This window comes from Synchiropus splendidus, chromosome 5, assembly GCF_027744825.2.
Source record: "Synchiropus splendidus isolate RoL2022-P1 chromosome 5, RoL_Sspl_1.0, whole genome shotgun sequence".
Classification (NCBI taxonomy): domain Eukaryota; kingdom Metazoa; phylum Chordata; class Actinopteri; order Syngnathiformes; family Callionymidae; genus Synchiropus; species Synchiropus splendidus.
Window position 1 is genome coordinate 15,305,089 of NC_071338.1, and position 55,169 is coordinate 15,360,257.

The 55,169-nt window shown below is 40.9% G+C and overlaps 3 protein-coding genes and 1 pseudogene across 4 annotated transcripts; 2 read left to right on the forward strand and 2 right to left on the reverse strand.

Moving 5' to 3' along the window:
• The first annotated feature begins 15,646 nt into the window (after window positions 1–15,646).
• Window positions 15,647–19,846, forward strand: LOC128759174 (uncharacterized). 2 transcript variants are annotated; one of them, XM_053865937.1, is made up of 5 exons: window positions 15,647–15,758; window positions 17,984–18,571; window positions 18,679–18,723; window positions 18,842–18,920; window positions 19,007–19,846. In XM_053865937.1, exons 1-5 carry the CDS (start codon window positions 15,698–15,700, stop codon window positions 19,173–19,175), a joined length of 942 nt encoding a protein of 313 aa, XP_053721912.1. In that variant the 5' UTR covers window positions 15,647–15,697; the 3' UTR covers window positions 19,176–19,846. The 2 variants fall into 2 exon arrangements, with proteins under 2 accessions (XP_053721912.1, XP_053721913.1); XM_053865938.1 differs by having other exon boundaries at window positions 17,984–18,568.
• Window positions 19,847–23,559: 3,713 nt separating this feature from the next.
• LOC128759805 (U2 spliceosomal RNA) lies at window positions 23,560–23,678 on the forward strand (annotated as a pseudogene).
• Window positions 23,679–24,575: 897 nt separating this feature from the next.
• Window positions 24,576–29,860, reverse strand: apip (APAF1 interacting protein). Its single transcript, XM_053864648.1, has 8 exons — window positions 29,619–29,860; window positions 27,992–28,059; window positions 27,659–27,759; window positions 27,288–27,336; window positions 27,106–27,223; window positions 26,278–26,413; window positions 25,182–25,349; window positions 24,576–25,120 (listed from the first exon to the last, which is right to left on the reverse strand). Exons 2-8 carry the CDS (start codon window positions 28,055–28,057, stop codon window positions 25,021–25,023), a joined length of 738 nt encoding a protein of 245 aa, XP_053720623.1. The 5' UTR covers window positions 28,058–28,059; window positions 29,619–29,860; the 3' UTR covers window positions 24,576–25,020.
• A 162-nt stretch (window positions 29,861–30,022) lies between these two features.
• Window positions 30,023–48,959, reverse strand: LOC128758565 (excitatory amino acid transporter 2-like). The gene is made up of 11 exons (XM_053864642.1): window positions 48,791–48,959; window positions 39,376–39,515; window positions 38,988–39,140; window positions 38,328–38,578; window positions 38,122–38,230; window positions 36,754–36,880; window positions 36,090–36,323; window positions 34,289–34,483; window positions 34,076–34,210; window positions 33,268–33,478; window positions 30,023–32,543 (listed from the first exon to the last, which is right to left on the reverse strand). The coding sequence occupies exons 2-11, from the start codon at window positions 39,503–39,505 to the stop codon at window positions 32,472–32,474; spliced, it is 1,617 nt and encodes a 538-aa protein (XP_053720617.1). The 5' UTR covers window positions 39,506–39,515; window positions 48,791–48,959; the 3' UTR covers window positions 30,023–32,471.
• Window positions 48,960–55,169: the final 6,210 nt, after the last annotated feature.

The following is a 55,169-nucleotide window of genomic DNA, read 5'->3' on the forward strand; positions in this document are numbered from 1 at the left end:
AACAGTCTAAACTTTGTTAAAGAGTGAAAAAGGCCAGACAGTTCATTTCATTAAATTATTTTATTGACTTTTATTTACTTGAGTCTTTAATAATGTCCAGTGCTGCAAACTCCACCCAGAAAGGTCTAGTATGTGTAGATAGAAAAGAAAAGTGATGACCTCTGAATATATATTTTTATTCCCAAACCTGTCAAAGTGTTTCATTCTGACTGCCACAGGATGGGGACAGTGTTGAACCACAGCTCCGATCTATTGAATCTAAAAGTCTTCAGATAAACATGTTGTATCATTTGGCATGATTGAAGGTCCATTGTGGATGAGATGTGACTTTTACAGATTTTTTGTCTCGATGTATTGCAATGTGTTTTGCTGATGCTGCATCCGAAACCTGTCACGCTTCGCTTCTCTTTCCGATGGTACCTTTTGGACCGCATTGTGATCTGTGAGGAGTAGTTATGGACATCTGAATAAGTATTGTGAGCCTGTATTTTTGGACCAAATAAACGTGTACAGTACCCCAGTACATACTGACAGTATCAAATATAGACTTAATATTGACTTAAATCGACTTAAATTGACTTAAAGATCATCTAACATTCAAAGACAATCTAGTCTAATCTAACCTAACCTAACCTAACCTAACCGTGTCGTGTCGTGTCGTGTCGTGTCGTATCGTATCGTATCGTATCGTATCGTATCGTATCGTATCGTATCGTATCGTATCGTATCGTATCGTATCGTATCGTATCGTATCGTATCGTAGCGTATCGTATCGTATCTCACTCGTGCCTGTGATATATCATCAGCAAGGACAATGAAATAAACATAAAATATGCAGAGGTCTAAAAGTAATAAGTTCTCTCTGGCACATTTAAAAATAAGAGTGATATGGGGGAATAGCTTTTTAGGGTTGTATTTTCCCACCAAATAGAATAGTTAAGAAATCTGTGGGACGCCTCATAAGCACCACTGTGCCCTTCTGTAGTCAATACTAACTCTGACACTCTGACACTCTGTCATTTTTTCCTATAATCCCGGCTCTGCACCCTGTACAAAGCAAATTCATGTGTCAGAAGAAGGATATCGGCGGTGAGAAACAGTGACTTGGCATAAATCTGAGTGACAATCAGGTCGCTCACGCAATGGATTATGTAAGCCGCTTCATTCTGGCTAATTTCATTAGGAAAGGTGACATGTGCAGGCGCACGCCATACATATGCTGCCCTATAGCCAGTGCCACTGTAAATGTGGACGTGCTCCATCTATCAGCAGGACTGGGTCTGTCTCGTGGATTCTCTGTAGGTTTGGTTTGTGGAATGACTGAAGAGCACCTGGAGGCCTCTTCAGCGATCAATGGCAACCTCATGGTCGATGTTATCTCCAAAGGAGGGAGTCAAGATTGATTGTCGTTAAGCACTTTACAGGATGGACAGAGGATGAGGACGGATCATAAAACACCCACGCTTTACCTACCCACCCCTCCAACAGCTGCTGCGGACAGCAGGATCGATGGAGGCAAGATCAGCAGGAAATAAATAAATAATGGTAAATAACCATTTGGAAGCGAAAGATAGAATCCCTCGATCAACATTCACCAGTCAACATCATTGTATCGTGGCTACGTGACTCATAATTCTGATCAGTCAAATATGACTGTTTAAAAGGCCTCCTCTCAACCTTCGAGATTTACAGGATGGTGGCTGCAGGATGTTGGCCACTGTGCTTCTCATGTATTTAGCTAACATAGAACAGCCCATACAGAGAGTGGGTGAAGCACCGCTTTTTTACACGGAATGCTGCACAATGGCTTGTGATTTACTGAAGGCACGTCAACGCCACAACGTCAAAGAAGAGAAGGGATTTCGACTTTGTTTGGGGCATGAGCTCACAGGCGACATTTTTAGTGTCGACCAAGTTGCAGCAAGCCAAGATTTTACTGTGACGTGTGTATCTAAGGAAACTTCATCAAGAAGAAGACGAAGAATCAAAATGAATGAGAAGAAACGCAGCTCGAATTCTGCCTGTGCGATTCACTTTCCTCTGGTTTTAGTTTCCCCCCTAGAAGATCAACCTACTTTTGTGGTGCAACTTGAGAAACGGTCAAAATTGTCGCCTGAAAAGAAGGATGCAAGTCGCGCAGCAAGTGTATCAAAATCGCTTATGGTGTGAACCTATGTTAAGACTGTGCTTACTATCTAAAAATTACTTCAATTGTTCCTGTGGTTACTTAAATACTATATCATGAATTGCAGCAGGGTGCGAGTGCTTGCAAGAAATGTGTCAGTGATGCCTGCTTCTCCATACAATCACTGCAGCTGTGTATGCAAAATTACACATTACACTTGAAAGACTCAATGAACATAAATGTCAAGAGCAGAATTTTCCTCTGGATTTGTTTTGTTTTGCAGCAAATGAGGAAACACCGAACAAAGCACGCTGACCAGCCAGCAGTTTGAGGTTGCAGGAGAAACGTAATAAAACCTAATAAAGTCTCTTTATTTTGCACGTTTATTTTCCGTTTACTCACTGTCATTCATGTATCTTTAGTTATCACTATGCCTAGCAAAGTTCTAAACAGTAGAGCCAAGACTTAGCAAGACCAAAATGTAGGATTAGCATATATGTGTCAGAAGTTAAGTTAAATTTTGGATTTGGTACAAAACTTATTTGACACAACAGAAAGATAAATCTGAAATATATACTTAACACAACATGTTGGAGTGAAAATTCATTAAAGAGATGTAATATTCATGCTCTCCAAACTTTTCTTTTTCTTTTCATCAAACACAGTTGTTATGACTGGCCTGTACTGGAAACAGCCCCTATCTATTGGTTGAGACTCGATTTGTCAGTCGTAAAACATGGTTGTGATACAAGCAGTGTTGATGTTATGTGGCGCTGATGTTTCAAAACAAGACGAAGTCTGAAACAAAACTGGCAAAGCAACCAGGCAAACATGACAGGCGGCCATTTAATTCATCAGAATTTGGGATTCGTGTTTGCACCACGAGTGGTGGTTTTCTAAAATGGTTTGTTCCTTCAATTGCTCCATAAATTTGCCTGAGCCATCTGTCGCTAATTACTCCTTCTTTTGTAAGGACATTTCTTTATAGAACAACTCACCGTCTCACTTCCGTGCTGTGGCGCTATTATCTTTAAAAGAGACCTATTATCGTCCACCATGCTGTAATTACAGTGTCTTAACGTCTAGTCAAACGTGAATCAACAAAATTCATCCCTTTACAAGGAGTTTAGTGTTAAAATGAAGCCTACACCACACCTTACTGGCTTGACATCACAAAGCTTGTTCATGTAGGCCGACTGTAAACAGAGCCTCTCACGAACTTCACCTAGTCGATTTTAACACCGTGAAGTTGCAGCTTAAGTTTGTTTGTGAAGGCGCAGGCTGCAGGATCCGGGTTAAGGAGCATTCCAGTCAAGGAGCATTTTCAAAGACCTGTCCTGGACCAGCACTTTGATGTCAAAACCTGTGAATCCCTTTTCACAGGAGCTGCAGTGAAGACACGATTGTGGCACATTATAAACATGAATGAAGCCGTGAACTTTTTGTTGCCCACAAAAAAATGAGGACAAATATATTAAGGAGGAAGAGAATATCTCCACAGATAAACAGTGATTGACTCCACAAACTGGAATAGAGTCAAAGACACAGCGCATCACCCATTTTTGTAGTTCTTGTCACTACACACTGTAAATCAGAGCATTGTCAACTTTAAAGTAGCACAGCAGAAGTTAACGCTGTCAGTGGATTAAATATATTAATTTCAATGAATCGCACTACAGCTGAGTTAAGTCACGATCAATGGCAAGTTATTCACACATTTGTTATCTGTTCTAAATATAACTTAAAGGGATCTCATCATTTACATTTATAACAGCTAAAAAATGTATGACACTACTAACCATTAATCACTTGTCGACTAGTGTTACGTGTTAACTATCAATTCATCGCACTAGTTTAGTGCGATGAATTGACAGCCCTAGTTATATCTAAATGTATCTAAAGCGTTCTTCTCGTGTGAGGCTACTGCAGCTGTATGTGAGATATCACCATTGAAGATAAGATATTCGCAGTAGGGTGCCGGCTGACTTTGAGCTCCAAATGTATTTCAGTCATGTATGCATATACTGTATTCAGCAAATGATAGATGTTTTCATCTTACTGTAGGTCTAAGGCTGGACAACCACTTGAACTCTCACCAGTGGACAATACAGTACATATCTGTGAGTCAAAACTGTCAAAACACAGTTTGAACAGACAAATGATCTGCTGAAGAAACCAGATTCACCTTATGCAAAAAGTGAATCCAGCAAACAGTTTTGAAATATTATAAATATTAATAGCTGTGGATTATCAAGAAGGCACTCTGCCAAGATCCCTGGGTAAATGCTCAAATAGGAAAAGTGGCAACAACAACAACCAGTATGGAAATGCTCCAACTCATCCAGAATACAGTTACTTTAATAAACACCTCCATCCTGTCTCAACACAAAAGGGTCCGACAGTGCTTCAATTACCATAAGAGGTAATATAGAATATGGGCTCCTGCTATTGTCACGCACCACCCAGACAAAGTGCTTATCCAAAAAAGACCTCTTGGGCTCATGGCCCTGTGAGCTGACACTGTGTAGGCGTCACTGCAAAAATGTCACGTGTCATAATAATGGATTTTAACTGAGGAAGCCTTTTCACTTTTGAGACAGTCCCTTCTCAAGGTTCACGAGAAAATGAATTGACTGTCATTACCGCCAAATAATGACCGAAAATATTTCATCTTTTCTGATATGTCACAGCTCCCCGTTGATTCGGTAATTGTGAATCAATGTTTAGGAGAGGCTAAGGGGCGGTAATGACTGAAAAAAGTGGATTTCTCCAGCGGTGCAAGCTCCTCATTTCCTGTTTCCTGCTGCGGCTTTATAAGCCACTCACTGAGTCCGTTTTACCTGAAATGTTGGCTGTAATTTATGAATTGTTGGAACTAATTACATAATAGCAACGCCTTTGTAAATGTTTACACTGTGTAAAAATATTGAAAAAAAAACAGCTGAATGATTATATTTATAATAGATTATGTTGTACATTTAATAGCGGTATTTTAGTAGATGCAAAACCTTTATGCACAGGAGTTTTTTATTGACATATTCCTCTTTGATTCTCACCCAAAAAGTTTGGGATGGGAGTAAGTTCACTCACTCAACTAGTACATTATAATGTGATGCAGCCATTGTGAATTGCGTAGCTTTTACAGAGGTTTATCTGATACGCTGGAGATACTCTTCTTCATGTCTGAAGCAACTGAGATGATGGTTGGGCATCATCTCGGCCGTTTACAGGCTATTTTACACCATACTTTCTCCTGTAGCCACTGTGTATTTTTCTTTTCTCAGCATCAAAATCCCCCTCCAGCAGTAGATAAAGCTTGACTGAAAATAGACAGCTTGTGCTGTCAATCACTTTTCACACAAGGACCTCGGTCAGAGCTTTAAGTGGAATAAAAACAAGTGCCAGTACTACTCTTAGTGACCTGCTGTCCGTCTGTCATACAAATGTGGGACAGTAACGCGGATGATATTCGTATTGTATGTAGCTCAATTGATCAATGAATCAATAGTTTCAGAGACAAAGGACAAAGGACAAAGGACAAAAGAAAAAAGGCCATACTAAATCACTGTCTCATGAGCCAAATTCTAAGTGTCATGGAGATATTTTAATTCGTCTGGCCACTCATCGTCCTTTCTGACGTCACTGTTGACGTCTCGTTCAGCGGCGGTATTGTCAACAACAGGCATTTGTGCAGCAGCAGACTCCCTGGTTTGAACCTGTGCTAATGCCATATAGGACGATCGTATTCTGATGTAGTCAAGGACCACTCGAAAGGGCTTCTATTGCCATTCAACCGCTCCATTTCGTGTCCTCGTAACTCCCTTCTGGAGCCAGGCCCCGCTCACCTGAAACACCTACATCTCCTTGAACCTGTACACAGTAGTCTGAGTCATCATACACAACTCCAAGTGCGCTATGACATCATTTGGCAAGAAGTGTCCATCAAAACAATGGGTTTCATTAGAGGTGATATTTTTCATCAGAAAAAAGAAACAAGCTGTATACTGCAGGGAGATTGGACGGAGTGACTGCTGGGGAACATTGATGCACTTTAAGTCTTTTCTCTTAAAGACAAAAGCAATACCAAGAAAGTTGTTCTTTATTGTAAGTTCATCTATATTACTTTCTTTTTTTCTTTTCTTCCACGTTAAGAAGGATACAATGCTATGCAGAGGTGTACTTGTAATAGACAAATGATACTAGAGTCGGGGGGGCACAAAACATTTACTTTCTAATTTACAACGGAAAATAATTGAGAAGCACTGCAGTACACTGAGGTGTAAAGTACACATACCAGTACACACCGACCCAGTACAGAACTGGATGATAGGCAGTGAATTAAACTTAATACTCGGTTTTTCATAAAGTGTCTTAAATTTCTGATTGAAATTTCCCCATGTTGAATCAAAGCGTTGAGTATATGTCAAATGAAAAGCAACTAATTGTACTTTATAAAGTTAAATGGAGATTCAGTTAGGTTTATTGGTCTCGTGTGTAACCGCACTTTTACAGGATTACCATTTTTGCACAATAGCTCTTCCGTGCTAATTATTATTTGGGGTCTTATCTCCCGCTGCCCAGAAATGACGGAGAAAAAAAAGTGAAGTGTGCCACACGTGTGCCTGCTCGTCCCTACAGAAGCGGTCGGCATGAGGAGAATACAACCGTCGCCGAGCCACACTGTGCTCACCAGAAATGTTGTGCGTGTAAATGGAGTCATGCTCCGCTGAAAGAGGACGATTTGTGTGCACATTTCCCTCATCCATCATATTTCAGCACATGTGCGCCTGTCTGTGGGCAAAGAGAGAAAAAGGAAGCGCTCCAGCTGGGCTCAGGAGATAGTCTGAAGAGAGAGTGACATGACGGATGAGGTGCCGTTGTGCTTTCCTAAGAGCTCACCAAGATCTGTCTTTGCATGGAGCCTTTAAATTATTGCATCGGCGATGCAGGCGTCTGTAGCACTCAGCTCACACCGGTATTAGCATACATGTTTGGGCTGTCAGCTCGTGCGCATTGTTGTGAAGCATTTTCAAACCCTGCGTCAATCAGTCTTTTAAAATAGCCCGTGAGACCCAGACACTTTTTCTTTCGATTTTAATAAGACGTACACTGCAATCCCTATTCAATACCAGTCGACATCTTCTGATTTGCTGACGTGATGTCCACAGATCAAACAGAAAGAGAGCAAACAAAAAATACACGTCAAGTTTCTCACACCATGAATTACATTCCGAAAATCCAATTTGACCTATAATGTTGTACGAGCTGCCACTGTTGCAGTGCATTATGAGACTTGAGGTGCGAGTGTTTCACGGACAGGACATTAAGAATTGGCATTGTAATGTTGTGTTGTTAGTGGTGGTGAAGACCACAAGACATTCATGGAATAGTTTGTTCATATTCATCTGCATCTACTATCAGACATTTTCACTCTCATTATAAACTTCCGTGCATTCCATTCCATTCCGGTCTTGTCCTGGATTAAGTCCAAGCATGGTTAGATCAGCTCTACTGTGGAATCAGCTGATATTCATATATTGCATACTTCACTCATGCCTGGAGTGCAGCCAAATATAAAATGTCAATCACACAAAGACACACATGAACTTAAAGAGCAACTAATTTGAGGTTCAAATAGAAGCTTGAGCACAAGAGTATAGTGCATGTCAATCAGAGATCAAAATGATATTGAACCCCTATTGAACACATCAGCATGTGTCTCTCAAGCATTTGAAATATTCACCTTAGCGCATGAGCACTGAAATCTTGCTCTCTATGGCCACGCCCACTCTCCTGTGATTGGTCAGGAGGGGACCTTCAGCCCGCCTCTGCTCCCAGCTGCAGCTCCCTCCATCAAACCTTTTGGAACGGCACACTTGTATGTTAAAATCTGAATAGTTCTGTGGTGTCACTACCGTAAGATTGGCCAATGGAGTGACATGTCATCAGGGAATCCGCAACATCTAACAGTCTGCGAGAAGAACCACCATATTTGAGAGCTTGATACAGAGAACAAGCATAATCTTTGGCAATTGTTGAAAGCAGAGTTAAAAGCCTCTGAGAAGAAAGGAGACGGCCTTTGTTTTCATGTGGATATGGACGAGCGCTGCTGTAACATGTAATCTTCACCACTTTGATCCCTCCCACTGTGATATTAAAGGTGTTCCAATGGAAAACCATTCAAGGCCATGTTCAGTTGCACAAGGAAACTAGGAATGCACCAAAATAAATATTCTTAGTCAAAACCAGACCCCAAAAATGAGACAAACAAGCCAATTGTCAACACAGTGGAGAACTTCCTTTGACAGGTGTCTCGATTTAAAGACAGGTGCAAGTTTCTGAATAAAATGTAATAGTCAGAGCAGCCATGGTTTGTTTTCACTGTATTGCTAGGATGATTGCATGTAAATATACTGTAATTACCTATGGTACAGCGCAAGTATTAAATTTGTCTTCTTATGACCTGGTTTATCGAGACCCAAAGGAACCAGTCTTTAGCTGATTCAATGAGTCCTGGCAACCACACAGAGAGCCTTTAAAAGAAACACATTTTCTGCTTCCTCCAGCCTGGATTTGGCACCATAAAAAGGATGATCACTTCACGTGTTCGGGCTATGACTATAATTAATACTACAATTGCTATTCTTATTATCTGGTATCATGTATCAGGTATGTTTAATCTGCTTTTCCAACTATTCTTTTTTATGCTTGCTTAAAATGATGAGCTCTTGCGCTACAGGAAGCGCCACATAAAAAGCTCTCTCCATTTTTTACTGAGAAAGACTGGTGTGGCATAAGCCATGTGACCTCGTCCAGAGACTTGAGAGCGTGAATTGAGTTTCTGGTCTGTGAAATGGATGAAGATCATGTTCTGCAGCCTGCGAGGAGCTCAGCAGTAACCCTGAGGAGAAGGGCCATTGCTGGGCAAATCTTTTACAATACTGACGAATACAGAGCAGGAGACATACGGTACAAGGACATGTAAAACCAAATGTCGGTGCATTTAGTTTCAAGATTATATGAACCACTCGATATAACTGAATACACTCAATTGAGGCAATCTAAGGAGTATTTAAGCCAATAAACTTAAATGGCAGGCCTTTCTATTTGCTGCAATGACAGTGAAACATGGGCTTACTGAGGGCAAAAACCACCAAAATGCTCAGTCCTCAACTTTTGTGAATAGACCTGGAATCTCAGTTTTCCAAGGCTCCTCTAGTTTCTCTTATTCTCAAATAAATGGCTGAAATTTAAGGTCTTTCCAAAGACACTAACAGACCTTAAATGACAACAGCACGAGTGGAAAGATTTCTGGTTCCAGTTGCAGCGTTGGTTGCACAGTCATTTATTTATTTATTCAGTTCAAAATGGTTGTCGGCAAGTCAATCCGCAGCACAAAAACACTTCTGCGAAGCAGCTTTTTGCTCTGATAACGACATTTGTGTTCAACATTGTGTCATCTAACCTCCACACTTCATGTAGTTCCAGATGTGCTGGTAACCGGATTACAGGGAATGCTGCCAGGCCTACACTGGATGCATCCAATCATGTTACGAAGGAAACACACGCAGCAGTTGGACTGGGAAGCAGAAACGCTCACCAGTGTGAACATTACATTCATGTGCCGCTGCATCGAGTATGGACGTGAGCCAAGAACAACTGTGTCCCTTTCAAATCCATTCCGGGGTCACAGTTGTCATCATTACAAGCCATTCAAATGACATTTGGCAAAATATTTCTGCATGACAGGCCCTTGAGGTATAATTGTTGTTGAGAGGGAGAAAGAATAAAGAATGCTAAAACACAGCGCGTATGAAAGACAGAGTGAGAGCGATTATTTATTCACCATAAAATATGAAAGTAAAATGTGTAATGCTGAGAAGATGCATTGATGAATTGTTTGTTGACACGACTGTGAGCTCCGGTTTAAATGAAAGCAACTAACTCTGTACCCAGCAGACGTCAGTGTACAAGGTTACTTCATCTGCCCAATAATACTCGCACTTGACATGGGGTGTACAAATGCATGTGTTAATGGGCTGGAGCACTTATGGCTCAGATATAACAGAGCTTGTTGTTCTGAAAGGAAATGTGTGTGCTGTGCATGTATGCACGCTCGGTCCTGTATGTATTTATGCCTCGCCAATGAGAGTACTGGGGCTGCATCCCATATGTGTAAGTAATGGGAATGAATGTGTTTTCCAGTGTAACAACGATCGTAGCATGGTGTGTGTTTTAGAGTGGGAGTTCATCAGTAATATGAATGTGGAAAAACACACAAAAAACACGAGCATCTCATCCATCAGACGTGTCCACATTCAAGCGGGTGGCATGACAACGACTTAAGCAGCCGCATTTTAAGTCTAAAACAGTATTTGACCACGAGTTAGACTTAAAATGCAACAGGGAGTTCTTTAAACTGAATAATTCATGACTCAGCGTCTAACAGTGCAGCGGGAAAGGCTTTGTAATGTGTTGATCTTTGGCGCTACAGTAAACTCACGGCCTGCTGCTTATGCAGTCATCCAAATTTGAATATTTCCCAGAAACGGCTGAACACAGAAATTGACTGGATAACATGTTTGCTTGTGTGCAGATGACACTCTCGCTCTCACATTACTTATGTCTGTAAATGCACAGATTTTCAAACATTTTTTAATCGCTCAGAGAGCAGTCTTGGATGCATAAATATTATTTGTTGTAGCAACAGAAAGGTAGAGGCATATCACCTTCAGCCACATATCATAAGACATAAAAATATTTTGCATCCCAAATCAAAAGAGAAACAAATTTGATTCAGCTTGGACTTTAAAAACAGACCGCTTCCATGTACTATGCTCATGGGAAATCTATTTATTGTTAGTTAGTACCCCCCCTGCATCAAGTGTCAATGAGTTATTCCTGAAAACTATTCTCTGAATATTCTGCAATGAAACAACCCTCCTAACAAAAAACATGGCCGACTTCACCAGAACTTCCTTATTGTCTCTCGACATGTGCTGAGTGTGCGCTCTGAAGACTGAAGCCCAACAAAGAGAATCTGTAAAGAAAGGCAAGTGAAATCACTTGTCTTTGTTCTCGTTCTGGTACACACTCAGACAACTTGTGTTGCATTCAATGAGACACGGAAATCAGTTAAAATGTAACAATAACTCCAAAGAGAGGCTGAGAAAATAACTCAAGAACTGGCAAGTGAGATTGGTTCAACTGCACTCCATCTTTTATTTTGAAGTAAAATACAAGGAAAATGCTGGAGCCGCATTCATACACAAATAACTTCACAGAGAAGATGGAAATGTGCTTTGTCGACGTAACCTTGTACAGTTGGGTTTAAAAGCATTGATCACTGTCTCTTTGTCTGACTGGTGTTATGGGAGCAAAGCCATTGATGCTGCTGTAATTTCACAGTGGAATAATTCAATAACTGCTGCAATGGCTCTGAAGTGTTTCAAGGTCTTTGTAAATCCATAAAAACATAACTCAGTGGAATGGCAGATAAAAACACGTTGGACGTGTCCACTGCACATTAAAATGTTGAGTCCATATCACTTGTATCATGGATCTGACGGCAGACTTGGAACATGGATGCAAATCACTTCCTCACAAAACTTGACAGAAGGTTTGAAACCATCAACGACCGTTACTATTGAATAAATGTCATAACAACATCAGGTACCAACATGTCACTCATCATTTTCACAAGTATTTTATGCAAATGACTTCCAAGACTTGACTTGGGGAAATCCATTGCCTGGCCGGGACATAAAAGTCATACACTTCTTCCTTCTTACTTTTCTTTCACACAAATGAAAAAAAAACATAAATTAAGCTCCCATGAATCATCAGTCACGCGGTAGCATGCAAGCTTTGTCGATTTTCACACGTTGTGCTGTTATATCACTTTGTAATAAATCAACATCCAGGCGAACACACGCTTGGGTTCATGATGTTCCAGGAAATACTGAAACCAGATTTGTCTCTTAACCACCATTGGAAGCTCCTAAATCAAACTCATGAAAAAGAATTAAACCAACAATTGTCTGGCTTTTGGCTGTTGTTGTTGAACTCCTTTGTGTTGCCAGCACAGCATGGCTTGTTAACCGACTCAGCAAGAAGGTCACCAGTTCTGGACCTTTCTGCATGGAGTTTGCAAGTTCTTCCCGTGTGCGCCTGAGTTTTCTCGGGGTACTCCGGTTCCCCCCCACAGCCCAAAGACATGCCCACTAGCTTAATTGGAAACTCTAACATTTCCCCTAGGTGTGTGTGTGCCCTGTGTAGGGTGAGATAGGCACCAGCACTCTCTACAACAGGACTAAGCACTGGTTAACTAAAGATGTATGTATGTATTTTATGTTGTGGTTAGTCAGGGTGAAGTCACTACACAGAGAGACACAGCGATATGACATCAGAACTAATGGCCTCTCTATCACTGTGGCAGAGCAACCTGCGGGGTCAGGAGCTGGAGAGGAGGCACGGAAAGGCACAATTGTAAGGCACTAATGTCATAAATTCACATCAGGTTTCCTCAGAATGGGGGCAATGTTTTCAGTACTACAGTACAGTAGTCACTTGCACTCCACGTGCTCATCAGTGGAGTATTGAAAATGTATAAGTCTAGGATTCGAGCCATGTGCAGCAGCTGCAAAAGTGGCAGTGAGGGCTTCTTCCTGCTTCCCAGAAACTTCAACTGCATTTGCTCCATGAAGACTCAATGGTCCGTTGTACCTCACCCGTTCAGAGAATGCAAAAGCAATGAGTGAATGATCGTGTGACTGTCATCACACGGACTGTATCTGCAGTGGAGGCATCACCTTCCTCTTCAATGACTTCTGCTATTGAATGCTTCAACTATATGTTATCTGTATTTAAATTACTGTATTTTTCCACACATTTCTTTAACAATTAGAAAATAAAAAGTCTGTTCTAATCGATGCCGAAGGAAAACGCGAGCTTTTCCGCGACACAAAAGAAGCAGGAATTCCTTCAGCACGTTCCAACTCACAACTTCAACTGTTGACCTTCTTATCATCAGTTCACAACCATAACATCATTTTAAAAACATTAAGCTTGTAACATCGGTTGGAAAAGTAAAACCAGAAAATATTGTGTCCCAATGTGCACCGTTTCCCACAGCAACCCCATTAAAACCCAGTCTAGCCAGCGAACATTCTAGATAATAAAACCAGCATATAAAGCTGGGTGGGGAGGGTTGAGGCTTCTTCCAAAGAAAAAAAATTCCCACGTTGAACTGGTACAAAAGTCTGGGTGTGGAGCGCATGTCAGAACAGGGTTCACCCACACATGCTGAGTAACAGTGACGCAAAACTTCACTGACGACAAATGTTGCCCCGCGGCCTAACTGACTCATCAACTTCCGCCCGAAACTCATCCCAGCTTCCACATTCTGTTGTCACGTAGTTTTTGTTTCAAACATGGCACGCCAAAACACTGAGTTTGTAAACACACGGTAATTACCTGGTAGTGACTGCGGGACATTTCGTAGTTCATACAAACTGAGTTTGAGACGGCGAAGCAGAACTAAAGTGATTATCTCGAACAAATCCGAACTTGTTCCCTGAAAGAGAAAATGATAAGGAAGTTCTGATGAAAGGCTGTCGTCTCATCTTTCTCCAATACTGTTGACATTGACTTAATCTGCAGATGTGATCTTGATTTTTCTTCAGGGAGTTTTGGAAACTGTCAGTATACACGCTCTGTCAGGGTTAAGTAACGTATGCAACCTTCAAAGCTGAGGCGGCGTCATCAACTTGGTGACCTGATCTGTGGTGTGTAACATATGTACGAGTCGCTTATGGAACTGAAGACACAAGGGATCTAGATGTATATCATTTTCATCTGTATTTTGATACTCCCCTTTCAACGGTAGGCAACCAGTCAACTGAACAACTTCACTGGGTGAGGAGCACCTACATGTCTATATGATGCAGATATGGTGATCTGGATAGATCAGGTGACTGGAGAATGGAGTGAATGGAAGACTGAGGACACTAAGGGGTGGAACCCAGAGAGAACCCATTTGCTATTATGGATTTCTGGGTTTTGTTATCTCACGTTTCAGTCCAGATGAATTTGAGGGTTGACGGGTTTTTTTTTCTTTAGCAGCTTATGTGCATTAACAATGAGTAAGAACACCTTCTGTCTGTAAAAGTTTTGTGCTTCATTGTCAGCCTTGTATCACATGGCCTCTGTTGATCCAGTTTCACCACAGTTCTACACCCCAGTAGAACCTTCGATCACTGCGATGGTGTTAATCCAGCGTCTACATCCTCAGAGGAGCAATACTGAGCAGCAGAATGTGCTAGCTGTGTTAGCATCAGCCACCTGGAGTTCTTGGTATTCATTTGACTCAAGTTCTTGTTTGATTTCAGTTTGAAAATAAAGGTTTTCCTCAAATATGAAACTTTGTGTCGCATCATTGCTGTGCATCAATATTGATTCTGGGGAGAAATGTCGGGATTTAATATCAACACAAAAGAAAATGGTGACATTCTTGTGATGTTTTTGCTGTTGTCTTTTTCACCCATACCAAGTGTCTGATCATATTTCTTTAGGAGGATCCAGACACACTAATGTCGGACATGCACTTGCCTGTTCCCCAGTTGTAACCATCAGCCATTTTCCTACTGAGAACATACTCATGATCCTCATTATGGCCACTTCGCACTCTGCAGTAAAGTGGAGGTCTGATGTTGATGGAGCCAGCGGGACGGCAGCAGCAGCGAAAAACAAAGACACCCTTTCACTCTGGCTGCCTATAGATGCTATTGACAGAATTGGTCGGACCTATTAACATAAATGCGGGCCGAATGGCCTGTGATGAGGGGTTCGGTGCCCCATCCTCTGGAGTCACCCACCAATGGCATCTCCATCTTGAATCTTCGAGACAACGCTCCTATTTGAATTCTTAACATATGCATGTTATGTTGTTAGAAACTCTCAGGACTGGAAAAACCAAACCCCTTGATGCAATGTTTTGTCTTCTTTTGTATTATCTGGTCACCATCATGAGTTCAGACAGACCTCCTAACATAGTGGTGAATGGAACTCAGCAGTGCTCTGTGCTGTCAGCGCTTGAGTAATGTCATGCCCCGTTGTCCTTCCTCTCTGGAACAAGAAAGAAGCTCTTCCCACAGATCCCAGGTGTAGCAGAGGGAATCATATTGAAGAGAAAGTGTTGGGTCGACCACACACACACACACACACACACACACACACACACACACACATATATATATATATATATATATATATATATATATATATATATATATATATATATATATATATATATATGGTCCACCTTTCAGAAAACAGAGTTCAGAGATTTATTTCTTGGTTTGTTTCCCGATGATAATGATCAAAAACGGCAATGTGCCTCAACAGGTGTCTAAAGCGTTGGGCCATGAGAGAGTGTATGAAGGGGTGTGACTGTGGGTGTGCCTGTCCTCAGCTGTAGTCGAGCCAGCGTACCTGCTCCGGTGTATAAAAGCAGCGCGAATTCTCTGACTCATTATCAAAACTCCGCTGCACATCACCTGATCCCATCCAACAATGAGGAATCTTGCTCTCTGGGCTGTTGTCGGATTTCTGTCAGCGGTCTGCACTCACACCGGTAAGTTGTTTTCTCTTGTGATGACTAGTCATAAGGAGGTATTATTTAAAAATCGGACTCTTTGGGGGTCGCCTGGTTAGTCAGCATCGCCACCTAATATGCTCTCAACGCTCTGCGTCTAATCCGGGACCATCATCAGTTTTCACTTGTTGCAGTGGAAAACACACTGAGGTCTTTGTGGAACTACAGTGCTGCTCTTGATGGTCTGCATCACATTATCTCCTACATCCTAGGAATGCAACTGTTTTAAGAGCTGTTTTCTTCTTTTTTTTTCTTCAGTGTTTTACCTTTATTGCAGAAGGCTTTTTTTAACTGAAAGGTGAAAGGATTCAGTGACCTGCAGACACCTTGACTAAAACTGGAACCCTCAATGCTCATTGCTGTAGTGGTCTTTATTTCGTTTTTTAAATAGTTTCTGCTGAGCTCAGCGTTTATTAGGGAGCGCTGGTATCGCAGTGAATTTAGCAGCATTATTTGATAAGCGAGAAAGCTGCAAGGTTATTTTAGTCCAGTTAGAGAGATGGGGGCTTGACAGCAGAGGGGATGACTTTGAATACATCATAAGGTGAATTCTGCTTGGAGTTTCATGGGTTTCTGCCCAGTTTTTGCCACATTGGGCTGGCAATCTGTCCAGGGAGTCCGCTGCCTCCCACCGCCATGTAGCTGGGATTGGTTTCAGTCCAACAAGAACCTTAAGGCATGAATGAAAAATGCTCCATATCATAACACATGCATGTTGAATTGACTGTATATCACACAATGTCAGGCCAAACTTTACCTCTTCACTTCATGAAGTGAATTTTTCAGTATTTAAATGGATTTTCAGTGAGTGGCTTAAAAACAACACGTAACAGCAATCTGAAGCCATAATAAGCAAACATTTACTTTATCATCTCACTGCCATCCTACTAGTGACTGAGCGGAGGACAGTAAAAATCTTCCAGTGTTCCAATGTAACTAAACTAAATATTGATGTGTCACCCATGACTGGCGGTGGATGAGGCTCTTGACCTCATTCCCGTGTTTTCCTCATCCTTGAACAAACCGTGAGAATGGCTTCCTTCCAATGAGCAATCAAAGAGACGTTGAGGATTTGCTGAGCGGAGCCAGGTGTGTCGTACTCTCTGATTCTTTTGAAAACCTTCTCACAGGCGATTAGTCATGCTGGTTAATCATTGGTGACTCACGCCGCACCTTATCAAAGACAATCCTCTCGCAAGTTTATACAAGATTTTGCAACAAAACGTGTCATTCCTGTGTGGTCTTGGTGATTTTCCACCCCTTTGATCTCAGCTTGAGATTTGTGACAAATGGCTGCTGGTGAGTCATCTAGGTCACCGTTGGTTTGAACTGGACCTGGTTGGTCAGAATTAAATAAAGAAAAATCCACTTTTCTATTAGGGCCAAATTCATAATAACTCTCTAAGAAGACAATATAATAATAAGACAAAACATCACTATCTATGGATTTATTTTCTAGCTGTTGTCACCGACCCCCATGAAGTGTGGGTCATTTCTGATGGGGGACATCAAGGAGTGTGTTTCCATAAGCAGTTGTGTCGCAGTTACTTTTGAAATATAGTGAGCTGAGATATTGCATCTCCACATCTAGGAGCCAGTTGAGCTGGTTCAGGCGTTTCATAACAGGTAGTGTTTTACAGATGGACGACCTGACTCACACGGAAAGATCTTAAATGTGTAGTGGAAATATTTTGGAATCAGTCACAGCTAGCTGACGTGATCAAGGACCTGAAATATTTCATGCCGCTGTCTGACTTTTGCGTCATAATGAAGTACTGTTGCTCAAACTGTTTCTGAGGGCTGCACATCAGGTATATTACATTACCATAACAACCAACTATGAAGGCTGAAAAAGCTACCTTAAGTGAAAGCGGCCAGTGAATGTTTAACTCACTCTTAAACAGTGGGTGTCAGTCAAGGGTCAGTGTTGATGAAGTGGCCAGACATAGTGGGACAGAAGAGGGCAGCTGATAACCTGCTCTCAAATAGTTTGTTCCAGTCTGAGAAAGATGCAGCTGAAACCATGTAGTGATCATAGAGAAATGATGGGTTATTTGATCGAGGTGTAGATTTTGTGTGTAAAGGAGCATTTACTTGTTTATCAATATTTTTTTAAACATCAACTAATTTTTTTAGACAAGGATCTTTCTCTGGTCACGTCTGTTTTCAAAATGTATGACATCGATCTTCTCTCTGTGTTGCAGCTGTCACCCAATCGCCAGCCAAACTCGAGGATGACGTTCTGAAAGAGGCTGAGATAGATGGGTTTCTTGTCCAACAAACACATCCCTCGACCGAATCGACAAAAAAGACCACGACTCTCAGTCCATCCATTCATCAAGTGGAGAACTCAACAGCACAAATAGATGAGATTGAAGGTAGTGCAGCTGGCAATGAATCATTTGTTGCTCAGGGAGGCGAGAACCAGACAATGACAATCCAAGTCTTTTCCTCCACGACATCATCTTCAACTATTGGCTTCACTTCGCACTCACCCATCGCCACGACCCCCCAAGCTGACAGCAGCAATTCATCTTCCGCCAAACCCGACCCAAGTTTGGTACATGGATACATCGTGGACGACGAATCTCCTTCAGGCTCAGGAGATGGTGGGATCCTGGACCACAGCACAGCATACCGTGTGACTCCTGTCAACTCCGAGTTTGGCACGGCAACTTCAACTGTCAGTCATGAGAACATCTTACCCACTCATGCCAGCAGAGGATTAGGACGCAGTCTGATAGCACTGGTCGAACCTGATGCAGAGAAAATCCTACAACCAGCGCATGGTAGTTGTTTTTTATTCCGCAATTCAGAGATAACAATATTTTTATGATGTTTGAAAACGGTTGTTTTGATTTGAAATAATAACCGTTTCCATTTTGTTACATTGCTACAGATCCAAAGGTGGAACCAGAAACTCACAAAGGACACGTCACACCTGGTGAGTTAGCCTGTGTCACATCACTTTGTGATGAGCCTAACATTCCTTGTTGTCTCATCCCGACTCCAATAAAAACCTTATCTTTCATGCTCATTACATACTATTCTTATTATTACAGACTGGATCATCATCCTTGGGTTTATTGTGGGTGTAGCAGCACTGGTCATGCTCTGCGTTGCCATAGCTACAAGGGACAAGTAAGACACAAATCCAATAATGAGGAAAGTCATTCTTACTCACAGCCAAGTCATACTTTTTTTTTTCCTTTGTGTTGTCGTGCCAGATGGAACGGACCACGTGAAGTGAGGCATCCAGAGACGCAGAACACCTCCCCACACCAGCAGAGGGAGCAAGAGATGACCACATACCTGCTCCAACAGGCCCCAAGAGTGAACGGAAAGGCAGGAGAGTACACTGTCATCCCTCTGGAAGATCTGCCTGACAAATGCTGACAAAGATGAACGTTTAACTTGAGCAGAAGTACTTTGTGAAACATTCCAAACCCAGTGTGCGTGCTCCTTCATTTCATTCTTTAAAAAAGTGCTAGACTGTTTCTAATCTGCCTGAGATTTGCAGTTGATCATCTTGAATCCATCTGCCGCACTGTTTTGTATTGTGTTGAGCTTGTTTGTGTTTACAAATGTTGTTGTTTATATGCTGTGGTATGTAACTTATATTAAGAATGTTTGTTGTAATAGTGTTTTTTTTCCCACTTTGAAATATAATAAAGTATTTACAGTCAGTGCCTCCTGCTCTGCTGAACCTGACAAACACTAACACTAAAAACAAAATGCTGAAATGGTGCAAGTGATATGTCTTTCCGACCAAAAACAACATTGCCTTTCATTGCTGGCATAATAATAAAAGTTCATTACTCAAGTGAGGTGCCACCTTTACAAAAGGTGAGTCACTGTCAGACATGTATTTGTGTTCTACCATGACCCCAACACTCATACCACAAGTCCCATTTTGTGTTGCACTTGCTGAAGCTTTTATGTCTGAGCCGAATGTTTAAATCATATTTGTTTGACTTCATCCACTTACTTTATGTGTGCCTTTCCACATTTCAGTATTCAACATTTGTTTTTGTAATTTCTCACCTGTTGAGACTAATAAATGATTTTCTGACCTGAAACCCGATGAAGCATGGTCATTTTCAGACAATAAATGTTGAGTTTAAAAAATCTGTTCCACACACAAATGTTCAATTTATGATCTAATCGAAAAACACTTCCCACTCAGATGCCACCTTAGACAAATAAAAATAATAATAAACATTTTGCTCGAATACAAAAAATGTTTTAAGCAAAACCTTCCTTTCAAAAAGCAGCATGGTACAGTAATGAAACAAACTCTCTTGAGGTTATTGAGTGCATGGTGAAATCAAGTTTACTTTCTTAATTTCTGCTCAGTTTTCCCAGTTTTAAGTGCGAATGCACCATTTTTATCATGATATATCCTGGTTGTAGCGCATTCTAACATATCTACGATCACCACCAAGCTGACACTGATGACAACTTTGGTTGTTTACCATTTAGATGATGATGGGGTTTTTTTTACAAACAATTCACCCAATGTCTCATCATGAAGTATCTCAAAGTGAAGGAATCAATTCAGCATGTGAAGGATGAGTCGAGGTCAGAACCAAATGAACTTTATTACACTCTGCAAACAAACAAACAAACAAAATTTTTTGATCTAACTTCATGTCTGCTGAACAGTGTATATGAAATGTTGACATTAAATGTTATGATTGTGTGACTGACTGATGTTTCATGTCTATCTTAAACAGGCTAACAGCACATATAGCAACTGAAATTAACTGAAAATAACATTCTAAAAATGTCTATATAACGGAATAAGTTTCGTAATGTTTAGGTGATGTGTTTGCCAGTGATAAATGGAGAAGATTGTTTCAGTGTTCAGGCAAAATACTGCGACTTTCCAAACCCTCACTGCGGCTATTATTATGAAAAAGTGATGTGTAACATATTTCTCATTCTCACGCTCGGTGTGAATGCAGAAGAAATACTGATGGTGCCATTTTGACTTAGTTTATTTTAGTACTTCAGCCAAGGAGCTTGCTTGTTTTTCTGTGTTCAAAATAACTTGGACTGATTTTGGATGAAATTTTCATGAACCACATGAAGTAGGACGAGCAATGAGTGAATTTGGGAGCAATGCGGATCACCATCTGGAGCCATATATATATATATATTTTTTATTTTTTTTACATTGGGAGATTGGAGAATTTCTGGCATTTGTCCCAGAAGGGTATTTGGATCCAGGAATTATTTTTGAAGGATACTTTTGAAGGAGATTGTACGGGGGTGGGGGGTGAACTGAAGCTGCTTGGCGGAGGTCTGTTTCTATTATGTGACTTTGAAAAGAGAGCCGTGCGACTCCTCGCCATGTTGTGACATCAGCAGAGGAAAACAGAGTTTGCTTGCCTATTACCATACACAAAACAGAAGTGGCTGAAAAAATAGGAATAAAAGAGAAGTGTCCCCTGTCTTTGAACTTCTCTCTAATAATGTTGTGAATGTGTGGACATCGAGTATTCGGCGTCAGGCGACGGTACAGTCTGCTAATGAAATCATCATTACGAGCCATTGTCTGTCAATGCTGGTTTGTGTAAATGCTTATTAGCAGAGGCTACAGCTCTTTGTGTAGTTTCAAGAGCAAATATCAGACTGATGTAATGATAGCATTGCCACAAAGATCTCCACTCACATGTCAGCTGGACTGCATACGTGCAGAATAGCTGTCTCCTCCCACGTGTGCAGGCCAACATTGTCTTGCTGAAATGAGAGCAATTCTTGATGCTGTTAAAAGACTGGAAGCGTCGGCAATGAAGGCCATTTACTCTGTCATGACCAACAATCAGAGTGGTTCTGTGACAGTAACCGTTCACTCCTGACGCCACAGTGTTGCCTCCACCCCAGTGATCACAGTCCTGCACTCTAAAGGCCCATTTATGCTCCTTTTACATACGAAAATGCAACAGCCCTTTGCAAACGATATTACAGTGGCTGATCACGTTTCAATGCGTTCTTTATGTTGGTGTTGCTGTTCAACAATATATCCACCAGGGGGCGCATGACTGTGGAAGAAGTATTGATGATGTACCTCTTGCAGAAAAAGAGGCTAACAAAGGCAGTGTTGAGGGAGGCGGCTGAAGATATCGCGACTGGAGGACGGCGTATTTCCGCCATTGTTATGTCTTCTTCGTGTACATATCGGGTAGTAACAGGTGGTACTGCTCCGTTTTGTCTGCATCTGTAAGCTTTGTGCAAACATACAGAAATACTGAGGAACTGAGCACGGACAGAAGGTTCCGTCTGTATCCGGATCCGTGTGTAACGTTGACCATAAAGTGTGACTTCCGGACTTCCAGACTAGTGAACTCTAAACTCAACCACAGCTTAGTGCCTCCCAGATCAGCATGTATTGATGGCATTTGTAAAAACTAATTCATGAGACTCAAAACTGAAAGGATTCATTGCGCTCGTGGGGTAAAGTGCTTTTTTCCGGGACAGCGGTTGTGTGTTCGTAACTTCTAGCAGCAAAGTCATAGCAGGGAGAAAACAAAGTGAGGAGTGTCTGAAAGCATAAAAAAAGAGGACGGCCCAGGGCATGGAGCTGCTGCGGCTCAGATAAGTACGCTTAAGAAGCTGATTCACATTGGATTTTGGCAAACATCAAACCATTAAAGTTAAGCAGAGGACATGGAGAAATGCAAAGGAAGAGGAATGTTTTTCGACTTCAGATCCTTGATGGAGTATTGCAGTCACACTTTTTGTTGTTGTCAAGTTACCAAACTTGATTTCTTTAACATCTCTTTAGACCAGTTTCCACCTCAAAGCCACATGATCTGGTATGAACCTGTTTGTTGTTTCAAAGAGCTGCGGTTGGTGAAAAGTGGAGTTGCCAGTGTTTGGACAACCCGCAAGCTTTTTAATCATCAGTGAAACACCAGAAGAAAATATGTTTCCCGTTGAAGCTTGCCTGCATGTTTTATCATCTCCTTTCTTTGTGGGTCCCGTGAGCATGTGGGCCTCCTCCACCTTAATGATTTATCAGCTCATCTCTTTTCCTAATCTTGCATCTACTTGAGCTTCACCCATGAACTGAAAATAATGGGATCAGCTTGTGACCAAGTTTAAGGTTCTTTGGAGGCAGATATTCGCTTCAATATATGAATCTATTCCTTCAGAAATATTTTTGTATACGTCTTTGTTGCGTGTCTGTGTGAACCTATGTTCATGACTGGGAGAACTGGAACAGAAGTAAGTGACCACACAAGTAGTCTTCGGTGGATGGTCTTCCACCTGCCAAAAACCTGAGGAGGAGAGCTTTAGCTCTTGGACAGTAACCCATTTTATACTGCAAAGCAAGGACACATTTTCAGTGTTGCTGAGCCCCATTTTCCGGTACTTCTGAGGTCTATAATAATATATTTACATTTGATAAATTTAGTTGCTCCTGCAGCCTCGAAACCTTGTGCCTCAAATCCATCTCAAAACAATGCTGTTTGCAAGCGTCAGTTAGCAGCATTGTGCTATACAGTAACGTGGGTCCACGTATGCCATTTGTCCTTATGAGGGTCAACAGCATTTCATTTTACCTTTTAGTTATATAATTTTATGACATTTACTTGCAATATTGCCAACCATTTGCATGTATTGCTTGATGTATGATTCCTACATGTTCATTTTTTTTTAATTCTTTTCTATATTTAATTTATTCAAATCCTCTTATTTTCAGGGAAGGTTTTCAACGTATTTAAATAAAATGGGTAGGGATACAAACCATGTTATATATTTGCTTCATTAAATCACTTCTCGGCCTTTAGGCTAAGATCATCTGTAGTATCTGTTCTTATCAGTTTAATATTTGTTTCATTAAAACGTTGGATCTGTTTTTATCACATATCGCTATTTAGCCAAACTATATCTTCCCTGTGTTCTTTATGATGGTATTGCTGTTCACGATTATATCCACCAGGGGGAGCAGCCCAGAGTCAAAATTTTATGAAAACGATAAACTCCAAAACAAACATGGCGACTGCGCAATAGTATTGATAACGTACCTCTCAAAGACAGCACACATATTGTTACAGTCACATATTGTTACAGTGCCTGGTTAAGGACTAACTGCATTTGTAACAGAAACTTCTCTACGCATTTACATGGAATCTATAAGAGGAAAAACTCAACCATCAAGTCATCTGACTAAACGTCAACATAACACACAAGAAATCGCCACAGAAGACAAATATTGTTGAACCAACAGTGAGTGAATATGTAGCTCATAAAAGAAAATCAATAATTTCCAGAAGTTAATCGAGGAAGAGAAGGTCAGCATATGTTGTTTGTATGGCACATTCATTATCTGAAAGGTTCCACTATGATCATCTCCAACAGGAGGATCATAAAGCACGATCTAGGAGGACTGAGTCGCTTGTTATTCCCCCTGTGATGTTTTAGAAATGTCAAGGATGTTTCATGTACGCACGAGTGGCTCTGTACAGCGTATGTTCATGTTGCATATTTCCTTCTCTACAATTTTTCTTTGCCTGCATTATTTTAGCAATAAACATTTAGAGTTTCCTTGCAATTCATTGCAGAATTCACTTTTGACATTTCAAGTAAATCGCACAAATATCCATCATCTTCAGAAAATAGTTTAACTGTCTTACGGACGCACCAAGAAGTAAACATGCTTCCATCATCAGGCTGTACCACAGTAAACGTGATCAACAACAAAAATAGCCGGCTCCGGTTCTGACAGGACCGGTTTCATCGCAAAGACACAACAAATCTCCTACCATGATAGTGCAATAGGGGACACTTTATTTCCATGTCAAACACAGGACAAATCCATATTTCAAGGAGAAGGTGGCGCGACAGTTCTAGCTAGCTAGCTAACCTTCAACATTTGTGCATATACACTCTCAGTAGCACTACTCACATTGAATTGACTCGCATTGCAGCACTGTAACACTTATAGGGGAAACATTGTGTTTCTGTGAAATAAGTGAAATATTAAAATACAAATATTTGACACCGGCACAGGAAGACAACTGTGATATAAATGAGGTATTAATAACAAAATATGCTGAATAACACTTGATTTGCGCAGGTTAGCATTTATAACTCCAAAGTTCTGATCAGGGTTGGTTTTGGCTGCTGGACACTTGGCAAGACACTTGTCCAAAATGCTCTTTGACGCACAGCCTTTTTTCTTTTATTTCAACACACTCTCTGGTTCAAATGGCACATGACAACAGTAGCATCAAATTATCCCTTTCTCTTCTGTAGGCAGAGCGGACGGATCCAGGCCGCACTGTTTCATCTGGACGGCGATGTCGAACAGATAATCGTAGCACTCGCACCTAAGGAAGACGCCAGCGTAAATAACAGACTACTTCAAAAGGTGGGCAGTGAAGCACTCACATGGTCTTGGCTTTCTCCCATGTCTCACCCCACACATACACTCCGTGTCTGCGCACCAGAACGGCGCATGACTCCGGGTATTCCTCCATCGCTCGAGCCATGCGATCCTTCAAATCCTTCTCTTCTGGCGTGTTCTCAACAATTGGCACCACCAGGGTGTCGTCATATCTGTGTGAGCCACAGAGGACCAATTGAGATCAAAGGTTTCAAGCATTGTGGTTAGTGCATAGTGGACGCTCCCTACAGCCAGCAGTAGTATGTGATGTCAAATTCAACAGACGACTTGTGGATCCAGAAGGGACGAGGACTATGCGGTGGGACAGGTAGCATTCAGCCTATAAACATTAACTGCTGCTCATGGGTCTCCCTGTCACTCTCCACCACTTGAATAAGCCCAACTTTGTGGTTATAAAGTGGGGCTATAAATGAGTCACTAGCGTTAGCTTGACCTATTCCAGGGGTCATGACGCAGCGACTCATCTTGTCTGTTGTGTATCATCTGGGCCACGACCGACTGTGTTCTGACTGGATTCTAGCGCACTAATGTATTGAATCAGAGTCATTTGTGGAGTTGAACATACTCCCCATGACGGAGTGGGTTTACCCCCGGCACTCTGGTTTCCTCCCACTGTCCAAAAATATACATATTGTTCCTCTCTCTGGGCCCTGTGATAGGCAGCCAGCACAGGGTTCATTTTTTAAACGGTCTGGGGTTCCATTATGCATTTGTTTTCTTTTTGAGCTTGTATGAATACATAAAAAAATAAAACAGATTATCTTAAAAATCACTAACAGACTAATATCAGAGATGGCGATACCCCCATGCCATCCAATGCCACAGCTGTGCCAGGAATAGCCACACAGAAAGCCACTTATTTTTAAGACAGATGAAGAAATAATTTGCTCAGAGACCCTCATCTAATCTGTTTGGACAGAGCAAAGCAAGAGGGAAAATGAGTCTAATCAGTTTCAGCATGGTTTTGATCTCGATAAAAGTGAGGGATCCAGAATTTTCTCCCTGAGAAGTAAGATATTCCACCCAGTAAATTACAAGCTTGACTGCAATAAATGTTTTCTTGGCTGCTGAATTACATACTGATAGTTGGAGCCTGAAGAGCCTTTGCGAATCCCCTTGATCATCTCCTGGTGTGTTATTCTGAACTCTTTACCGGGATACAGCAACGTGGCCATCACCGCAGCCTTGGAGTGGGTATGTATCACAGCATGAGCCCCTGCGTCAGTTGTTGAGGGCGGAAAAAAAGAAGAAAAAAACAACCCGATTTCAATCACTTTTGCTGTTCTTCTTTTAAAAATAAATAACACATGTAAGGAGAAAACATTTTGTCGCAAAAGTTTTTTTAAATGTACAAAAAAGGTGGTTGATTAAAAAGACTGGCCTTGATCTGACTTTATTTCCATTTGTTACTATATACTAACCATATGAATCACAAAGTGGGAATCAGAAGGTACCTCACAACCAATAGTCATGATATAGCAGCAGCAGTAGTGTGATAATCCTTTAAGAACAGAATTGGCATTTGAAAATAAGATCAAATTGTAACATAGTGATCAAAACTGTGCTTTCTTATATAGAAACTAATAAATTAAAACAATTTATTATTACAACAAGCACAATAATAATAATAGCATTGACAAGAATAAATATATTTTAGTCTATGTATCTAAAGATTTTGCTGCGTTACATTCCGTGAACGATCATTTTTGGACCAAAACAAAATTGGTTGTTCTGGTTTCTTTGTCAGAAAATCATTTTTAAAAGCACTATATGAATACAGTGTCAACTTTCATCTCCTATTTCATTAATTTTATTCGTGTTATACCTTTACAGATGCAGTACATATGCACTTGAAAGTGATTTTGCTTTCTTACGACTTAAGAATATGATCATGGGAAAGACACTCACCCCTCATATGATAGGCGTTCATAAAAAGAGGGGTGCACTGGCTTTTTTTTAACTTCTTCCAGGCAGGTGGACAGCAGATGTCCCGCTCTTGCAAATCACACACAAACATGTCTTCAGGCTGCAAAATCAACATCCAGTTAGACTGTAAACAGAGCACTCCAAATTTGAGGAAAAAACACTACCTGTATTCTTTCTTTCTGGACGCCTGATGGTGCAATGAAGATCTGATCTCTGTGCCGAAACATGAAGACATAATTTATCATTTAATATCTAGCATGCCCTCACATTTTCTTGTGATGAGGAACTCTACAAAGGAGTGCATTTGAAATGTAAGAACTTCAGCTCAGAAGTCTGACATGGTCTCCAAACCTTTCTCCATGAGCAGTCCCTCTAATGTACTTTTTTATTTTGCCCGTCAATCCCAGTGAAAATCTGAGCATGTTAGCACTGCATTATTTCCATTGAGGCTCATTTTTATATGCTTTGTCCACACCTGTTTCACTGCTGGAAACCTTTATTCTGTGTCATGTGAAAAAACAATGCAGATACAGACCCTCTTCTCAAGCTGATCCCTCCACCAGTTCCTGTTACCCATCCCAGCTGGTAGAACAGTCGACAGAGTTCCGGAATTAGGAGACGTGGGTGCTCCTGATCCTGGAACATTGAATGAAACTGTAAATCTTAGGATCAGTTCCCAGCTCTTCGGTGTGTTAAATAGTATTTTATTTTATTATTATTATTATCATTAATAAAATTATGCTAAGCAATAGTCGCGAGTTTCAAAGAAAACATAGATCAATGCTTCAACTACAGAATGAACACTTTGCAAAATCTAATTTAGTTTGTCTGTCAGTCCGTGTGCGTGTGCATGTCATCTGGCACTTGCCTGCTTCTTCAGGGATTTTTCATCTGCATCTGTGCAGTCGTCGCCCGTGCCACACAGAGACGACATGTCTTCAACAACAAACAAGACGTCATTTGATTAATCCACTAAGTTAATGATAAGACTCAATGAAATAAGTGGATATATTTAATCAGATTATTTCTAATGAAAACCCTTTGTCATGTCAAGCAAAAGCACAACTGAAGAGGCTAATAATAACCTGGCATCAAAGATGAGGCTAAAATAGCATTGTGGCTCTGAGAGCTGTGAGTTCCAAATTGGAGTTCCAACAAAAATTTTGAGATTTTTTTGGTTTGGATTTCAAACAAAAATCTAGAACTCGAGCGACCCCGAAAAACCATAACGTGCGCAGGCCGATCAGCTGACCCACGACACGCTTTGTTATTGTGCATAACACAGCCTCTGTATGCAGACGTGTCCCGTTAGCTACATTTACTGACTGTTTTTTCTACATATTGAGGTGTAAAACCTTTCCTGTCTCCGCATTGAACCATGGTAGAGTGTCACAGGGGAAGTGCTCGCTCTCCACACCTCTGAGGCGGGAGCGCACACTCCAGGGTTCGATGTCCTGTAGTCGGCTGGAGCTTGGAACTTGGTTTATGACTTTGTCACAGCCAAACTGCACAGAAGCGCACATTCAGAGCTGGACACGCACCGGGCACCTCTTCACTTCTGGAGAGACGTCACTCACTCGGCAACCCCTCCCACATGCAGCGGCCACACACACATAGACAAACAGCGCACCTGCAGCAGACACTCTACATTCACTCCTACAAAAGACTATTTTAAGGCTTGGAACACATTATTTATTTTTCCATTCATTGTAATGGGAAAAATCGATTCAGATTTCGAACAAATCGTTTCTCGAACGGTCGTCTGGAACGGATTGTGGTCGAGAACCAAGGTACCACTGTGTGTGTGTGTGTGTATATATATATATATATATATATATATATATATATATATATATATATATATATATACATAGTATATAGAATCAATGTTTAATTTCCATAAAAGAAATCTGCATTTTGAGACGCCTATGGCGGTGTGGCTTTTAAAGGACTGGTATGAGTGTCGCTTGGAAGTTGCCAGTGTACCTGCGAGTTGTGAACTTGCTCAGAGTTGCAGGCACTTTAGCCATTCCATGGGAAATGCTAATAGGATGCACATTTCCGTATAAAAGTGTCATACTTTACACATATACCAGTTGTATTTAGTGAGCAGTGAAGACATCAGTTCTACTTCTAACGACCACTGAAGTCCACAAGTCAAGTGCAGACGAAAGACAAAAGGAGTGCAATTGACTTGCATGGTGTTATGGGCTTTCTACACGCGTCATAACTGTGGAGCATTTTGTGGTCGGAGACAACATGATTAAGGTGACTGGACTTTGCGAAAACACAGACAACACGGCTAACTATTCAATAACATGCGCGTAGTTCACTCCTGAAGTTTAGTGTGACTTCAGGCTGCTCGTGAAATATCGAAGTATGCTTCCGTTTTGACAAAGAAACGTAGCGCTAATGAGCGAAATAAAAGAGGATTATTTTTGGAAAAATATTGCATGTACTTGTGAGGAAAAGATTTTAAAAAGGCAAAAGCTTACCTTGCTGAAACACACGCCTGGGACACACTAGTTTGACGTCATCGCATGCGACACAACAAATGGAATGCTCACTCGCGAGGCGACATACACGGTGAGCCACTCGTTGATTTGATATTACACTTTTTCGCTAAAAGAAGTTGTTGCGCTCCTGCTTATTTCGTTAAGGTTAACAGAGACCGTTGGAATGTCAAGTGAATGACGCAGACGTTCGAGTACGAAAGCTAAAAGGCTAAGCTATTACATTGACGCACGCAAATGGCGTCAAAAGTCACGTGGCTATAGTGTCGTCAGTTGAACTGTCTCCAAGCATCGTTTTCAGTAATAGCGAGAGAGACTAAAAAAACAAACAAACTAAATGTTTCAAATTTACATCCTGTTAGAAAACAGACGCACAAAAGTTCCTTTCACCATAAATCTTTATTAATTTACATGGATATTTACACACACGTATTAAAACACTCAAGTCTTATTGGTCGACAAATACTTGGTGTGATTTACTTTGACTTGCGTTCATACAGTCAACTTTCATTGAGCAAAAGATTAATATTCATTCCTGGACCATGAACACAGAGTTAACAAGTAAAGTTGAAATAAATATATATAATAACCTATGAACTATTATCATTTTAAAAAATGCAAAGCTAATCATTGTCTCCCATTTTCATGTGGTGGCGATTCATTTTTGAATATATAATTTTTTTTTGGTGATTAAATACAACACTGTCAACATTATGTATTAATATGTAAAATTCTATCTCAATTGTTGGAGCTTTTATTGCTGCACCTTAAAATGTATTTGAAATGTCTTTTAATTCAAGCTAAATATATACAACAATGTCAAATTTCCAGGAACAGTGTGGAATTTGGTCACATGGTCCTTTGCCGCAAATAAGTTGACCTACTCTCACGTGAAAATATAATAAAACCAGTTGATATTGTCAGTATCAACAAGTTCAAGTATAAGTTTTCATGAATTCTAACAATCTTGACACAGAAAAATAAAGTATAACTCATCACTATTTCAACCACAAGAGGTTATAGAAATTTAACCATAGCAAAAAGAGTCAAAACGTTTCAGCTATATTCATTTTTTTTCACTATAGAGTACATACACAAAGTGCAAGGAGGCACTTTAATCATGAAAACATAAGCTGATGCTTATATTTAACAAGATAAATCGGTTATAATCGGTGAAATCTATTGGTGAAGAGAGGTTGCACAGAGTTGATATCAGCTCACGTTTGGTGCCCTTCAACACTGGGACACACAGACACAACATTAAAGGTAGCAAGGACTCCCAGCACCCGATTATTGTCTCTCTGTCCTGGCTCTCTTGTTCCCGGCAAACAGACTTGAACATGCAAGTGTCAAGTTAAATAGTCTGTATTCCATTGATAGAAAAATAGGGAATAAAAGCTGAGCCACAGAGCAAAATCCAAGTTGATCTGACGCACGCTCAGTTAAATAAAACGCCCTTCATGTGCCCCTGTGACAGCAGGGGGCGATGTCCCTGGCTCTAGCTGTCATGTTTTGACTCCAAAATTGCCTGTTAAGCGGCCATTATGGTGAATCATGCTGCTGGTGTTTCCAACATGGCTGCAACATTTACAACACGCTGCGCCTCAGTGTGAGTGTGTGTCTGGCATGTCCCAGGAGTTCAACAAGCGCTTGCCAAACAAACCTACTCTGATTGCTTAAACCCACCGGGAGAGTGAGTTAGATTTCCACGATTCAGTGTTCCACAAAACCCGGTCTGGAGAGGAGGGCCCAGCCGTCCTCTTGCAGGTTGTTGCGTTAAATGATTGTTTGCTTTGGTCTGAAACGGTGATGGTCATCCCTGTGACTGCGCTCTGCAGTTGACATCATCAAGGCAAGGTTATCATAAAGCAAAGAAATAAACAATTTGAAACAAAAACAGAGTTCTGGGGGAGTTGGAGAGTTGTCCTTTCTTTCACATATTTGACATTCATCGACTCCCTTCCCCTCTCGCTCCCATTGACTCAGAAAAACAGGCAGACATGTTTACTATGAAAAATGCTAAATCGACACATATCTTAAAGTCTCTTAGCCACGTTGTATGTTGCCATATATAGAGGCTACGCCCTCTCCTCTAAGCCAGAGAGGCTTGCATCTTTGTCTTGACCCTGGAGTGACATCATGGTGTAATCCCATTAGTCAAAAAGCCAAAGGTCAAGCTGTCTTTCATTATTGCTCTTGCGTCATTACACCGTTCAAGTTTATGGTTTATAATAATAAGCATTTAAAATGAAGGAAAATCATCCCATATTCAAAAAAAATGGGGAGGAGAGTACAGAGATAGTCTTTGTTTAATACTTTTATTTTCAAGGTGACTCTTTATGTGAATCTTTGTCGACAATATGAAAGACAGTTTGACTGAAGTTGGCGCATGTCAGCCTCTTTATCACAAGAGCAGTCTCTTGGCATCACTCTTGGTCCACCCTCAACACATGTTGATCCATGTTCAGAATGCATTTGCATATGACGCTAAAAAGAAAACGTTTCAATACAAAAAAAGTGTTATGTTGCAAAAGTTAGAAGAATCACGTCGTTAGCAAACAGAAGCACCACATAAGGCCCTGAGTCTTCTCGACTGAGTGTTCCATTCTTCTGTACAAAGTGCCAGTTCGACCTGTTCATTTTAGAAATCTACGACAAGCAGATGAGCCGTTACCAGAAAAAAAAAAAAGTTGAATTCAAAAGGAAACAAAAACAGTGGCCCACTTTACATTTGTTCTATTTTCTGTGGCCTTCAAATAAGTAGAATTGTGTGTGAGAAGAGAAAGTAAAAGCAGGTGGAACTCAGGATAAGGCGCAGCAGCATCAGGATCTGCTTTACTCGCACTTCCATGGTTCCTCCTCAACAAGCGAGAACTCGGCAGTCTTGCCGTTTTTGGCCATGGTGACCTGAAACAATTGATATGAATATCTAACTGTGGGCCCAAGGCACCGTCAGAAACACACTATCAGCGGTTTGGAGCAGAGAAGCCAATGCGTACTTTTGACACAAGCCACTGAACTCATTCATGAAAAACATTCTGCGTGTGACCGTGACAGTATTTATACAGTATTTACAATTGCGATTTGTTGGCCATGTATGTTATGGATTCTCTGCCCAACCGAATTACATGAATCAGATCTCTAAACAGACAAAATGCAACTTTAGGATCAATAAAAGTTGCAGTCACAAGGAACTAGAAGAGCTCATATAAAAAGGTTGAATAAAGATGGGCATATTTTCCACATGTTTGGGATGAAACAGCAGTCTTCACGCATACCAGTGGTAACACACATGAAACAGTAATTGGGTCTGGGCTGCCATAAATACATGTCCAATTACAGAGACGAAACCGTGCGGTGGGTAGCAAAGTAATATGATTAGGTTTAGTACAAAGAAAAAAATGTTCCGTTTAAAAAAGGTACCACAAAAACTGCTTTTTCACACAACAAGTGGTTGGTGTGGAACACAGTACATTCATCTGCAGGTCCTTCAAATACACATCACTATGCACCATGATAAAGGTCAGGCGGAGAAATCACAAACACGAGTGAATGGTCAACAATGAGCAGGAGGAGGAGGAGGAGGAGAAGTCTACATGCACGTCTCTATGTCTGTCAATGTGAAATGTACCTTGCAGTCGTCTATCAAGATTGAGTTGTGGTGAGCATAAACATTCTGGTTGGTTTTATTCTCATAGAAGGACTGTGACTTTGACATCTCAAATTCATCCATCCGCGTCTGTTGGGCGTCAAACGAGTCCAGCTCGTCTTTGGAGAGATGGTAAACGATTCCCGCTCCGTACGAATCCCCGACTACATTGACAGACGTGCGGAAACGATCCCTGCAAATGAGGAAACGGAGGGTTACGTAAGTTGGGACCAGCAAGTTCAACTGAAAGGGTCAAATAACATCAGTATGGATTGGATATGTCAAACTTGGCCATATCGAAATTAGCTATTGTTTTGGGTAAATTTGAATAAAGTGGAGTTAAAACTTATAGTTTAGCAAAAAAAATGAAAAGATTCCACAATGTAATCTTCTCTCAGAATAAACATCATGCCACCTCTGCTACACCGGGTCTCGTGTTGAGGCTGTCAAATGGAGAAAGATTGTTTTGATTATTTTGTTGGAAGAGTTTAAACCACCGTCGACGTCTCACTGGGAATTATTGATTTTCTGCTCCCCAAAGCTTCTGTCATGTTGATGGCCCCCAGAGGGAGAGTGTGTGGAGACTATTCACTGGCTTAATTGAAGGATGTGTTCAAGAGACCACCATGACGTTGTCAAGACTCCTTCTGACCATGATCCAGTAGTTGCCATGACAATTCCAGTCAGTCAAAGATGAGCTAACCACCAATATTTTTGAACATAAATGGTTCCAGTTTGCAGTAGTGCAGATGCATATGACTTTTGAGAATGTCAGGTGTGTTGGACTCACAGCAGCCAGTCGACAGCCACCAGCAGGCTGATGTCCTGAGTGGGCAGACCCACTGCTGTTAGGATCAGCAGCATGGTCACCAGTCCGGCACTGGGGATGCTGGCAGCCCCGACACTGGCCAGCGTGGCCGTCGCACTGGGTAAACAAACACGCAACAATGAACTCGGCTCAAAAGGCTTCACGAAATAATTATATTGACGTATGGATTCATACCTGACAGTTATGATCTGGCCCCAGTCCAGGTCAATTCCGTTCATCTGGGCAATAAAGATGGCCGCCACGGCCTCGTAAAGCGCAGTGCCATCCATGTTGATGGTTGCTCCCACAGGAAGGACAAAGCGTGTGACTCTCTTGTCGATCCCCAAGTTCTCTTCCAAGCACCGGAAAGTTACGGGCAAAGTTCCAGCACTGTTTCACAGTAGGATACCAAAAGAGTCAGTGGATGAGAATGATGTCGGCATGACGCTACAATTCAGAGGTGGGCAATTAAATTTCCCAAGGGGCCGGGTTATATATTGTGACCGTTGAGAAGGGCCGTCAAACACAAAGAGAGGAGTACAAGAGAAAATAGAAAATAAAAATCATGTGTGATTATGAATCTACACTGTAAAAATGCATAGAAACTGTTGGTTTGTTGTGTTTTATTTAATTTAAACCACATTCCATTTAAAGATTGTCAATGTGGCTCATACATTTCAAAATTTACTTTCAATTCTGATGTATTTTAAGGGACAAGAAATACTCCTAAAATAGCCAACGGAAAAGATTTAGAAAAATAATTAAACAAGAAAGTTATGTTTCAGTTACATCATAATAAACAAAAAACAATCCATAAGACAAAATGTCAGAGACAACAACAATGTCAGTTTTATAGTTTTGCTCTGACTCCAGGAGGGCCACATAAATACAGTCAAAGGGCCGCATTTGGCCCCCGGGCCGCACTTTGCCCAGGTCTGCTACAATTGGTGGTCGCAGAGGAACAAATGTTTTCAGGAGATTTGCTTCAATCTGACACTTATTGCTCTTTAGTGATGATACTGGTGCACTATAACAGTTTTTCCTTGATCAGCGCAGCACAAGTCAGAATTAAAATACTGTCTTTGGGTTAGCCATCAACAAGTGGAACAGTAAACACTGTGTATCTTTTAGCAACCATAGTAAACTGAAGAGTTGCAGTAGCGTAAAAATATACATGTCAATGCCTCACTGAAACCTGTAACTCTATGTCTTTCCCCAAATACGTTTTCTTTTTTTCAATGACAATGCAGGGGGAAATGAGTTGTGTCAAGCAAAGAAGCGCATTTGTGTCTGTCTCTTCACTGTCTAGTTCCAGACAATACTTCAAAGCCTGATGTCTGAGTTCGGGGTCATTCAATTTCATTGCGCTAGATGTTAGCCTCAAAGCATATGTTTGGCGTCATGACTATTTTCAAACTATAAATTGATTTGAAACTTACATGATTGTACAGTTTTTTGTTGTTTTTTTTGCTCATTTTACTTCACTCATTGTTATAGTATCTGACATAATGTGTACTGCTTTTAATTTTTTCTCCCATTTTCCCCACTGAAACTGCTTTTTGATTTTGTCTGATAATGTGAAGGTTTGCAATTATATACTGAGTCAAATGGCTATAAATCTGAATGTCTTTGATATATATAATTATGTGAAATATAATATTTTTGTCATAATATTTGTATATTTTTGTGATATTATGCTGTCACTCACACTTAAAAATATACTCTTATTGTCATGATATTTGTGGTGTGATTGCTTTCGTTTGTTTTTGGAAATATGTACTGTAACTATTTAAAACGAAAATAATAAACCTGCAAACTTATTTTTTACTACCACAGCAGCTGACTTGATTGTTTTGAGAATATACAGAGCAACGAAATCATACTTTGTAAGTCTGTGTAATTCTTGTGATGAATTAAAGACAATTCTGAGACACAGATGACACTGCGGAGCAACACTATAGCTGCCTTACATATATATATATATACACATGCCTACCTGGATGCTGTTCCAAGTGCTGTGACCCAGGCCTGGAAGATCCCCATGAAGAACTTGAAGGGATTTTCCTTCACTATCACAAAGTATATGACCGGAAGAAAGATCCCACCGTGGATAATGAGACCCACTATCACGGTAACCATGTACATCCCGAGCTGCCTCGCAACCACTTCTAGGTCAGCGATGGAGATGATTTTGCCACAGATGAGGCAGGCGATACCCACAGGAGAGTACCTGAAGTCACACAGAGAGACTCACTTAGCACCCAACGAACACCTCACTACTCCTCACCAAAGACACCACGAACACAAATTTGGGTTGCAATATGACAGTATGGCGTTAAACAAAGCCTCACTGCCTCTGACTAAAACTGGCAGATATAAATGAAATACACACGCAGTAGCAACTCACACTAACTGTGTATCAATCCAACCCACCGTTGTGCATGACCATAGTCTCATTCAAATTTAAGCGATTACTACTTTGATGTTTCTACACCAATAAACGACCTCTTCAAATGCATCCGCCACTGCTGCTTCCAAACAAACAGTGTCTGCATGGTGCTGTGCATCGGCTGGGATTAGACGTTGAAAAAAAAAAAAAAAACTGGGAAAACGGTCCGTTGCTGGACGCGGAGTGCTGCAAACAGACGAACGGCACTTACCACATAATTGCGCTAACAAGCCGCATCACAATTTCATTCAGCACGTTGAAGAACTCCAACATCAGCTTGGCCTTCTCTCCCATTTTCCCCATGATGACGCCAAAGGCAACAAAGAATCCAATCAGCCCTGAGAGAGACGAAGCCATTGAGATTCCTATGACCAGTCATCCAGACCCTTCTGATCATGAATCCATTGTTCTGCATTCAACTTAAGCGCGATATAATACGCAGGTCTCATCATAATCACGCCTTATTTTGAGCTTTAATCACGGTCATTATGTATATAGACATAATATATATATATATATATATACCCATACATACATTTAAACAACAACAAAATGTCATTTATTTTGCATCAGTTTGACAATAGCACAATAAATGACGATGGTGGCTATATTCAAGTTTTTATATCACCTTATTTAAACTAAAGATCATTTAATGTCTTGAAAATGTTTGTATAAAATTTCACTTTTATAAGAATTATAACATGTATACATATAAAGCTAGCAAAGCTAGAAGCTAATGTGAATTTGGAGGCAAAGGAAGAGCAGAGTAGCTGAAGTGGGTGTATGAACGTTACACGATAGAAGGTTGGGTATTATTGTGTATACAGGAAACCAAGTGGGGGCATGTAAGGTCAGGAAAATTCCAGGAGAGGAGTTAAAGACCATTATCTCGGTGTGGACAGGATGAGGAATTGTTATTCAGGCATAGACAAATGAGGTGAAGAGGAGCGTGCAGGCAGTGTGGAAGGGAAGTGTTATAGGACTGTATAGGTATCACATCACCATGATGTGTAGTTCAGCGACAGAAGGTCTGACACAAAGACAGGAAAAAGTGAAGACACCAACGGAGAGGAGACACAGGGGACATGTTGGATGAAGGAGAGAGTGATGGAGGTAGCAGGTAAATGAAGACAAGGAAGACATGAAATAAGAATCAAATTTTGAAACGGCTGCATATATATATATATATATATATGTATATATATATATATATAATTTTTTTTTTGTGCCAGCTCAGAATCATGTAAACATTTAAGCATTATTTTTTTTATAAACAAACAAACAAAATAGCAATAAAATGCATAAAATTCTGGACTTAAAGATGCTAAATGAGTGGTGCTCCGTTAAATGTGTTAATTGATCACATTGAAACTCATTCCAATGTATTGTGTTTATAAAAGAAAACATAACTGTCATAATATACACATGCTATTCCATATTCCACATGAATGGTTCAATTCTTAGGCTAATAGGATTGGGTCATAAACTATGGAACTGTTCTTCCATTTCATTACGTAAGTCAGTCAGTGAACACTCTGCTTATGTCCTTCTTAAACTTCACTCGCAGAACTTTACTTACCCAGGACGTTCATCCCACTCTTGAACTGAAGAGACCTCTTCACAGTGAACTGCGGAGGCGCTTTGGTTCTATTTGTGGGCACCTGTACTTTTGTGGTTACTGTTTGTATCTGATAAGCAAAAGTTTGAGAAGAGAAACAGTTGGTACATCTAAGAGATGATTCACACCTTGCGTAGATGTTAAAGCGTGTTTTCTCAAACACCCACCTGTTGGAAGCAGGCCTGGACCAAGTTTTCCGGGAAAAGATTTCGGATTAAATCAAAGAAAGCATCCACACTGGACACCTCATCATTCTTCTTCCCCTGTCCCAGATTTGCCCTCAGCTTGGGGTTCCCAGGATGGATGAGCAGCACCAGTATCACTCCCAGGACGGCTGCTATCACTGTTGTTGTCATGTAGTAAACCATCGCTCTGGTGCCCAAACGACCACTTGATTTAGCATCCAAGCCTGCCAGTCCTGTTGGCAGAGAGTGGAAACAGGGCTCAAGTGTCACCCTGCTCTTAAACACCACCATATTAAAAAAAAAAATACAGCTATTTATGAGCTTGGACTTTCAAAATAAATCTGTATAATCGTGGAGTAGTTGAAGGTCACGGCAAAGTCGGCCCAGTGAAAGATTGATGACGAGGTTTTTAAATTGGGGTCAAATGCGAATTGCTTCATTTTATTGCAGCATATTAACAATGATTTAACATTTTATTAATGTGCCTATAACTTGGAGCCATCAAAATGCAAGTGAATTTGAGTCAATGTTGAATAATAAAACTCAGTTTGATAAAATGATAATGTTGGGGTTTTTTTCTTCTTTTTTTTTGGTTAGTTTTTTTTGTTTTTGTGTTTAACCATTTCAGTTGACTCTCCCCACCTGTCACCAGACTTGAAACAACAAGAGGCAAAATGAGCATCTTCAGCATCCTCATCAGGATTTCTCCAGGAAAGCTGATGATCAAAATGACATCTGGATGCAGCGGTGATATGTGTCGCAGCAGCATTCCAGCAATGGACCCTAGAAACACACCTGGAAGACAAATAACATACAAGACATCAAACGCGATGCATAAAATGTAGTCGTTTTTCTGTCATTTCTTTTCACATGAAAGTTAAATTCTTCATCTACACAAGTTATAAACCATTGTATGTATCGTTTTCAAAATTTAATGCCTGTACTTTGTAAAATTCGATCAATAAACAGTAATAAAAAAGTTAAATTCTTCATCATACAGCTTCACTCAAACTGAAATCACGGAACTTACCCAGGATGGTGAGCGTCAGAACCATGTTGTTCATGACTTTATTGCAAAAGCTGCTGCACAGGCTGTCGCCCGTGTCGACCGGGGGCTCCAGGTGACTCTCGTCCATCCTGACTTCCACTTGTTTCTGCATTTTGTTGGCACTGGAACGGAGAGAACGGGAAAGCTTTCACTTCTGAGAACAATTCTGTCGGTTCATCTTGGCCCTGTCAAATTTTCAAGAAATAATTTACTGCTTATTCAGCTTTTGTTTTCATTTTTTAAAAGTCAGCTTCTATTTTTAAAGGAAAGTGAGCAAAATCAATGGCAGACTCAGACAAAGGAAGCAGTTTATTTGTGAAGAAGTCCAGCTTGTAGCTGCTCCTTGTCAGGCATTTAGACCCTGATGTTTTATTTTTGGTTTCATCACTTACCTTCTTTACTACCTTCATTTGTCGTACTATGAAAAGTCTCAATGGTGGGTTTTATTATACAGCAAATAGTTGGAGTATTAAATACAAGGATGGATTTCTATTTAGTAGTTTTTCATGTACATATCGTATCGTTTTCCAGGGCTGTAAAGTGAAATTGATGATTTAGCTATTTTGATTCCAATGTTTCCTTCTTTTTACACCTCTATTATCAGGTGATTTCTCTTTTTTATTTATTTTTAATAGTCATGGATCCAGATGGCGATGGGGGACATCACCAGAATCTTCTTTCTCCCACACATCCAGAAAATGTCGCTGAAATCTGCTCATCCATTTTTGAGTTATTTTGCAGACAGACTGACAGAGAAACGCAGATGGTCACATTAATTATGTTCAACTTTACGATCACATTTTAACGTCTCCATTTCGATGTTATTGCGACGTCCTTCGCTCCGAGCGATATTCAGATCCAATTCTCAAGTTTTCGATTTCAACTGCAGCGGCAGGTGAGTGAAATTTGTTGTGGTCTGAAGGAAAGCCTCTTTGACTTAAAGATCAACTCTCTCCCTGAGCAGCCTTTAAATCCTCCAGATCACAGACGCGCACACTTATGTAACAGTCATTGAGAAGATCACGCCCTTCGTTACCTCGACACTTAGTCTTCATCCCTGACACAGAGTGACCCCCAAAAAAACACTTTGCCATCTATCAGCAAAACGCCTTCTTTGTTCAGGGGCAAGTCCCTCACCGTGTTGTCATTCTTGCCAGAGAACACCGGTTGTTAGCAAGGACATGATCATATCAGTCCTCTAAACAATTTTGCTCAGTGGTTATTGTTTGGCTCAGCAGACATGGTGGGGTGAGAGCAGATCATCTGCCAAGTCAATCACACCTGTCTGATGCGCTGCTCTCCAGCATTAATGAGTCTTAAGCCTTAAAGTGGATAAAATTAGCACCTCCAACACCCAAGTCATTGACTTACGTAACAGGGTCACTATGACCTGCCGCTCAACTGCAACACAGATTACTAACCAGAAGTCAGCAGAACAACATTGTTTTGCATTCCCAAGAGTGAAACATAAGATAAGCAATGAGAGGACGAAAGAGCAGTGCATCTCCAGGAGACGGAAAAACACCGTCTACATTGCCATTGTCACAGTCGCGGAATCCTCCAGGATCAACTCTGCTTCTACGTCAATTCATGCATTCATTTTTAAAGTCTGCCATCTTGCATCTCTGCGTACTCACCGGTTGAACTTCAAGTGTTTTAGTGAAGAGTGACTACGCCGCCTTCTGCATCGCTCATGACTCTTGCACCGATAAATCCAAACCAGAACCTGAAGTGTGGGTCCAGATGAAAACAACTCCGTGCAATAAATCACAAGTCACTTTGAGGTTCAAATTCAGAGTAAATCCACCTCCACAGGAGTCTGCAGGACCAGCAGTGAGGCGAGGTGATGTGAAGAACCTGGAGGTCTGACAGGAGACTCCCAGACCAGAAGGGTGGAGTCACTCGCTCAAGATTAGCGGGAAAAGAAATCCCTCTTGAGGTTTCCTCGCCATATCCTCACATTTGACTTTTGTTTACTTGGGTACAAATCCAGTTTTAAACTGTGTGTTTACATTTATAGAGTCAGTGAATGAAAGATTTTTTTTGCATATTTTACAGTGTGAAATAATTTTGGTTTCAATCTACGACCAAAGTCTGATTGTGTTGGTAGCGAGGTGGTGGGTTTATTTATCTGCACATATTGATTCGGACTGATGGCCTTCCCATGCAGTTCATTAGGCAGTGAACCAACTTCGGATTAAATGTATGACTGCAATTAAAAGTTAAAGATTATTGATGATGATGTTGCGTGGGTTGGTATGCTGCATAAAAAGGTTGCTACCACATTTACAGCAGTCTATTGAGAATTCGGTGGGCGAGCGTATGCAAGGGCTTGTAAGCGACCAACGTGCATACTTCCATCAGCCGTCCAATTTGAACGACAGAGACATGTCACTTAGAAATAAAGATTTGACTGCTCAACTGGGGTTATAGGTGCAAGTAGTTGAGGTCAGCGATTCAGAGTGATGGACAGAGGTGAAGAGCAGAGTGTGGACCATGAGGAGGCTACTGATCTGTGACAGAGGAGTGAAAGGGCAGCTCTATAGGACAAGTAGTGAGACCTGCCAAGATGTTTGGGACTGTAGCTCTGACACAAAGACTAGACGGTGTTAGCAGCTGAAGATGCTCAGCTTCATATAGGTAAGGACAAGGACAGAAATGAGAGGGACTCTTCTTGTGGAGCATAATGGAAATAAAGCAAAAGAGGTCAGACTCAGACACAGATGGTTAAAAAAAAGTGAAAGGTGCAACTGCAAAGAGGAAGTTCATGACCTAATCTAAAAAGAAACCCCCTTCCTGGTGGAAAGTGGAAATGTTAGATATGACTTCTGGATTGAGGCCTTGTTGAGTTCAGGCAAAATGTCATCGCTGCAGATGCCTGCTCCTGCTAACAATCAAAGGGAACCAGGCGACGTATTTGTGTCACAAAGTGAGGTACAGTTACAGACAAGAAGCCGGCTCTTCGGCACCTGTTCTCCTATATACTGGATGAGCATGACTGATCTGAGTATGCTGTGAAGCCCCAAGAGGTGAGACAGAGTGTGACATGATCAGAGGAGGACGTGTCAACAACAAGTGGCAAAAACAAGAGTGGCATCACATGCCAAGCTTGAACTGATGCTCGATTCCTGTGTGACTGCTGCTGCTTTGTTCTTCTTTGCGCTTATAGCTTCTCACCTCCAACTGTCACTCGCAAACCAGGAGCAAAAAAAAATTCATCAGTGACTTGAAGACTTGATATCGCCATTTGGGGTTTGAAAATGTTCAAGCCACACACTAATCTACTACATGGTGCAATATTACACCAACATCTGATGGAAACGCTTTGTTTCTGACCTCTCTTGTTGCATGTACGGAAGATAAGCCTTCATATTTAACTGAAGTTTGCTGAATCACCCTCTGCTTGCAAGCAATTTTGGCACGTTCTCTCTGTAGGCTTTTGTTCATGTTGAAAACGATGCTGTTGCCATGGCGTCAGCGCCTCCCTTACTTTCTCATTGGAGCAACCTTTGTATGAGGATGGGGCCTCTTGCCTCTGTTACAATCCTGCCTCTTCCCTCTGGTCTTGACTCATTTGAAAGATGTTTGCTTCTCATTGCTGTGCATCGGGTGAAGGTTTGATTTGAGTCAGAGATTGAAATCAATACAGCAAGTGTGTGTTTGGCATCTCACAGCTCAAGCTTGGATGGTGAGGAAGAAAAAAAGCACATGGCAGAGCATTTGTCCTCCAGCACAGGCTCCACCTCCTCATCCCTCCACACCAGGTCGACCTCATGCTGCAACACCTGACAACACACACCACGCTTAGACAGCAGGTGTCTATAATTACCTAATCTGTCCTGAGCCATCCTAATCCAGCATACATACACACCCAGATGGATCAGACACACCCAGGAACAAGTCTGCAGCTGTGAGATCGCAGCATTCAGCTCCATCAGAACACTGCGCTCTCATCCCTCCCTCACTGACATCCTGTTTTAAAATCAGCGCCAGAGAGGCAAGAACATCATAACTGAGCTAAATTAGGACGTGCACGTTCACCACACCAACTAAAAACATCAGGCGACGTATAAACCAAATTTCTGCTTTTTATTTCAAAAATCTAAATTAAAAGAAAAAAAAAGTTTGTTTTTTGCTCTCCATTACATTTAAACAAAACCGAAATGTTCATTATTTAACATTGAAAAAAAGGTTAAACCATAAGAAAAACAATACAGTGTTTTAACCTTAGTTTTAACTGAAATGGTGGCATGTTGTTACTATATGTTTATATAATAATTGTAATTTATAGGGCTGGAACTTGAAGAGATTAATTTCGATTAAAGACTATACTTTTTTTATTATTAATTACTGGCTAACATGTGGCAAATACACATACAGTGTGAATAAGTAGTTTATCTTGGGTGATAGATGTTCCCTAATCTAAAGTGTGACCAAACTTTCTGTCACAGGGAACATGTGACAGTGCACCAATTTCAGGTGCACCACATCATACAGTCTGATGTCATGAACCCAAGCATCCATGATGAAGGACTAGTGCTGATGGACTGAATACTCAAAAGACTCGCTCTCCACTGGAGCACCCCGCTGTTTAAGATACCGTGAACAGATTCAAGTCAAATTTGATCATTCAGGTGTCAAACTATTTAATCATAAAGCCTTTTTTTATTGTTGTAATACACAATGAGCCTTCAAAAAATATACAACCTTATTAGAGCCAAGGCTACTAAAAAGTTCTTTGTTGGACACGACAAAGTATGGAATATTATTAGTATTTAGTATCAAATGTATGCAGTTTTGAGAGTGTTGAAATTCACTAGCAAAATAAAACGTAAAGAAAATACAAACTCACTCCCACTATTGTTGGTATTGGTCCAGTAACTATGAGAAGGGACACACATTCACCTTCAATGAAGCAACATTATTTGTTCCTGCTAACCCTGAACCCAACTATTTCCTATTAGAATTGGTCCATGCTAAAAAAAAAAGAAAAAGAAAAAAAAATGCACTTTTCCCACACCTACTCCCAAAATGCATGGCCACAATTGAGCTCTCATAAAAGTGACTCTACAGAAGTCAAGCTTTAAGTCAAATTACTTTCGCAGGTGAAAACTGCCGATGTCAACAGGTTTGTCTTCATTGTGTGGAGGAGTTTCCCTCTCTCAGATAAAAAGTGGGCTGACCTCCATTATAAGTTTCACAGTGCCACATTTAAGAGCCACCTCTGAAGGAAAGTGTGTTAAACAGAATTATTAAACAGAATGAATGCGTGTCGCAGCCCCATAATAACCTGCTCGTGTGAAGTAGAGAGTGTGTTCCTGTGTCCTCTGTCACGGTTATCTGCTGAGGTCCTCACCGTAACTTCCACTGAATGAAGTTTGGGAATTATAGCGCGACATATGCCAAGGTCCTAATGTGCCTTCAGCTTTTCACTGCCGTCTTCGCCAAATGAGTGAACCGTCTCATTTAGAAGGTTAATGAAACGCCTCGTGGCCTCGAGCAGGAAGAGAAGAGTTGAATAAAAATAAGGCTCTATTTTGAAGCGCACGCACAGTGATGCACCTTTACAGTCAAAGAGGTCAATAATTCATTTGTGATCTGTCCCCCTGGTGCATTTCAGAGACGGTCCTTTTAAATTAGGTAATGACGGAGATATGACATTTCCTTCACCATTCTTTGTTTGAAACGAAATAGTTATACATTTTTAACAGTGGCATGCATTTTTAAAGCATAATAATTCATACAATCAGCTACTTTTCATACTTCGAAACCAATCCTTCGAGTTAAATCTTTCTGTCTTCTATTTTCCATCTTCTCAATAGTTTTTACATCCAGTCTGTTCAGAGGTCATCATCAGACATTGCAGACTCCAAACACACATGCTATAAATAATGCACGATTAAGACTTGTATTTTTCACTGTATTCTCTAACACCCTCTTTGAGTGGAAACAAACCTCTGTTTTCCTTGAAAAGTTGTATTTCTCATTGTTATTAGCTGCTCATAACTATATGTCGAAAAGATTTTAGTGTAGCTCATTGATTTTATTTTTAAATGTTAATATTTGCGGACATATTCAGAGAAACAATTTCATGACAATGCTCTGGCATACACAATAGTAGCACAAGTGAACATCGATTCTTCTGTCTAGCACCCCCAATATTTTCTCTCAATTTTGAGACAGGAACCCTGTTTTTCTAATGCTGGATCCTTGCTGTAGTAACATTTGCACTGTTTCCATAGCAATGTTTAGATTTGGAATCGAGGGTGCTGCACTGTGAGTGGAAGTACCTGCTCCACTGGTCGACTCCCAGAGTTTGATTTTGCTCTTGACTTTATGGTGCAAGTTTATAGTTTGTATCAGCCTCCAACTTTTTTCATTTTTTTTTATTTCAAATGAAAGGGATTTTCTACAACTACGACAAAGGGACACTGATCTTTGTCCAAGGTCCCTTTGGTCGTGTGTCTCAGGTTTTTCTGCAATGAAAAAAAAAGGCTGAGATTTTGGAAAGGCACTACTGACTGTCAATGATGGTGTGGGGTTTTCTGCATCTATTTTCATGTGGTTCAGTCAAATAAAGATAATTTGAACGTCAATAGTGGGATTTGCTCCGCGAGACGAGGAAAACACTGTTTTCAGTTTGTTCATCACTTTGTCTTGAAAGCCTTGATTTGATTCCAACCTTGTACAAGTAATATCGAATTACAGCCAGGCTCCAGTTGAACATGGCAAGTGAAACCTAGTTGTTGTAGGACCTGGTGATGACAGTCTAGGCTCCTGTTAGTGGTATTAGTTACCACTGAGACTTGAGTCAGGTCAGCCTTGGTTTAATTCAGATGAGGGTAGCAACTGGCTACATTTACAAAGCATGCATACAAGTGCATGAGTAACTTTTTGAGCATTTTATGAGTGTAGCTTTCCCAAAGAAGACTTGTTTACTTTTATATATTACATATTTCCCCAGAAAATATTGTACTTTAACTTGGATATATTTACAATAGGTCACTACTTTCATCCTTAGTGTTTCAATTCTTGGTTATTTGGGTCTTTAAATAACTTTTGTTTCATGGTCTCTGACCACAGGGGACCCATTATGTGAACCCCAAATCAGTGATCGTAGTCACCAGACTCATGACATGCGGACTATCAGGTTTAAATGCTCTTGAACCTGATTCATTCATGATGCAGTCTTGCCCAATGAGCCGGTGAAACTTCCGCAGAAGCCATAGATGTGAATGACATGTAAACATGGAATTTCTTGGGACTTCTGATGATTGTAAACTATAAAACAGATTGGTATTATTATGTTAATGTTAACTAAACAACACCCAAAAAACAAACAAATAACGCCTAACACCGCAATACAATATGATGTACTGCAATCGGCTGCCTTTACTGAGTTAGCTTATTAGGTTTTTCCTGCATTTCCAACGTTTCCTTTAAATCCTAACCTTGTCTGCGTCACCCTGTTCCCATAAGTGTTGCTCCATTTGTAAGCTCCATTGTTCATTCTCTTTCACTGAGTGCACATTGTCTGTTTCTGCCTCTCAGCAGTGTCCTTCTCACTCACTTTCTTCTGACTCGTGGCTGGAATAATGAAGCTTTGCAGAATACATGCTCTGTTTTTTTGTGCAATTGTTTACTGAAAGGAACTCAAGGAAATTAGGACTGAGGGAATCCAAAACAACCAAAGGCTGCTGTCATTATACAGCGGGGAACTAGGTATTCCAGCAGAACTGCCTCCAATGAGGGGTGGAAAAAAAACAGCAGGGAACTACTGTTACTGTTCAGTTGTCTGACATTTTACCATCTAATTCAATTCCATTCAGAAGAAGACTTCCAGTCTTGATCCTGGAGTTTCCTAACTCCCAGTCCATCATAGGGAAGGTGGACAAATGCTTCCTTATGTGTCAATTTGGTCCCTCCATCATCTTATTTCCTAGCTGCGTCCAGAGGCATAGAAGACAGCTGTCTGGCTCATATGCAGCAGCCATGCTATCGAGAGGATCACGGGAAGAGCAGCTCCATTTTGTTGGCATGCTACCAATGGTGGCTTAAAGACTTTAGTCGTCGCCATTTGAGCAGGGAATATCGCTTTAAATTCTCCCAACCTGTGAGAAAGGACTCCCCTGACAACAGCTTGTCAAGCAGACTGTCAAGCATCAAGTGAGAAATTACGTGCTCCGTTCCTGAGCAGTGGAGCAATTTGCTCCAAAATAGATCCTTGATGGAGACAGTAAAAGGGTTTAGTGATCCATAAATTGATTAAAGTTTGTTAAACACGTTGTATTGCGGCCAGATCACGCAACAGCTCGACATATCTCTCCACTGCTACGTAACCTCAAGGAGTCGCTGCTATGCTGACCTGTTTTGATGATGTCGCCAATTGAATTATGCCAAATTTTTCAAAAACCTTTAGCCTTGGTCCCTCAAAACAGCTGTGGTTTCTACTTGCAGTAGAATTTTCTTGTGACCAATACACTCCTCACTTTCATTCAACCATAAAAAAAAAAATCCTCTTCCCTTATTTAAAAAGCAGTTAGCAAAAATCAGACCCATGTTCTCACAATCCGGCTCATTCCAACTCATTTACTCATTCATCTTTTCCCATCTGGATTACTGTAATTCTGTCCTCAAAGGCGTCAACAAGAAATCTCTACCCGTCCGGTCCAAAACACATCAGTGAGGCTTTTAACAGGATCTGATTCACAACATCACATAGCTTCAGGTTTAGCGACGATGCATTGGCTTCCTGTCCACTTTAACATGTTGTTCATCACTTTACATCACTAGACCCGCAGATCCTTGGATGCGCCTTATATCTAAAATTATTTTTCACTTCATTTTCCAAGGTAATACAAATAGTGTTTTATTTTGTTCAAGATTTTAATATGCACATTGCTGCAGAAGGTGCTAATATTTATTTATTTATATGTCATGAGAAATGAATAGCAAATATCATTTTCTTTTGAGCAACGTAGGGAGGGTTTTTATACATAATTGACAGATGATAATATGCATCTAAACATCGTATTATGTCATACAAAATCTTAATTTAAATCAGTTGAATGCTGTGATGAAGGAATCTGAGTAATATCTGACGTGGTGTCAGTTATTGTATTTTTGTCCAAAAATAATGCAATTATGCACCTCCATCCCACAACAATATGATGTCTATTTTTAATGACAAACAACTCAGAAGTGACACAAAAAACACAACATGAATCTAGGTGCAGAAATACAGTCACTGTGTTCTCAAAACATGAGGTTAAAAGCAGCAGATTAAATGGTAAACCACTGAACACATGGGACTCCAGCTCTGCATAATGCTGCACCAAACTTTGACAAGCTACAGTGGCCGCCCTGCTCTGACATCACTCCTCTAAAAGTGGCTCACCTGTGGACGTTTTGCTTGCCTTCTTAGATCAACGTAATCTTCCAATTCTTTAATAACAGCTGCTTGATATTTGCTGACAGAGAGTAAAGATATTCCTCAGGTACTGATGCAGCTTCTCCCTGGGCTCTGACTGTCAGGTGGACAAATCTTTGCTCCGCCCCCTTTACAACCTCAGGTCTCCCTGTGCGTGCACTGAGGCCGACACTTCAGCACAAGGAGAGAAGCAGACGGGAAAGGTGGGGATTCACCTGCATGCGTGTGTGGGCGGAGTGTTCTCTCCTTGTGATTAGCAGCCCTTTCGCTCATTTTTAGCATCGTGACATCATCCACAGGGGAGTTAAAAATAACATGCCAAGTCACTTCAACATTTCCTTTTTTTTATTATTATTATTATTTTTGTCATGAAGTTGTTGTCTAAATATATTGGAATAAATGATGTCCAGAAGCTTTCACCGGGGCAAACCTGGGTCTATCTTTAGTTGTCTCATGTTTTGAAACTGTTTTGCTGTTCCATTTGCATCATTCAAAAACCATCTACTCCTACATGAGCGGCTCCTTGTTTGATAGTCGCAGCTTAAAAAAATGTCCTGGGCAAATCTGCGGGGAGCACAGCGGCCGTCTGCAACTCACGAGTCGGAGCTAAGTTTAGCAAATCCTCTCAGTGTGTTTCTCAATGATGGCACATGTTGGACAGTCTGCAGCTAAACTCATGAATGCATTAGCGCACATGCAAACAAGCCGCACACGCACTTTGAACCCGAATGTACATTTTGTCCGCGGTGGGCTGTCAGGGACACACTTGTTCCTGCTTAAGCTGGAGAGCAGGTCCAGGTTTGGGTGGGGGGGTTTGACCTCTGCGTGGGACTTGTGCTTGCTCATCTGCGTCTGCTATTGGATTTGATCAATAATTCAGTCTCACACCGAAGGGGAGCTGCAAGTTCAATTATGAAATTAATAAGGACAGCGACCTTGTAACAACTTATCTACAAGTGTATGCACCATCAAATTGCTTTTGAAACAGTATTTCCAGTCGATAACTTACATAATGGAAGTAATTTTTCATCCTATATCCGGACCAAGGTCTCTTAAAAGGACGTGTTTTGGACGCAAAGTGATGTTTCAAAAAAACACTTACACTCTTCTTGAGGAGCCATTAGTGAACCGAGTGATGTCGTGGTTTCCAGCGAGGAAGTCGATGCTTTTGCACAAAAGCCCAATCGTCTGTGCGCCTCCTGCTGTGTCAGCGGAGCTTCGACGGAAGCCATTGCGCAATTTGGCTTGAGGGAAACATGTGTGCAACGTGTGTGTGTGAGACAGACAAGGGGGAGGGAAAAATACAATAAATTTATGATGAGATGATCTCACAGAATAAACACCGGAGGCCACCTGCTGGAACACACACAGCCGGTGTTCCATTAGCTCAGACGGCGTCACTTCCAAGAGAAGATGACCGCAGAGATCAGACGACAGCAGACCCGAGACCATGATTCAAACGCACCCTGAGGACAGACATGACAATTTGAATCTGTTAGACATCATTAAAAAGCCTTGTCTTTCCTCTAAAGTATCAGTGAAGTGAAGTATCCAGGATGCCCGCATCTTCTCGCCCCAGCCACAGGCCCGCTTTGAATTTAGGCCGACGTTTGAGTCTATATCCAGACTCTGAGGTCACGTTCATCAATCATTAGTGTGATCTGAGTCACAGGATAGCGTCATATGCTTTCATTCCCTACATTTGTTTGGGCGCTGTCTTACCGCCAGAGCACCACCTGGACTGTCACATGATTTTGATAGCTTTAGTTAGCTCATGTCAAATTACATATGGTACCTTTGTTGTATTTATAGGGGGGCATTACCTCACTGGCTGTCAACAATGAAAAATAAAATTGTAAAATGTAAAATAAAATTCTTTCACAATGAGGCAAGCAGTGTACAGTCAGGTGAACCCTTTAGCAATGCTGGTCAGTTGTTCTCCAAGAGATGGAAGCGAGCCAGGAGGTGATGCCTCCTCCATGTGTGTACTCTCATATATGAGCTGATATTTTAAAGGTTCTTGGACAAAGCTCAGTCAAATCTCCCAATTCAAAATATTGAATACAATATTGTATAATGTATGTTGGAAGATCATGATTGATTTATCCATGTGAACTAATAAGCATGTCAACAAGCAGAGATCACAACAGAGCTGGTTAAAACTTCGAGATTGTTTACGCCAAACCTGTTATGGTGGGAATGTTTAACGTGTGAGATATTTTGTCTCATGTGGTTTATCTTCTCCTCCATCACGGTCTGGTTGACTGTTGTAACCTCAAGCAACAGAAAGTAGCTCGGCAACTTTTGGACATGACGTTTGCTTCCGTTTGGTGAAATAGACTCCCAGAGAACTTGATCCAACTGTGCATGTTTGAAAGAATTAATGTCAGTAAAATGATAATAATCTGACAATAATAACTGTCAGCCAATGAACAAATTGGTTGACCCAATATTTTCAAAATGTGGGCTACATTCAAAAACGGGGGTCAAATGTATGTATTAATGATTACATTGCAAGTATCAAGTAGTTGATGAAACAAAGGAACATACAAAAGGAAATGAAAAAACAACAGGTTTGCCCCAGAGAACTGACTTGAAAGATCAGACGCAAGTGACTGACGGTAAAACATGGCACAACATGAAGGGCATGATGTACACACACAAGCATGACACACAGTTGCACAAAAACAACTGTTGGACAATCTCGGACAAAGTGGAAATAAGAAACAGAAATGATTTCACTCTGCAAAATTCCGATCTCTTTGAAAAGCATGATGAAATCATTCTTATGTATTTCTATGATGCCATGTCATGTCATGCAAAGAAAGTCACATTAATGAGGAGATTGAAATAAACATTCATCCATCAATTTTCGGTGAGAAATAGAGAAACACCTGTGAAGTGAACAAGTGAATAGTGAACATTTGGATACAATTATAAAAGTATATCTGCCGAACTATCTTTGATTAAATACGACATTTTTTTTAAATCAAATGAGTGAAATATGGTATGCATAGATGTGGTACCAAATTAATTGATAAAATTGCAGAAATAACCAATAAAACTTGACAATAAATGTATAAACTTTTGCTTGTCCTCTGTGGGTTTAAATTTAAAAAGGAAAAGGGAAGAAATTGAAATTTAAGTGTAACATTTGCTTTATAAGTGACTGTTGATTGATATGGAGCTAATTTGGGAACTATAAGGAGCAAAAGCTGTTGCTCTTTCCGTTGTATTCACACAGTGCTATTGTGCTTCTCTGTGGGTGACCCACCCCGCGTCTCCACAGGCTACCTCCAGACAACAATCGTAACCCTCTTATTTTACATTTCTTACATTCAAGCCAGCGCTGAGCTGAACGCCTCTTTTGTAGCAGAATGAAACACGCTGCGTAGCAGAGCGGATAATCTCTGTCATATTAAAAAGGCGACAGGATGCAGCCTTCATGATTATTAGCATCCCGCTGATCGTCACGCTGATGTTTGTGATCTTCAGAAGCATCACAAGACCGTCATCGTGCCAGTCAATCCTTCTCTTTGGGAGGAAGGAAGTCAGCGCAGAAATGTTCATTTGGTGGGATTAGCAGTAAGTGGATGGATATGAAGCACATTGTTCACATGATCTTACTGGATTAGGACGTGTTGCTGGCGTTAATGCCGTGCCAAGTTCACAGTCGCTTTAAAGTGCCCCACTGATTATTGTTTGTTTGTCAAATATCATGTCATTGAGACGTAATCCTAGTTTAATGTTTGAATGATGGCAGCACGGTGGAGTAGTGGACCGTGCTGCAGCGACAGTTAGCACCACACTAGGTGGCCTCTGGAGACTCTCCCACAGTCCAAAATCACTCAGAAGTCAATAACTTAGCTTAGTTAGAGTGTGTGTCTTTGTGGGAGTCTGTCTGCACCCTATGATGAACCATGGGGTCACCTGCCTTACGCCCTGTGGAGCTGGGAGAGACCCCACCCACCACAACTCCACAATATTAATGAGAGTCTTTTCTATAAATTCCAGCCTAACAAAAAGTACTTTTAGGAAATGATTCACTGTTTCCTTATTTTGATTTGACTCATTTGAAGAAGAGAAATAATAATAAAACATGTTGCATAAACACAATAGTTAAAACAGAAAGGAAAGGAGCAGAAAAAAAACAAAAAGATTATATTTTGGTATTTGCTCTCTATTTACCATAGTCTAAGAAAAACACCCGTTATGTAATTAGGTACAGAAAAACAAAGGTATTATTAATGCTATACAGATGTATTTTTCCATCTATTGCCAGGAATGCAACGGATACATATCTGTTTTATTAAACTCGTTAATTATAAAAATTAAATTAAATATAAATAAGCGATGTTGACATAAGGGACAGACTCTCCCCCAACAAATCCACAATAGAGTTGTGACGTAAACATTAACCAATGTTTAACTCACGAAACAAATGTCAAAAGACCAACATATAGATCATGGTCACGGCGGAACTTTGTCGCCATCGAGCGTCCACCAGGTGAATTTTACGGTTCTCTTGTCCGCTTCAAGACACGCCTCAATAAACGATCTTATCCTAAATCTTAATAATCATCATTGTTATCCACAACATTATTTTCACCCGTGTGTCTGTAATTATTTAATACAATACTATCGGCACATGTAGTGATACAATCCACAAGTGAATCCTTTGAAAACGATTAGTATTCACACGACTGCAAACTGACTTTAATTTGAGATTCTCGGAAAGAATGAGCGGCGTGAATTAAAAATAGAGCAGCAAAGCTGAGGATGAAGAGGCATGAAAAGAAGAGTGAAATGAATTCACTGGAGGGTTGAGGGAATGACTTAGTGTCTACTTATGTATTCAAACTCATTTCCGTTTTCTCTGAAACTTTTAAACATGACATTGTTGCCGGGTGTGAAGACAAATGTGTTTCCTGATGCCTCATGATTCCGCTGCAGTGATGATGGAGATGGAAAGTTAACAACTTCTGGGATGACAGATAACAGATGTCCTTGTAATGACCCTGTCAATGTTTATGATGTCATTCTCCTAAGATTTTGCCAGAAGCAATGAGGCTGTCAGACTCGTTGCGGCTCATTTAATGCACAAGGACTTCAATTCCCGGGTTTTTATCTTTTCCATAACCACCAGCCGGTTGGGGGACGGACGCAGCGGCGGGGGCCATTTGCAGACAGGGATGTGAACTAAAGAGCGCTCACTGTGTGACAGGAGTCAGATGGTGGCATGGCTGGATCCATGGACGTTTGCTCCAGGGCTTTATGCTGAGCTAGGTGTGATCACAGGTAACAGCAGCAGCGCACCGTGCATGTTAGAGCTGAGTGGTCGCTGCTGTATGAGACACTCGGAGGCTGGAGCCTAGGAGACATGTTTGGGAAAAGAAGGCTTCATCTCAGGATAAAGGGCCCGTTTCAGAGAACAACGCAGAGGCAGCTCCAGCGAAGAACACCAGTCAATAAATCTTTAATCGCGACCGGCATTTTAAATTTTTTACAAAGCAGGCAACAGGGAGGAACGGAAAAGGGACACACACACACGGTGATGGGTTGGAGAGGTTCCATGAAACAGACTTTTGAGTTTACAGGACCACTAGATGGCACTGTCTCTTCTTTTTATTTCGCCACAGCGGACCATCTTCCTCCATCTCACCCTGTCCTCTGCTTCCTCTTCTCTCAAACCTACAAACCTCATGTCCACCTTCACCACCTCCATAAACCTCCTCTTTGGCCTTCCTCTCCACCTTCTGCCTGGCAGTTCCAACCTCAACATCTTCCTACCAATGTACTGGCTCTCTCTGCTCTGTACATGTCCAAACCATCTCCATCGAGCCTCTGTGACTTTGTCTCTATCCATCCTGCTCACTCCCAGATTGAACCTCAGCATCTTCATCTCTGACTAGATGGCACTGTCTGCTGTATTATATTTGGCTTTGAATGACTCTTTTAATGAAGTATGGCACCTACTGAGCTAGTGGCTGTTGCACGTGTTAGGCTGGCGAGGCTTCATGACACAGTGTCCCCATTTGTAGGTGGCGCTCTCAATTTCATTGAAAAGGTTGTTGAAATTCCACTATATCAGAGCGAAGAGCGCCATCTAGTAGGCACATTCACGAAGCCTCAGCAGCCTGTCACTAGGTAAGAAGGTGAGTTTTTAACGTCTCTTTGCTGCTTCTCTGGCTGTCGGTTAGATTTGGGCCGTAATGGCTCACAAAGCTTGTCTGTGTGCTTCTGTTTTGACACAACACTATTACTGGCTGAGTACCAGAGGACAGGAGGGTTCCAGAGGTTTTGAAAGCAAATCTGACTTATAAGAGCTTTAAAAACCTATTAAAAG

Excerpts from the sequence above, each read along its gene's own strand:
- apip (XM_053864648.1), bottom strand. The coding sequence starts at position 28,057 with ATGTCGTCTCTGTGTGGCACGGGCGACGACTGCACAGATGCAGATGAA. Across the intron at positions 27,760-27,991 it reads AAAAATCCCTGAAGAAGCAG|GATCAGGAGCACCCACGTCT; the intron begins GCAAGTGCCAGA and ends TCAATGTTCCAG. Across the intron at positions 27,337-27,658 it reads GGGATCAGCTTGAGAAGAGG|AGATCAGATCTTCATTGCAC; the intron begins GTCTGTATCTGC and ends GTTTCGGCACAG.
- LOC128758565 (XM_053864642.1), bottom strand. The coding sequence starts at position 39,505 with ATGCAGAAACAAGTGGAAGTCAGGATGGACGAGAGTCACCTGGAGCCC. Across the intron at positions 38,231-38,327 it reads TCCAGGCCTGCTTCCAACAG|ATACAAACAGTAACCACAAA; the intron begins GTGGGTGTTTGA and ends TTTGCTTATCAG. Across the intron at positions 32,544-33,267 it reads TCTTGATAGACGACTGCAAG|GTCACCATGGCCAAAAACGG; the intron begins GTACATTTCACA and ends CAATTGTTTCAG.
- LOC128759174 (XM_053865937.1), top strand. The coding sequence starts at position 15,698 with ATGAGGAATCTTGCTCTCTGGGCTGTTGTCGGATTTCTGTCAGCGGTC. Across the intron at positions 15,759-17,983 it reads AGCGGTCTGCACTCACACCG|CTGTCACCCAATCGCCAGCC; the intron begins GTAAGTTGTTTT and ends TCTGTGTTGCAG. Across the intron at positions 18,572-18,678 it reads CCTACAACCAGCGCATGGTA|ATCCAAAGGTGGAACCAGAA; the intron begins GTTGTTTTTTAT and ends ACATTGCTACAG.